Here is a 72,089-nt window from a genome sequence, read left to right as displayed (position 1 = left end):
ATATCTACAAAATTTTTAACAAAATTCATTTAGTATTTTCAATATTTAATCTTTAATAATTAATACTCTTTTAGTTTCTAAAAACATTAATTATCAAAGTCTAGGATCCAAGTTGCAAAACAGATAAATGGTTAGGTATCATTTATCCCATCCATCCGAATTCAACCCGGTAGATACCGATTATCAATTATATTTTACCATATAATTCCTAGATTTATGGGATCGCTAATAACAAATTTAATTAGACATGTTTGATCCCATCTATGCCTCAGAACTCTCTTGCTTAGGTATCCTTTATCACAAGAGATTTCCGATCAAATCATCCAATTTGAAAAACTTGTGTAATCGGCCTATAACTTGGTTATAGGTGTCTCTGAAGACACCTCGGCCATCAAAAGATAACACTAAGTGGTTAGCTATCCTTTATCCCACTAGTGCATACAAGAGACGTGCGAGTGTTCTGTAAAAAAGGATTGCATAGATTTGAGGTTTGTAAGGGGTCTTTGATGTTTTTATAATTCTAGTTTAAAAAAAATGTTATATCATGGTTATTGCATGCATTCAATAAACCATGGTATACTTTAAACAATCTTATTTCATGTAAAATCTCATTTTTAACAATGTTCTACATATAAAACTCGGTTTTATATTATTGACGCGATCAAAGTTTTAAATTAATAACTAGTATTAAGTTATATCGTTTGAGCGCTTTAGAAAATTTGGAAACCTTTTAATAAAACTTCATTTTATAAAATAAGGTTTGGAGTTTGATAAGTTTACAAATCTCTATTTTAAACTTATACAATTTTAATCCCGAAATTTACCGGTTACTAGTTTTAACGATAAAGCTTGTTTTATTGTAAAACTATTTTAGCATCTTATGTTAAAAGGTAAATTTCATTAAAACCAAACTCTTTGTGATGTTTATTTATGTTCAAATATTATTTTTCATTTGAAATACTAATTTATCAACCATAACATAATAATAATAACATAAACATAAAACATCACAAGCATGCATAACAATTTTAATATATGTGCATAAACCAAGTCATTAACTAGTAATAATTTTGTGAGCCATCACAAAATTATCAAGTCCATTCCTAAAGGGACATAAGGGACATTTGTCTTGTAAAGTCTTCATGTGCTCCCACTTTCTTCAACACATTGTAGCAAGTTTATAAAAATAATTTTATAAAGTTTGAGAAACTTTAATAAAATCAAGTTTATAAACTTTTGATCTTCAAAATGGCCACCATCTTCATTCTTGTTACATTTTTATAAAAACAAACTATTTCTAAAACTAATCTATTACTTACAAAAATTAACAAAAGAAAACTACCTATTTAATTATTACCTACCATATGAATAAATAAATAGATACAACCATTTTAATAAATCAACACATGCAACAACACAAATGTCCATGGCCAGTTTATGCACATCATACATATTTATATACTCAAAAATATATAAAAACAACTCTTTGTTTTTCTAAGACAACTTTTATGACCAAAAAGATGCATGTAAACTTTTGGTCAAAAATAACAATTATAAACATTTTAAAGTTGTCAAAGAAAATATGTATGGATTTTTCTTGCAAAGAGAAAATCATCCATGTTTTCCAAAAACAAATATCTCATCAACTAAACAAATCATCTAAATAATCTTGCAAAAATGGCTCTGATACCAATTGTTGGGATTTTATTCAAAAATCCAGTTTCACAACCGGTAAAATTGACAACGGAAGCTTTAAAAATGTTGAATAAAACTAAAACTATTATACCCGCCAAGGATCATTTTGCAACAGTTAGAAAGATTAAAACAACCATAGAAGGAAAAAACATAACAACCTTTGAAGACTTTGATCCTCATGGGAGGTTGGAAGTTGATGAAGTGTGGCATGAAACTCTAAAGCAAGAGTTCTCTATAAGTATCCACCAAGCAAGAGTAGAACCATCAAAACATGCTAGTATTCACTTGTAATTTGTTGTTCATAAGCCTTTGAAATATATATATATATATCAAATATATGTTCAAAGGTGAAGCAACAAAGGGATTTTTTCTAGCATCAAAATGCAATAGAATGGAGGAGAACAAGAGGGCTTAAATCTCGAAATTTGGCAGCCCTATATGAGCACCATGCTCATGGTTTTGCTAGCCAAGAAGAAAAAGAATGAAGGCTTTCAAGCATCCCATCTAACCTTCCATGCTCTCCCTTATATAGAGGCCAAAAAGCAAATGGAGACCATAAAGTAAAAGAGGGACAACTTTGTCCCAAGCATGGCAAAAGAAGACCATGCTTGGTCTCCTTACAATTTTCAAAACAGGGATGTCCAAAAGAAGACAAAAGTTGTCTCATGGCTAGTTTTTATACACATACATGTTATCTTTATAAAAATCAAGTATTTTTTATAAAGAATTCCCAACATATATATATATATATATATATATATATATATATATATATATATATATATATATATATATATAGTCATATAAATATCTTATTTTATACAAAACTATCTTTTACATAAATTGTAACTAGCTTATTTTATATAAAGCTATATTTTATATAAATTGAACTAGTTTATTAAGATATAAATATAACTTATAAATAATCATATTTTATGATATATTTCATATGTTGTTATTTCTCCAATAAATATTATTTCCACAAATAATATATTTCATATGTTGTTATTACTAATCAAATTATACTAATAAATAATCAATTGACAGTAACTTGCTATATGGTGTAACCCTATAGGATCATATATTATTAGCAATATCATTCTATAATGACTCTTGAGCATACTAGATCTTTCATACCGGGAGCTGAACAAGGTAACGGTGAAGAACCGTTACCCACTCCCGAGGATTGATGATCTCTTCGACCAGCTACAGGGGGCATCTTGGTTTTCCAAGATAGATTTGCGTTCAGGCTACCACCAGATGCCAGTCAGAGATGATGATGTACATAAGACTGCTTTCCGGACTCGCTATGGCCACTATGATTTCGTGCTGATTCCCTTGGGGCTTACCAATGCCCCTGCCGCGTTCATGAACCTCATGAACTGCGTATGCAGACTAATGCTGGATCGGTCTGTGATCGTATTTATTGATGACATCTTGGTTTACTACAAGACACAGGAGCAGCATGAGGAGCACTTGCGAGAGGTGTTGGATACCCTGAGGAGGGAGAGCTTGTATGCCAAGTTCTCCAAGTGCGAGTTCTGGTTGCGCGAGGTGCAGTTTCTGGGGAACCTTGTCAACCAGAACGGTATTGTGGTCGACCCGACCAAAGTGAAGGCCGTGATGAGATGAGAGGTTTCTAAGTCTCCATCTGAGATTTGGAGTTTACTCGGGTTAGCAGGATATTACCGGAGATTCATACAGGACTTCTCCAAGATAGCAGTACCCTTGACCCGACTGACGAAGAAGGCCGTTGTATTTCGCTGGGGGCCTGAGCAGCATGGGGCGTTCGAGACATTGAGGCCGAGGTTGTGCGAGGCGCCGATATTAGCCCTGCCAGAGGGCGTGGAGGATTTTGTAGTATACTGCGATGCATCCATTTTGGGTTTGGGCGCTGTGTTGATGCAGAGAGGGCACGTCATCGCCTACGCGTCGAGGCAGCTGAAGCCTCACGAGGCAAACTACCTGATGCACGAACTGGAGTTGGGGGAGGTGTTTTTGCCCTCAAGATTTAGCGACACTACCTATATAGGGTCCGTTATACCATTTACACGGACCACAAGAGCTTGAGGTACCTCATGGATCAGCCGAACCTAAATATGAGGCAGCGCCGGTGGTTAGATGTGGTGAAGGATTACGACTGTGAGATCTTTTACCACCCGGGGAAGGCCAATGTAGTGGTCGATGCACTCAGCCACAAGGCATTCACAGCACTGATCAGAGACATCTGTTTAAGGATGACATGAGTGACTCCGCTTCTGGAGAAGATCTGGGAGGCCAGTAGGAGGCTATGAAGGAGGAACACCGGAAGAGTGAGCGTATCGTGGGCCAGATTTCCTCCTTCGATTATGATAGTCGCGGGCTATTGACACTTCACCGTAGAGTGTAGGTCCCAGATCATGGAGGTGTGCGCCAGGTTTTGATGGAGGAGGCGCACAAATCCAGGTTTTCTATCCATCCCGGGGCGACGAAGATGTATAGGGATCTTCGTCCTGATTACTAGTGGCCCTGCATGAAGCGGGATGTAGCCTGGTACGTTGAGAGGTGCTTGACCTGCAGGAAGGTCAAGGCCGAACACCAAAGGCCTCACAGAAAGACGCAGTCGTTGGATATACCTGTGTGGAAATGGGAGGATATTACTATGGATTTCATCACAAAGCTTCCCACGACTGCACGGGGAGTGGATTCGATTTGGGTCATAGTGGATTGATTGACCAAGAGTGCCCATTTCATACCGATTCAGTAGAGCATTTCGGCCGAGAAGTTGGCCAACATCTACATCAGAGAGGTAGTAGCCCGACACGGAGTGCCAGTTTCCGTGATTTCGTACCGAGACGTACGGTTTACTTCCATATTCTGGAAGAAATTTCATGACGATTTGGGTACTCGTCTGCATTTTAGCATCGCTTTTTACCCACAGACGGATGGTCAGAGTAAGCGAACCATCCAAACTTTGGAGGATATGTTGCGGGTGTGTGTCTTAGACTTCGGTGGTAGCTGGGGTACCTACCTTCCCCTGGCAGAGTTTTCCTACAACAATATCTACCACCCCAGCATCGACCGACCTCCCTTCAAGATGATCTAAAGGAGGAAGTGCAGGACCCCAATATGTTGGGGTAAGGTCGGTCAAAGAGTCATGGGGAGTACCGAAGTGGTACTCAAGACGACAGAAAAGATCTAGCATGTCCGAAATAGACTCCGGACGGCCCAGAGTCGGCAGAAGAGCTACGCCGACAGACGTCGATCCGACCTAGAGTTCCAGGTAGGAGATATGGTCCTCCTGAAGGTGTCACCTTGGAAAGATGTCATCCGGTTCTTGAAGCGGGGAAAGTTGGGCCCCAGGTATATCAGACCGTTCAGGGTATTGGCTTGGGTGGGCCGAGTTACGTATCGAATGGATCTGTTATGCGAGCTTAGTCAGATCCACAACACATTTCATGTCTCCCAGCTGCGTAAGTGCTTGGTGGATGACTCCGCAGTTGTGTCGTTAGAGGATATTTTGGTGGATGACATGCTGAACTACATCGAGAGGCCCGTAGCTATTCTCGACAGAAAGACGAAGGCTCTGAGAAACAAGGAAGTAGGGTTGGTGAAGGTGCAGTGGCAACACCGTAAGGGCTCGGAATGGACATGGAGCCAGAGGACGAGATGAGGGAGCATTACCCCAAGTTATTCCCGGCAGCAGTAGCAGCAGACTTTGAGGACGAAGTCTAATTCAAGTGGGGGAGATTTGTAACATCCGAGATTAATAAGGTACTAATTATATTATTATTAGCTTAATGAATGGAAATGGTTTGGGCTTGGACCAATGGATCCTTATGATTGGGATGAGAAGTGCCGTACGTGGGGCGTACTATGCCAAGTACGCTCAGCGTACTCATGAGACGAAGACGCGCATACCATGCACGTACGCCCAGCGTACCAAAGGGTACGCGCAGCGTACGTATGCAGAGTCTAAAACACTACATTTTAGGGTTTGATCCCTATATAAAGGACCCTATACCTTTAGTCCAACCTCCCTCTCACCCTTAGGCAGCCACCACGAAAACCCTAACCAATATTGTGTGTTCTTGTGATTTGGTAGCCACTTGAGAGCATTTTAGTGTTATTTTGGTGCTTTGGAAGAGAAAGAAGTTTGAAGAAGGAGCAAGGATTCAAAGGGAGCTTGTAGATCCAAGAGATTAGCACCATTTATGACTCATTTGAGGTATCAATCTTCAAACTTGATCATTGCATGCTTAGATATGATTTTGGGGTGTTTTATGTCACTTTTGGACTCCATTGTTGAGGATGCTTGAATCTTGATAGTTTCATACCATAAGAGCTGTCCTTTTAAGCTCTTAGAAGCACTTAGAATTATAAAAATCGGACCTTGATGGTTAAGCCACAACCATGCAAGTATTTAATGGTCACAAAGTTTGGTTAAGGACCAAAATCATGTTTTGACCCCCAACCATGCATGCAAGCACATAACGTTTGTGACTTTATGGACTAGGATGTCTTAAATGACCTGGATCTGCATTCTGGATGTGAGGACTTAATGGATTAAGTCACAAATGGATCCCCAAGGAAGCTGGCCAGTACGGTGGGCGTACACCCTGGTACGTTGCATGTACTTGGTCAACTTCCCGCTTTTGGTCAAGCCCAGCGTACGCTGGGCGTACGTGCCAAGTATGTCGCGCGTACGCATGCAATGATCAACTTGGGCTTTTGGGCCTTAGAAGTTTGGGTCTGGACAGTTGGGCCCCAATGCCCACTATGGAGTAGAGTTTCTGGGCCTAGAACTAAGATTTAAGTGTTGGGCCTTTGGGCCATATTGGGCCACTCGAAATTATTTGTTTTGAGCAAAGGATTTATTGGGATTGTGATAAGGTCCATTTGAGGAGTTGGGCCCAATTTAGAAAATTGGGCCATTAGTGGGCCTTTAGTGGGCCATTAGTGGGATGGGAAAAATAAGATGGAAGTGGGCCTTGGGTTAGATCCAAATTAGATCAAGGAGTAAAATGGTCATTTTACCCTAAGAAGCACTATGGATTTTGACTAAGTGTTTTCATGATAATGATAGCCGGGGAGTCATCGGAGCAGCTGTTAGAAACTTATTTTCGTGATATTCGACACTCAGATTTACGAGGTGAGTTACCTTCCAGTAGTAGTGCGTCTAAGGAACCAATGTCGGCCCACTAGTAAGTAATTATAGTTGAGATGATTGTCTTTGTGATAATTGTCTGGTATGCCACTATTTGTTATGCTTTATGTGCTAGTATGTTATGTTATTATGTGGTAGTGGTAGGGGTGAAATAGTCCCCAGTTATCGGTTGAAAGAGACCGAAGGGGAGGCCAGCACCCAGATATGCTAGGCAGTTACCGGTTGAAAGAGACCGAAGGGGAGACAAGCACCCGGATATGCTATGTAGTTACCGGTTGAAAGAGACCGAAGGGGAGGCCAGCACCCAGATATGCTAGGCATTATGTGTTTATGGTATGTGGTATGATGGGGGAACTCACTAAGCTTTATGCTTACGGTTTTCAGTTTTTGTTTCAGGTCTTTCTTCTTCGAAGGGAAAGGAGCCGGCATGGTAGCAGCGCATCACACACACGATTTTCCGCATATGAGATTCTTGGGATTTATACTCTGACGTTGTTTTATCATGACATGTTTTGACTATTGATACTTTGGTATTGATATGAGTTGATAGTATGGTTATTTTCAGATAAATGGTTTTATAATTATTATATTTAAAACGAAATTTTTGGTTCTGAATTTTGGTGCGTTACATGGGGTCATAAAAAGGAACCTTAACCTCATCAAGACCTGGTGAGTGCTCCTCGTTCATCAGCTCACAACCCTGCTTTTTCCCATAATCAATGTATATCGACTCAATTGACTGGTTCACGTCATCGAAAGATGAATCATCAAAAAAACCCCATCAACCACCTTACTTAGACCCTTGGATAGCTCCCACCTTATGTCTTCCTCTAACTTTTGAAAATGTCTTGTTAAGCCGGTCTCACTTACTTGTAAGTCGATATTCTTCAACACTGACTCCCTAAGATCACTTTTAAGCTTTCGGACACCCAATTCCAGCACGACTACCTTGTCAACATAAATAACTCTATCATAATCTAACGAAGCTGTCTTACAATGAAAGAGCAAAATTTATTCTTCCAAACGACGATTCTCAGCTACTTTACTCTTCAATATCACATTCTCCTCTTTTTAACAACCTTACTTCATCTCTCACAGCCTCTAACTACGACTTAGGGACCATAGGAACACTCGAGTTCTCCCCCTCTAGCTCAAGAATCCTTTCCGGTATATCTATAAATTTATCCCTAAATAACTTAACATTGAGCGATACACTTGTGGAGGGAGTAATAAAGGGCTTAACAATATCATGTACTTTCTTAAAATCATCACATAAATCATGATTTTCGTTGTGAAATTATGCATTTTCATAACACCAATTCATAATCTCACTACCCAATGCCAAGTTTTTGACATGCTTGACTTTAAACATATCCCGAACATGCTCCTAACATCTACTCCCCAAACTAAGTCGAGTCCCAGGCGAGGTGAAACTCTCGAAAAACGACATCACATGTCAGCTTTGGGATCCAACAAACTTTGATTTTGACGATACTCCTAATGGGGAGCATGAACAGGCCTGCTTGAATGAGGAACGTTTGAATATTGAGGACTCATATTGTTTAACTGGTCAATATAAGAGGAAGGCATGTTTACCACAATCCTACTTGTGAACGAATTAACGAAAACGGTGGGATTCAAAGAACGAGATTGTTGTCATTAGAGTTTGTAAAATCTTATTTTTTTCGTTGAATATTTGAAATAGTAAATATTGTAAACACTGACATATGAGTTTCATTGTTGTGTTGGTTTTAATTCTTTTTTAAATACAAATATGCATATATCACATCTATGGACATTCAGATATGCATATATGCCCATTTAAAAAATTAAAGTTTGTAAAATCTTATTTTTTTAGCGCATATCCGACATAGATGTAACTTTAAGAGATTAATAATGGTGTACGTTTCGAAAAATATTAGTCGGATTAGGATTTTTTGTCGGTTCTTATGTAAATATTGGTTCTCAAAATAACTTCATTTTCTCTATACATATGAAATTTAGTACCTAATTATATATATATATATATAATGATGGGATCATGGGGACAGATTTTCAACGCTATCAAATGGGTGAACTCATTTTTGCTTCAATACGTACACATGAAATAAAAGATCACCATCATATATATATGGTTTTTTGGTTTTGCGTGAACAAAAATAAAAAGTAGTAAAAAATATCAATTTATGTACAAAAAATGTCATCTTGGACAGTAAGAATTGTGGTGGAAGTGAAGAGCTTTCAAGCGAAAGGACCACTGCTTAAAATCGCATAAATTTATGTACAAAAAATGTCAACTTGGATTGTAAGAATTGTAGTGGAAGTGAAGAGCTTTCAAACAAAAGGACCACTGCTTAAAATCGCAGCCCATTATGAATGTAAAAGAATTTTGAAGATTTGGAGATAGAGTGAGGTTGTTTTGGGCATTATTCAGAAAAGCTCCCATGTGGTCGTCTTGTCGTTACTTTTGTCTTCCTGTCTTCTTCACTGGCCCGTGACTCTCATTTTGAATATAAAGTTTTATTGAATCAATTCATGTGAATCGGATAAAACATTTATCAACCCAAACTCGATATTGTTTTCCCTTTTGTCTCCGCAACAGCCTTTTTAGTTTATCAATGCGATCATGAGGAGATTAAAATTATATTAAATATGTAATTATATGTATAAAGAAAGAATTAAGCAACAATCATGAAGAGATTAAAATTATATTGAATATATAATTATAGGGTAAATAACACAAAAACACTCAGTTTACGCCAAAATTTTAATTTTACACTGTGTTTTTTTTCTCAAATTTGACCCTGTGTTTTCTGATTTGTTACAATTCTGACAACTTGACCGGTCAAGCAGGTTACATGCTGACGTGGCATGATGACGTGTCAGTTTTGATGACGTAGAATGCTGACATGATATGCTGACGTGTCAAAATTTAATTTTTTTTCCACAAAAAACACTAAGTTTTTATTTTTTTTCGATTTTGACATTAAGTTTAATTTTTTCTTTCAATTTTGACCCTATGTTTTTTGTTCCAAATCGAACATCATTTATCAAATTTTGTTCAATTTTGACAATTTTCCATTTGAAACTGTATAAATATATTTTTTTCGTTTAAAAACCACATTTTTATTTAAATACAAGTGTTTTTTTTTACATTCAAAGCATAATATATAAATATGCATTAGTTATATCATGAGAATCAAACTAACCATAACCTTCTAACAAGATGTAAAAATTTCATGGGTTTTGATCGACTACACGCCTCCAATCCTTCAAACTAATTTTAAAGTTGCGTATTTAATATAAAATACAGTTTTTTTATATAACTAGTACATATTTATATATAAAATTATGGTTTGAATGGAAAAAAAACCTTATATTTATACAAAATCATGGTTTTTATTTGAAAATTGTCAACATTAAACAAAATTGGAAAAAATGATGTTCGATTTGAAACAAAAAAACATAGTGTCAAAATTGAAAGAAAAAAATTAAACTTAGTGTGAAAATCGAAAAAAAATGAAAACTTAGTGTTTTTTGTGGAAAAATTTTCAATTTTGACACGTCAGCATACCATGTCAGCATGCCACGTCATCAAAACAGACACGTCATTATGCCACGTCAGCATGTACCCTGGTTCACCGGTCAAGTGGTCAAAATTGTAACAAATTGGAAAATACAGTGTCAAATTTGGGACAAAAAAAAACACAGTGTCAAATTAGAATTTTGGAGTAAACTGAATGTCTTTTGTGTTATTTACCGTATAAAGAAAGAATTAAGCAAATTAAGCACTTAATCTGTACAATGGTTTTTAACTAGGGCTAAACATGGTACGGTACCAGTTGATTTTTACTCAAACCGTGTACCGTACCAATTATAGTTGGTATAAATTTTTTGCTACCAGTACCGTACCAACTATACTTGGTACCAAGTTGTTTGGCTACCGACAAGTTTGGTTCGTACAAATTGGTAATGGTATATTACCAACTTTGTTCTAATTTTCAATTGTAATAGTTAAAGACTAGTAACGATATGGGACACTTTTCTCGTCTAGTAATATAAATTAGTAAATTAACTATTCTAGTTACTAAAAAATTTTAATAAGTAACTTTTCAGTTTTTTAATCTAATGTGGCAATAACTATTGACTAAGTTTAATGTCTAATATCATACTTTCTAAAATCATAAACATTTAACAGTTCACATTTAAAAATATGATTTGGTTTATATATATATATATATATATATATATATATATATATATATATATATATATTTTAACGCCCCGATTCTCAGGTATTGTTTAAATAAGAATTTAATTGGTTTCAAGGCCTACTCGACGAGTTGGTTGCCCTACTCGTCGAGTAGCAACGGGTTTGGTACGCGTGTTTAGTGACCTACTCGCCGAGTCCATGAAGGGACTCGACGAGTAAGAGCTGGCAGAGGAAACCCTAAATCCCGGGGTTTTGCACCCTATTTAAGGAAGCATAAGCCTCCTTTGGCCTCTTTGCAGTCCTTTGAGAACTCAGAAAACCCTAATTCGTGTGGTGTGTCATTCTTGTGTGTGTAAAGCTTTGGAGAGGAGATCTTTTGAGAAGAGGAGCTCGGGGAACAAAAGGCTAGGAGCAAGGAAGTGTGGGAAATCAGAAATCTACCTCACATAGCATCATTTGGAGGTATCAAGTCGTCACCTTTTCTCCTTTTCCTTTCTAGGCCTCTTTTGGTTGATATCTAGGGTTTTTATGGTTTGGTTAAGAGGGTAATGTGGGATATAAGCTAGATCTGAAGTTGTAACTTCAGATCTGTAACCTTCTTGGGTTCTAGAGTCATAAAGCTCCGATTTGACATTAAGAGCCTTTGTAGCTATGCATGCACGTAAAGTTTGCAACTTTACGTGAAAAACATGCCTTAGAAGCTTGGATCTGTAGTTTGGAGCCGCTGCATGGCTCAAATGAGTCTGTATGGCAAAAAGGACTGAAGGGACTCGGCGAGCCGCATGGTCGACTCGGCGAGTCATATGAAGATAGGCATGAACTCGGCGAGTTGGAAGAACAACTCGGCGAGTCCAATGAAGATTGCCGTAGACTCGACGAGTGGATGAACAACTCGGCGAGTCGGATGAGGTTGCCCCAACTTATGTATGCGCGGGTAACTGTCGAGTTGCAGGAAGGAAGCTCGACGAGTGGCCTTAGGGTCTCGATCGTAAACCAAAGGAACTCGACGAGTCACTCAGGTGAATCGGCGAGTGGGTTAGTACTTCAAGGAACTCGGCGAGTAGCCGGGGGTACTCGGCGAGTCGAGATCAACATGGACTGTTGACCTTGACTGATGACTTTGACTTTGACCAGGATTGATTAGTTGGCTTATGGGTATGATTATACTATGGTAATAGGTGGTGGAGTTTCTAGCAGTGATCTGAGGGTTGAAGTTTATCTACCGAGTCGACATCTGCAAGGTGAGTTATCCTCACTATATCGATAGGGTCTAAGGCACCAAGGCCGGCCCTTTTTAGTTGTTATCGTTATGGTATGCTACATGTGGATATGATCTGTTAGATCAGAATCAGGATAGACAGTATGTTATGCTTTTATGATCCGTAGGGATTGATATGTTAGTGACCTGTTAGGTCAGTGCTCTTGTTATGAGAGATTGCTATGTTTGGTAATCAGTGAGATAGATATGTTCGTTGTTTGTATATGCCAGTAAATGTTAGTTATGCGCACATGGTTATTTGCTTGTTGCTTGGGTTGAGGCGGTCCTGCTTTGTGCTGAAGGCCAACACACCCTATGAGCGGTCCGGGAAGACTGTAGGCCCACGTGGCGGTCCATTCATGCCGAAGGCTCGGTATAGATTCAGTTGGACTGAAGGCCCTGTAGGGCGGTCCAGTCAGGCCGATGGCCCAGTATGCATGATGATTGATTGATTATTACGGTTATGGTATTATCAGTGTGGTGTTGGTATTTTGGGGGTAACTCACTAAGCTCTCAGGCTTACAGTTTTCAGTTTCTTGTTTCAGGTACTTCAGGAGGTAATGGCAAGGCGATGGTGTGACCGTACCGCTCCTCATCCTTATGATTTGGTTATTGGGACACTCTGATGAATAATGATTGAAACATTTTTGTAAACAATTACTATTTGGTTTTATTTATGGTTGAAAAAGTTTAAATTTGGCGTAAAATTTTTGGATGTTACAAGTTGGTATCAGAGGCTTGGTTTGAGTGAATTGGGGGAAACATACGTGTGAACCCAGTCTCAAATCAAGGAAATTTTTGAAATAAATTCTAAAATGGTTTTCAAAATAAAGGATAGAGGATGCAGAGGGTACGATCTGCCGGAGCCTGTAAGTAAACCCCAAAATACCATACAGTTATTATGATATGTTAGAACATCATGCTAGTGCTAGGCTAGGGGTCTTCAGGAATCGCATGATAGACTTGCCTGGTTATATGATGCCTACTAACCTAGAGTTTCTTGTATATGGAATTGACATCATTACTGTAGTCGTTAGTGTAGGCGCCACGGCTGCGCGTAATCAAGATCTTATAGCCTGAGAATGTTCGATCCAGTCCACGGATAAGATTGGATATTCGAAAGTCTATTGGGTCCAGAGTTATGTGCGACTAGCCTGCACTAGCACTGCAGGGGTTGATGAAAGTTTCATGGATGTGTGGGTTGTGAGGATTTGTGAGATCGGTTGTGGGATAGACGATGTTTCCCTAGGAGTAAGGGTTAAGCGCATATTATGTTCATGATAGTTTTAGGGTGTTGTGGTGATACTTGAGACAAATATGGGTAGGTGTGGAAGGTAGTATGGGCCCGTACTACTGAAAGCACAAGACCCATACGCGTAGCAAGGAAGTCGCAACCCCTAGGGTTTGTGGGTTTTGGTCTCCCGATATTATGTTATTTATCTGATGACTTGAATATATATTTCAGTATGGTGGTGACGAGACGTGTTGCTACTGGATCAGGATCAGGATCAGGATCAGGATCAGGATCGGGAGACGGAGGGTCAGAGGTGCCGATAGCATCTGAGCCCGTGGTATAGATAGGGACCGAGGAGTTGGATGCCAGGATCCGGGAGATTATGCACGACGAGATTCCCGCAGCGTTCCGAGCACAGCTGCCAGATATGTTTGGGTCGATTAAGACCGCGATGGTTGAGTACTTTGATGAGCGTTATGTAGATCTAGCAGAGACAGTTGCCGCTGCAGCCACTTCGGCTGTAACTGCGGCAAGGGTTGGAGGAGGAGCCGACAGGGCTTTCCAGTACCGGGACTTCGATAACACGAAGCCCCCGACGTTTGATGGTACACAAGATGTGATCAGGGCTATGAGGTGGTTATCTGACGTGGATGGATGTTTCTTCACGTGTTCATGTCCTGCTGACCATAAGGTCAGGTGTGCCCTGAACCTGCTGACGACAGGGTCGTACACTGATGATCAGCGAGCTGCTGTTACTTGGGAGCAGTTTCGGGATATGTTCCGCACCCGCTACGTTCCACGCGTTGAGCGGGAGCGGCTTGCTCAGGAGTTTTTGACGTTGAGAGAGGATGGGGAGTCAGTGATGGAGATCACTCGTATGTTCACGGAGAGGGCTATGTTCTGCCCGGATTTTGCTTCAGAGCAGTCTCAGATGACTCGTTATCTAAGTATGCTCAAGACTGATATTTAACAGTTTGTTGCTACGCAACGTTGTGAGACTCTTTTGGATCTTCAGGAAGGCGCGAGGCGGCACGAGTTGGAGATAGAGCTGCAGTTGAAGGAGCAGCGCCAGGTTCCGGCACAGTCGCAGCGTCAGGTTCCGGCACAGTCGCAGCCAGCACCTAAGCGGTCCAAGACCGCTGATACTCGGACCGGGGGTCAGCAGAGCTGCACTTGTGGAAAGTGTGGCAGGGGTCATTCAGGGATTTGTCGAGCAGGAGGTGGTTGCCACAAATGTGGCAAGGAGGGGCACTATGGCAGGGACTTTCGCCAGTCCGCCCCTCCAGCAGATATGAGGATTTGTTATCATTGTCATCAGGTTGGTCACGTGAAGACCAACTGCCCGCAGCTCGCCGCCAAGCCGACGCAGGGATCCGCACCGACTACTTTGAGGATTGGGGATGGGAGGCCAGTCAAGGCGGAACCTCCGAAGGCTCAGGGGCGCGCCTTCCAGCTCACGGCCGAGGAGGCCAAGGCAGCACCGAATATGGTTGCTGGTACGTTTTTAGTAAACTCTTTGCCTGCATTGGTTTTATTTGACTCAGGGGCGAGTCGGTCGTTTGTATCTCAGACTTTCAGTAGAGAGTTCAGTGTGTCGGTAGATGAGCTTGAGTGTCCGTTACGAGTTTCGATCGATTTCTGCTTCTTCAGTTTACCGGGGATGCGAGCTGGAGATTTTCGGGGTATCATTCCCGATAGATTTGATTCCTATTCCCATGGGGGAAGTATGTGTGATCGTAGGGATGGATTGGCTCAGCCGGTTTGGCGCCATGATCGACTGTGAGGGACAGCGAATAGTAGTTCGAACCCCAAGTGGGGGAGAACTGGTGGTATATGGTGAGGGCACCAGAGTAGGATCATGGTTTTGTGCGGCCGCCAGGGCTCGGCAGTATATTCAGCACGAATGTGCAGGTTATTTAGCGTATGTGGTGGACACGCGGGTCAGGGACCAGACTTGAGTTTCAGAGGTCCCGGTGGTTATAGAGTTTGCCGACGTGTTTCCAGAGGAGTTACCTGGATTGCCTCCGGAGAGGCAGGTGGAGTTCAGAATTGATCTGGTGCCGGGGGCGGCCCCTATCGCTAAGGCGTCGTACCGACTGGCACCGCCAGAGATGCAGGAGTTGTCATCTCAGTTGCAGGAGCTGCTGGGTAAGCAGTTTATTCGTTCGAGTAGTTCCCCATGGGGAGCACCGATCCTCTTCGTCAGGAAGAAGGACGGTTCGCACAGGATGTGCATCGACTATAAGGAGTTGAACAAGCTAACAGTGAAGAACCGTTATCCACTCCCAAGGATAGATGATCTTTTCGATCAGCTGCAGGGTGCATCTTGGTTTTCCAAGATCGACTTGAGATCCGGGTATCACCAGGTCAGGGTGAGGGAGGAAGACGTGGAGAAGACCACGTTTCGGACTCGTTATGGTCATTACGAGTTCGTGGTGATGCCGTTTGGGCTCACCAACGCACCGGCAGTATTCATGGATTTGATGAATTGGGTCTGCAGACCGATGCTCGATCGCTCGGTCATTGTGTTCATAGATGATATCTTGGTTTCCAAGACCCGAGAGCAACACGAGGAGCACCTCAGGGAGCAAATTAAGAAAAAAACACAGTGTCAAATTAGAATTTTGGAGTAAACTGAATGTCTTTTGTGCTATTTACTGTATAAAGAAATAATTAAGCAAATTAAGCACTTAATCTGTACCATGGTTTTTAACTAGGGCTAAACATGGTACGGTACCAGTTGATTTTTACTCAAACCGTGTACCGTACCAATTATAGTTGGTATAAATTTTTTGCTACCAGTACCGTACCAACTATACTTGGTACCAACTTGTTTGGCTACCGACAAGTTTGGTTCGTACAAATTGGTAATGGTATATTACCAACTTTGTTCTAATTTTCAATTGTAATAGTTAAAGACTAGTAACGATATGGGACACTTTTCTCATCTAGTAATATAAATTAGTAAATTAACTATTCTAGTTACTAAAAAATTTTAATAAGTAACTTTTCAGTTTTTTAATCTAATGTGGCAATAACTATTGACTAAGTTTAATGTCTAATATCATACTTTCTAAAATCATAAACATTAAACAGTTCACATTTAAAAATATGATTTGGTTTACATTATATATATATATATATATATATATATATATATATATATATATATATATATATATATATATATATATATATATATATATATATATTGTAACGCCCCGATTCTCAGGTATTGTTTAAATAAGAATTTAATTGGTTTCAAGGCCTACTCGACGAGTTGGTTGCCCTACTCGTCGAGTAGCAACGGGTTTGGTACGCTTGTTTAGTGACCTACTCGCCAATTCCATGAAGGGACTCGACGAGTAGGAGCTGGCAGAGGAAACCCTAAATCTCGGGGTTTTGCACCCTATTTAAGGAAGCATAAGCCTCCTTTGGCCTCTTTGCAGTCCTTTGAGAACTCGGAAAACCCTAATTCGTGTGGTGTGTCATTCTTGTGTGTGTAAAGCTTTGGAGAGGAGATCTTTTGAGAAGAGGAGCTTGGGGAACAAAAGGCTAGGAGCAAGGAAGTGTGGGAAATCAGAAATCTACCTCACATAGCATCATTTGGAGGTATCAAGTCGTCACCTTTTCTCCTTTTCCTTTCTAGACCTCTTTTGGTTGAGATCTAGGGTTTTTATGGTTTGGTTAAGAGGGTAATGTGGGATATGAGCTAGATCTGAAGTTGTAACTTCAGATCTGTAACCTTCTTGGGTTCTAGAGTCATAAAGCTCCGATTTTTGTCATGTATGAAACCTCTTTGAGTATGAAACCCCCCATTGTAAGCTTGGATTTGACATTAAGAGCCTTTGTAGCTATGCATGCACGTAAAGTTTGCAACTTTACATGAAAAGCATGCCTTAGAAACTTGGATCTGTAGTTTGGAGCCGCTGCATGGCTCAAATGAGTCTGTATGGCAAAAAGGACTGAAGGGACTCGGCGAGTCGCATGGTCGACTCGGCGAGTCATATGAAGATACGTATGAACTCGGCGAGTCCAATGAAGATTGTCGTAGACTCGACGAGTGGATGAACAACTCGGCGTGTCGGATGAGGTTGCCCCAACTTATGTATGCGCGGGTAACTGTCGAGTTGCAGGAAGGAAGCTCGACGAGTGGCCTTAGGGTCTCGATCGTAAACCAAAGGAACTCGACGAGTCACTCAGGTGACTCGGCGAGTGGGTTAGTACTTTAAGGAAGTCGGCGAGTAGCCGGGGGTACTCGGCCAGTCGAGGTCAACATGGACTGTTGACCTTGACTGATGACTTTGACTTTGACCAGGATTGATTATTTGGCTTATGGGTATAATTATACTATGGTAATAGGTGGTGGAGTTTGTAGCAGTGATCCGCGGGTTGAAGTTTATCTACCGAGTCGACATCTGCAAGGTGAGTTATCCTCACTATATCGATAGGGTCTAAGGCACTAAGGCCGGCCCTTTTTAGTTGTTATCGTTATGGTATGCTACATGTGGATATGATCTGTTAGATCAGAATCAGGATAGACAGTATGTTATGCTTTTATGATCCGTAGGGATTGATATGTTAGTGACCTGTTAGGTCAGTGCTCTAGTTATGAGAGATTGCTATGTTTGGTAATCAGTGAGATAGATATGTTCGTTGTTTGTATATGCCAGTAAACGTTAGTTATGCGCACATGGTTATTTGCTTGTTGCTTGGGTTGAGGCGGTCCTGCTTTGTGCTGAAGGCCAACACACCCTATGAGCGGTCCGGGAAGACTGTAGGCCCACGTGGCGGTCCAGTCATGCCGAAGGCTCGGTATAGATTTAGTTGGACTGAAGGCCCTGTAGGGCGGTCCAGTCAGGCCGATGGCCCAGTATGCATGATGATTGATTGATTATTACGGTTATGGTATTATCAGTGTGGTGTTGGTATTTTGGGGGTAACTCACTAAGCTCTCGGGCTTACAGTTTTCAGTTTATTGTTTCAGGTACTTTAGGAGGTAATGGCAAGGCGAAGGCGTGACCGTACCGCTCCTCATCCTTATGATCTGGTTATTGGGATACTCTGATGAATATTGATTGAAACATTTTTGTAAACAATTACTATTTGGTTTTATTTATGATTGAAAAAGTTTAAATTTGGCGTAAAATTTTTGGATGTTACATATATATATATATATATATATATATATATATATATATATATATATATATATATATATATATATATATATATATATATATATATATATATGAATTGGTTGGTACGTTAATACCGTGGTATTTAAAATTTACTACCGTTACCGTACCAAGTTTACTGAATTAGTATGGTACTACTAACCAAACATGTTGGCTACCAAATATATTGGTAACCAACTTTCTTGGTTCGGTTGGTAATATGTTGGTTGGTTCTCCGTGGTACATATTTAACAACCTAGTTTTAACAAAGAAAAAACTGGTTTAATAGATTAAGACACTAACCCTTTGTCTGTCTACAAGTTAAAATTGATGAATATTCTTATAATGTGTTCTATTTACGAATGTAATACAAAGATTTTTTAGGTTGTTCAAATAGACATCAAAATTTTCAACCTCTGTCCGTCCCCACCTCTCTAAAATCAAGATAAATTTGACTACTTCATATACAGGGTCAAAATGGTCCAACTTTGCATCTGAAAGATCTGTTACATCTCTAGATGATATAGATGTCTCATTGAAATGACCAATAGCTTCAATGATACAACCTACATACTTTTCATTTCCATGAATGATTTTAGGGTCATTTTTGGCATGCCACCGCTACAATTTTTCTTGTACATTATACACCCGGACACCATGCACATTTGGATTGGTGAAAGTCTCGACATATTTCCCTTAATTATTATTTTTTTAAAATTTTTTTTATGCAGATAAGCTAAATAAATTAGTCAATTTTTTATTCTGTCGGAAACAATAGCTGATAAAAAAGAATTCGAAACTAATGTTTTTTTTTAAGATTAATTAAAACTTGAATTCACCTGCTTCTAATTACCTTTGCTTATAAAAATAGCTTGCTGCAAATAGAAAAAACCCGACATAAACTACAATTAGATGTTGCATCACATGGGAGAGAAGAAAATAGAGATATAAAATGTTTAGCCCTTTAAACAACAGAAAAGGATGTAAATTATGCCGATTAAACAATAACTCCAATTACCACGTGGATGATTTTTTGTAATTTGGCCCAGAAGGAAATAGATATATTCAATGTTTAGCCCTTTAAAAGCAGTAACTCCAATTCCAAATTCAAAATGAGATGAAAATTGACCTGCCTACAAGTATCAATTTGAACCTTATCCAATACTTGTTGGTCTAGATATGTTGGATAATATGTAATAAAGAACAATCAATTTGAACAAACTACAAAATAACAGAAAATGAAGTAAAATAGGCCGATAAAACTTTCAAAATGGAACATTTTAATGATGCATTTTCAAACATATTGAGCCTCCCGAAGAAAGTTAATGTATAAAAATTGAACCGATCAATAACAATAACAGAGACACCATGTTGTATGACAACAATTTTTACATGATTAACAAGAGAAGTCCGTGATCTACAAATCTTGTTGTGTATCAAAATATAAAAATTTCAATTTATTAAAAAGCCACGAGCTGAGATCATACTCACATACGATAAGTGATGAAAATATGAGTTTTCCTCTTTCTTGCTATTTTTTAATAACCAAAAGAAGCAAAACAACATTATTGGAATTCTCAATAACATTTATTTCCATATTTTTTAAGTAAAGAAGAAATTGTACCTGGGGAAATACGGTGGCATCTTGATATATGTCTAGCATAACCAATAGCTCCTTAAACTTAACACGAACACAATGAACACAGAAGAAAATAAAAGTCACAATTCTACAACCATTATTGTTTTTAGTACAACATTCCAATAAAAGTCACAATACAATTCATAAACATGATAACCCATCAAGTAAAGAATCACCGCAAACAAAAAAAAAAAAAAACTGAAGGAACCTATAATTCTTCAAACATATCCATAAAACACACACAAAAGTCCCAAAATAAAGTACAAGAAATATTTCTTGCCTAAATTTTGGTACATGAGAGCAATAGAGCCAGACCAAGAGTATACCAGTTGTTCACTAGCACCCTCAACCTGACTCACCAATGTCCTAATAAGTAAACATTTTACAAGTATGTTGTTATTGTGGTTAAAAAGTAAAGCATTAGCAAACAACGTACAAGGGAAGGGAAGGGAGGATTGGCAAGTTGTTATTACTGATACTTCAAAATAGCCCAATTCAAATCAAACGGTCAAACTGAAGAAATAAATAAAAGAACAACCTTTAGTTGCAATTTCCCCAAAATAAATGTAATACTTTACACCTCAACTGTAATATTATAAAAATGTATTAATATTACAAAATAACACAAACGGGTGAGAAACCGTCGGGAGCTAAGAAATTAGCCTTTTGATGTTTCATCAGTCGGAGGTTGCTTAGTGACGACAAAAATTTAAACTCTAATTATAAGAATTTTATGAATTAGATTAACAAAAAAGAACATACAGATTCGAATCCTATAAGGTCAATCATGGGTCAAGGTTAACTGATGTGTTTAAATCATTAGTTAATGGTAAATTTTTCTTATGCATCTTGCTTGAATGTAAAGGCATAACGTTCACAATAGCCTATGAGAAATCACAAAAAAATGAAATAAAATAAAAACACAAGAAATCCACAAATCAAAACAAATATTAACAAAATATCGTCTAGTTTATCTAGGCATAAACCTTCCTCCTCCTCTTACTCCCCTTTTCCCCGCTTTGATGTTTCATTGGGATTGGTTTTGACACAAACAGTATTTACTTTGTTGTTCTAGTAGAGAAAGAATCTGAGAGACAACAAAGTAAATGAATTATCTAAGAATCAACAAGCATACAATCAACAACCTCCACAACTTCCTAGTGTGGTACGTATTTTCCATTATTGTAAGAACAACATTCTTATCTCAATAGAAGGATGTAAGTAAGGAAATTTTAAATAAAAAATGAACAAACTCAAATTCTACTCCCCATTCTTCAAAGTTAGTATCCGAACTTACCGGCGAGATATTACAAAAATGACAATATCTTTCCTTCATTGGATCCTCAACGGAGATTCAACCCAAGGTACCGGAAATAAGAAACACGTAAGAGGGTTATAGTTAAAAATCATACAAAAGAAAGATGAACATCAAAAGAAATTGAAAAATCAATGTAAACTGGCATTTAGAGATGATACTTCGAAAAGAGATTGTAACAGTGAAGAAAGTCGACGTTGAGTGGTTCGATGCCACGCTTGTGGAAACCTAACCCTTTTTTTCTATTGATGATCATGTTGTTTCACAAACTTACTGAAGAAGTTTATTAATCCCAAAGGGTGAAAATCTATTAATTGTGGTCTGGTAGTATGTTGTCGCAGAAGGTCGGTCTGGTTTCCAGCATCGAGAGATGTATATAGAAGAACGTCGGTACGATAGTGGCTATAAGGAGGTGGTGTGACATTTAGGTTTTAGGATCCGAAGAGGGAGCTCGGGTTGGTGGTGGTGGATGTTGCATGGTTATGACGTGACGGTAAAATAGGGTGTAGAAGAAAGGATAAAGACGTTTCAACCTCAAGAGAGGAGAGAAAGAAAGAGGAAGAAGAAATGGTAGTGAAGCAAGAAAGGATATTAGGGCTTTATTGAGTTGAAATCAAGCGGTGCTGGAAAAGCCAGAAGAGCAAGGAGTTAGGAGCCATATGTCTTCCACTGTGGATACATGAATCGGTGGAGAAGACAGTGCAACTGAGAGATTACGCGTGTTCTAGAAAGCTGGAGTAAATCCATTGGTGCATAGTGGCGGTTCGAGTGGAGAGTACAAAATCCCAAAATCTCAATAAAAATGTATTTTAGTCAATTAACATTGGAAGTTAGGGAAGTATTTATCTCTATACATATATCACGTATTCTTCCTTTTTTAGGGTGTCATCGATTCAAATCTCCATATCATTCTTTTCTACAACGAAAAGAGTCTCAATCGAACCTATTCAAGGCTACGACATCATCCTATGACGGCACCGTTTCCGGCAACCTTGGTGATTTTCTCGATATTTTCGTCTGGCGGCCACATTTTTCGCTGCCTCTGTCTATAACATCTTGAAAATTCCAGATAAAAATTTTGTATTTAATTCATTCCAAAGCATTCACTAATCATATCAAATCAACCAAAAGTATATCATAGTGAAAATAACATCAGAGTACAAAATCCCAAAATCACATAATGCGGAAAACATGGGCGGATGCGGTGAGATCATGCAAGGCTCTTCCCTTTCGAGTTGGAATTACCTAAAACCATAACATAAACTGTAAGCACAAAACTTAGTGAGTTTCCTCAAAATACCCCATACCATACATACATAACAGTCAAAACATAACTGAGTATATTTCACCCCTTTCAGTCTCTTTCAACCGATATTGGGTATATTTCACCCCCTTCGGTCTCTTGCAACCGGTATTGGGTCTATTTGACCACCTTCGGTATCTTTCAACCGATATTGGGTATATTTCACCCCCTTCGGTCTCTTTCAACTGGTATCGGGTTTATTTCACACCTATAGCTGGCATACAATCATATCAGCAAGAGTCACATAGACAACAAGCATATGCAGGTATAACATGAAATTGTCACGAAGACAATTATCATCCTACGAACATAATCTAGTGGCTCGACATTGGTGCCTTCGACCCACGAGTATAGTGAAGGAGCTCACCTCAGTCTGAAGATCAACAAATCACACTCGGGCTGCCGAATCATAAAATCCCCATACTAAATCACAAATAATAGAACTCTAATTAGCAATTAGGTCATTAACCCAAATTGAGAGTCCAAATCCTTAATCTCGCCTATTATGGGTAAAAGACTCTTTTACCCTTCCTTAATTGGGGTTAACATATCACAGTCCAAACCCAAGCCCAAATCTATAAAGGCCTAAGGCGTAATAATGGCCCAACTCAAAAAGGCTTGTGGTCCAACAAGAGCCCAAAACCGTAGAGTCCAAAAGTGGCCCAAAATCAAAGTAAGTCCACTGCACAACGTATACCATGCGTAACCGACCTATACACCCCGTATACATGCATTCACCCGAAAACGGGCTGCTAACCCAATACGCACAACGTATTAAGAGGTATGTCTGACGTACTAACCAGTGAGCCATTCTTCAACTTTTTGACTTAATCTATTAAGCCCTTAACGTCCACCAACATATCTACTTCATTTTAAGGTCTTAACACGTAAAGTTGGCAACTTTACTCCTTTGCATGTCTTAATGGGGCCCAATACCCGTTTTTATCCATCTAAGTCCATAATATGAACACCAACTCTTGCATGGTTCATCAAAACCCATCAAGATGACAATCTTATGTACTAACAACATCATAAATGCTAGGATCTAACATTCTAAGCTCCAAGAGTAGCTCATACTCACAAGGATGACTCAAGGTACCATAATATGCTTAAAAAAAGCCCTAGACTAGATCTAATACATAGAGTCGTCAAGATAGAAGCTTTATACCTTCAGATGCTAGAAAAATTGATGGAGACTCTGGATCTGAGAGCTCCACTCCAACCAATGCTTGGACACCAAGCTCCTTCTTCTTTAAAGTGTATAAAAACACCAAAAGTTTACCACCAAATCTTAAGAACACTCAAGAACAAGCTCGGGTTTCATGGGGAATCTTTAGAGGGTAGGAGGCTGATGAGGGAAAGGGTCTTGAGTTCATAATGACACTTAAAGAGGGGACAAACCCTAAAAATTAGGGTTTGAGTCTGGGGGTTGTACGCCCAGTGTACTTCCATGTATGCCCAATGCACGAGCTAGGTTCTGCGATCAGTTTAAATGAGCTACGTTGGGCGTAGCTCTCACTTACGCTCAACGTAAGGACCAAAAATGTAACAAACTTGAAAACCAAAGACATAAATAAATGTATGTGGAATCAAGTGTTACAATTCTCCCCCATATGAATTAGACTTCTTCCTCGAAGTCTGCTGCTGCAAGTAACTTTAGATAATGCTCCCTCATCTCGTCCTCAGGCTCCCAAGTTCATTCTCAACCCTTTCAGTGTTGCCACTTTACTTTCATGAGATCCACAACCTTGTTTCATAGAGTCTTTGTCCTCCTGTCAAGGATCGCCACTAATATCTCTATATAATTCAGGCGATCATCTACCTGAATTTCCTCCAATGGAACCACTGCAGAATCATCAACTAAACATTTCCGCAGCTGAGAGGCATGAAAAGTGTTATTTATCTGACTGAGCTTATCAGGCAGATCCAAACGATATGTAACCTTGCCCATACGGGCTATCACCATGAATGGACCAATATACCTGGGCCTAGCTTACCCCACTTCCTGAATCAGATGACACCATTCCAAGGTGACACCTTTAGGAGTACCATGTCCCCGGCCTTGAACTCTAAGGTTGACTGGTGTCTATCTGCGTAACTCTTCTGTCGACTCTGGGTTGTCTGAAGTCTGCCACGGACTTGCTGAATCAATTTCGGCGTCCTGAGTACAACCTCCGTACTCCCATAACCCGTTGACAGACCTCGTCCCGACATATCGAGGTCTTGCACTCCTATCATAGAGCATCTCGAAAGAAGGTCGATCAATGCTAGTGTTATAACGATTGTTATACGAAAATTCCACCAAAGGAAGATACGTATCCTAACTCCCATTAAAATCCAGTACAAAGCCCTCAACATATCTTCCAATGTCTGGATAGTCCGCTCACTCTGACCATCAGTATGCGGGTGAAAAGCCGTACTGAAATGCAGACGATTACCCAACTCCCCGTGGAATCTCTTCCAGAACCTGGAAGTAAACCGAACATCTCTATCAGAAACCACAAAAACCGGCACCCCATGTCGTGCCACAGCCTCCCGAGTGTAGATGTCGTCTAGCTTTTTCAGTCGAAATACTCTCTTAGATCAGGATAAAGTGTGCGCTCTTGGTCAATCGATCCATGATGACCCATATCGAATCCACTCTGCGTGTTGTCCGATGTAACTTTGTGATTAAATTCATCGTAATCTCTTCCATTTCCAAACGAGAATAGCCAACGAATCCATTTTTTTGTGGGGTCGCTGATGCTCGGCCTTGACTTTCTTGTAAGTCTAGCACCTCTCCACATACTAGGCCACATCCTGCTTCATTCATGGCCACCAATAGTCAAGCCGGAGATCTCTATACATTTTTGTCGCTCCGGGATGAATAGGGAATCTTGACTTGTGCGCCTCATCCATCAAAACCTGATGCGCTCCACCCCAATATAGGACCCACACCCTTCGATGAAGGGTCAATGATCCCCGACTATAATAATCAAAGGAAGCCACTGGACCCACTATGCGCTCACTCTTCTGGTGCTTTTCCTTCATAACCTCAAACTGAGCCTCTCGAATCTACTCTAAGAGTGGGGTAATCATGGTTATCCTTAAATACACATCTATGATCAGGGAAGTAACTGCCTTGCGGCTGAGAGCATCGGCCAACACATTGGCCTTCCCTCAGATGATTGAGGATCTGAAAATCATAATCCTTGAACATATCCAACAATCTACACTGTCTCATATTTAGATTCGGCTGATCCATCAAATACCTCAGACTCTTGTGATCCGTGTAAATAGAACAACAGACCCCATTGAGTCAATGTCGCCAAATCTTGAGGGCAAAAACCACAGCCCCAACTCTAAATTATGTGTAGGATAATTCACCCCATGAAGCTTTAGCTGCCTCGCAGCGTAAGCGATCACGTGACCCTGCTGCATCAATACTGCCCTCAAACTCGTGATTGACGCATCACAATAAACCAAAAAAATCCTCAACACCCTCGAGCATGGTCAAAATCGGTGCCTCACACAGTCTCTGCCTCAGATTCTAAAAAGTTTCATGCGTCTCAGGTCCCCAATGAAATGTAACAGTCTTCTTCGTCAACTGGGTCAAAGGAACCGCTATCTTGGAGAAATCTTGAATGAATCTCCGATAGTAACCTGCCAATCCAAGGAAACACCGAATCTTGGATGGATCGACCAGAATACCGTTCTGGTTGACAAGGTCTCCCAGAAACTGTACCTCGCACAACCAAACTCACACTTAGAGAACTTCACATATGACTTCTCCCTCATCAAAGTCTCTAATACCTCTCTCATATGCTCCTCATGCTACTCCTGAGTCTTGGAATAGACAAGAATGTCATCGATAAACACAATCACTGACCGATCCATCATAGGATAGCATACGCAGTTAATGAGGTCCATATCACAACTAGCATTTTAGCTAGGAAATTCTATTTCTGTGTAACCATTCAACTATTGTAAATCATATACTCTAAGTGAATATCATCAAATGCGCATTTAGATTCATCAATTATGTTCATCAAAGAGTCTGAAGCCCTAAGAACCATGGTTTAAGTCCATATTGGACTAGGATTTCCTTATTGGGCCTAATGGACCAATAAGCATCCAATTCAACCATTTTGGGCTGGGAAACCTTATTTGGAGTCTAATTGGACCCACTTCCATAAAACTTAGCCTTTTGGGCCATTTTGGGTCCAAAACAAATTAGTTTACCCTTAATGGGCCTTATGGGCCATATACTCCCCTTTTTTTTCAAAATGGGCCATGAGCTATCTAATGAGCCCAATGGGCCGAAAATTTTATGTTTAGGTTCCAAAAATCCTAGCTAGATGTTATTGGGCTCAAACTATTCCATCCCTACCCCTCTTGGCCCATTAATCTCGGCCCAACACCAATAACAAAAAAGAAAAAAAAGGGGAAAAATGAAATGGATGGGGGTTGACTTTGGAGGTGCCACCTCCATATTGTCCACCATGTATCCATGTTAGATCCCCCCATACTTCCATGCAAGTCACCTCACTACCTCTCTCCCCTCTCTTCTTCTACTCTCGGCCGAGAGGCAAAACACACACACACACTCTTTCAAAACACTCTCAAAGATTATCCTCCTTCCTCCAAGATCTCGAAAATTGCTAGAGTTCTAAGGATCTTCATCAAGTCATTCCAATCTTTGGTAAGGTTTTGTCAAACACAAGTATCTTCTTCCATCTTAACATGAAAAACTCCTTCTTACATAGTTTTATTCCATGATCACACCTTAGAAGCTTCATAATCTCGAGATCCACTTCAAGGTGTTGCTAGGACCAAAAATTCTTTCCACTTCTTCTTCAAAACTGAAACATCAAGCAAAGGTGAGTTCATACCCCCTTGTTTTCGGTTTTCATATGATTTTTGGGGGAGAATGCAAGTAAAATGTGTAGATCTATGTGTTATATGCATGTTTTGTGTGAATTCTTAGTTTATTGGTAAAAAGGTGTTAGATCTTAGCAAATCTCGAAATTTTAAGTAATATTGAACAAAGATCTATGAACTATGACATTATATACATCACATTATCAAGCCAAAAGTAATTACATGTTTAAGATACAAAAGATTTCAACAAAAACCTTGTTAAAGGTAAAAAATTGTCAAGAAAACAAAAGAAAAGGGCAAAAAGTGACATTTAAGTTTTTATAGGGACCAAACAGGTCCTATTTGTATAAAAAGGGATTTTATGATAAACCTACTTTCCAAAGGGCCAAAAATGTAATTTTAGCTTAATGGGCCAAATATTTGGACCTCACGGTTTTGGGCCGAAAATTGCGAAAAAATGAGGTTTTGGGGATTAAAAATGTAAATTGGCCAAAGTTTAAATCATAAATGTAAATAAACCAAATTTTGGGGTAAAAATAGCATTTATTCCTAAATTGGACCAAAAATGTAACTTTTATCAAAGATTGGGCCGAAAGTGACAACTTTTACAAACAAGAGGCTGAAAATGCAATTTTCTGCAAAACAAAGCCATAAATGTCAAAATATAAAATTTTGGATTAAATTTGTGAATTTCTAAACATTTGGGACAAAATTGCAATTTTTTATAAATTATGGACTAAAATGTCATTTTTACAAAACTTTGGGCCTTAATTGAAAATTTGTAGAATTATTGGCCAAAAATATCATTTTTACAAAAAGAAAGTTTCTTATCATCAATCTAGGAAATCTCGAGCTAAAACAAACAACAGAACAAAACAAATGAACGAAATACGTCGATAACTATTTATTGGACCTAATATTCACGTTACTTGGCCATTGGGCCCTAAGGGCCCATTTAAATTTATATTGAGCCCAATGTTTTCCATGACGTGTTTATTGGGCCTTGCAAATCACTTACATGTTAATTTGGGCCTAAGTTATGGAGTACATGTTTATTGGGCTCTTGTGGCCCATTTACATGTCAATTGGGCCCAAATTACCCACTTACATGTTATTGGGCCTTTGTGACCCATTTACATGTTAAGTGGGCTTGGACTGAAACTTACATGTTTAGTAGATTCAAATTATACATTTACATAACTATTGAACTTCGTATACTTATATATGTACCTTTGGATTTGATAACATACAACATACACGTAAACATTAAACATAGTACGAAAGGTTGAGAATCTAGTGAGACGTGACGGTTGGCACCTTTGAGTGTACAATCGTAGCTTGTAGTTATAATCAGAGTCTCCTAGAGGGAGAGCGAGATTTTGTGTATAGATCTATACGGGGTGACACCCCACGCCTTAGCTGTTCGCTACAGCTAGACTAGGCCAGTCTAGGGCGACAAAACCTTGAGCAAATACCGACATTTGGAAAAAAATGTTTAGACAGGCAACCTAGTCATTATCATGTATGATTATAACGGCTCATATAGATATTCAATACCAATATAACGTTTCGAAGATTAACCCTTCGATTGTGTCAATACAAAACAACTTATTTAATGGTACAAGAAACCCCGACATTTTAACAAATCAGAAAATATCGGATTTTCTGGGGAAATACTACTAATCAATTTATCACTTACTTACAATACAAAGATATCAAAACTACATTCATATATGTTACAACTAATAAATTCACACATGTATTTATACTTGATTTTCACATCATTTTTAGACACTTTACAGAAAATATCGGATTTTCTGGGTTTTTACAAAGGATACAAAGACTTTTATTCAAACCTACTTATGAACTCACCAACATTATATGTTGACCGTTTTCAAAATAAGTTGTTTTCTCAGGTAATCGTTAAGCTGGAAGATTTACAAGTGTGTATGGTTTTTGTTTTATGTAACATCACTTATAGTACTTTTAACTATTGGAACTTATGTATTTTAACAATGTACTTGATGTGAACAATGCTGGTTGTAATATGTAATGTTGGTGATGAATGTGTTATAATTCATGTATATTCATTGTGATGATTATTCAATTGTTAGTCACACGAGCCCCCGGACGTTTTTGCCGTCTGGTTCGGGGATGTGACAGGTTGGTATCAGAGTAATGTTTATAGTGAACTAGCATATCTAACCATACATGATATGCAACTATAAACACAATGGGACTAAATAACTCTAAACAAAACAAAAATTTCACACTTATGTGCGCATACTAGGATAATAATCTAACAACCTCTAATAAAAACTTCTAGAGGAAATTGAACACTATGATTAAACCTGGTCAGTTATGTTGTCATATTAGGGATAAATATAGCCTGATCAACTATATTTATTCAGAATATGATCAACATGTGTTCAGGAGTAATCATAGCGGGAAATGAACCCAAAAGCCTACCTCACTCTCCAAAAACTCTAGGGAACTCAAATCTAAATAATTAAAATATACTATAGGGATAAACAAAGCGTGATTTATTTATGCACTCTCGTGCAGTCAGTATGGCTGGTTTCCACCACCCTGGAGATCCCTATTTTCCCAATCAGGGAAATAACGGATGGCTAGAGGAATCCGACGAGGAACCTGAAGAGGACCCTGAGAAAGAAGAAATTGAAGAGGGGCCTGTGGAACCCGTGGCAGATGATGGTGAAGGAGAGTCGGGTGACGACAGCGGTGGTGATTCAGACGCATAGTCCGAAGTCATCAACCCCCCATATCCAGTGAGGGTGCCAGCTCAACGAATGGGCCCGAGTGGCCCTACACCTCCCTGGGGTATCGACATTTGGAGGTGGAGCAGGCAACAGGGACAGCGACCCCCGTTTGGCATGGCACGTGAGTTCTATGACTTGAGGGAGGGAGGACCGGCTGATCGAGCACTTCCAGTCGTGGTGAGACGATTGAGGGATACCGGCGATCTGGCTCAGAGCACCGCCGATCAGATGCACCAGATGCGGATTAGGGTTGAGCGGGCGGAGCAGGAAACGCGAGAGGTTATCCGAGAGTTCCACATGAGGCAGGTGAGGTGGGAGACTTGACTCCGAGACGCGGAGCGATAGGTGGCTCGCCTTCAGGGAGCATCCACTTCCTCAGCACCACCCCCTGGCACATCTTACCATGACTAGGACCAGCTGTATCTTTCGTCAGTATTATGTTATGTGATCTATGCTATGTACTATCGACTCTATGTTTAAGTGATTACACTACTTATAGGGTCGTCATGCTGCCGGATTTTATATTTCTATGTACTGTATGCCTTTTGGCAGGTTTTCATGTATCAAAACTATTAGTATTAATGAAAAGGCTTTATGTTGACGTTGTTATCTGCTATGTGTTTTACTTCCTTGTTTTATGTCAATGTGTGAAACTACTTAAGTACATGCTATACCCCTAGTCTATAGGATCACAAACTCACAAAAACAATATGCACTCAACATATTTCCATTCCATGACAGAAAGATGCCTCAAAGACCCAACTGTGGAAACAACGCAACATCGACCCCACCTGAGATAAACTCGGTTGCATTCCAAGCAGCAGTGTCCGCTGCGGTCACTGCAGCACTTGCGCAGATTCGCAATGGAAACAACGGAGAAGGCAACCGGCAGGGAGCCGGAAGTACCAATCAAGGGACGAACCACGGAGCCGCTCAAACATGCACCTACAAGGACTTCGCCAACGCCAAACCTCGGACCTTTAATGGGACAAGAGGCGTAATAGCCCTGAAGCGATGGATCGAGAAAGTAGAATCGGTCTTCGAAATCTGCGGGTGTCTGGATGAGTGTAAGGTCAAGTTGGCAGCCTGCACGTTCGTTGACCAAGCCCTCTCTTGGTGGAATGGCCACGTAGAGGCCATGACACTCCCGGTGGCGAACGCGATGCCTTGGGAAGAGCTGAAGGAGATGATGTTAGCAGAATACTGTCCTAGAGGTGAGATTCAGAAGATGGAACAAGAGTTGTGGAACCTCACGGTTCAAAACTCCAATATCGACGCATACATATCCCGGTTTAGTGAGTTGTCTCTTCTGTGTCCCGGAATGATCACCTCAGAAGGGAAAAAGATTGAAAGGTTTATCTGGGGATTGACTGCACCGATCCAAGGGAATATCATTACGGCAAACCCTGCGACGTTTCACAGCGCCAAGAGACTGGCCAAGAAACTGTATGATCATGGCAATAAGAAGGGTGCCAAAACAGTGGAAGCGGAGGTTAAGAAGGAATAAGAGAACAAGAAGGGGAAAAACACCAAGCGAAAGGGAAAGCAAAACTCAGAATTGTCTAAGAAGCAACAAACGGTGTATGTCCATGCTGCAACTCAAGCTACCACCACACCACATGCTCCAGCCTCATCCACGCCAAATGCTTCCAAGCAGTACTCGGGAGATCTCCCCAAGTGTGGAAAATGCAACTTCCACCATCACAGGGAGTGCAGAGAGATGAGTTGCACAAGGTGCAACCGAAAGGGCCATACAACTAAGTATTGTAGGACTCAGGTTCAACAGAACCAGATGACAAACAACAACAACCATAACAACAACAACACCAATGCTGGAGCCAGCTATACATGTTACGGGTGTGGGAAAACCGGGCATTTCAGGCGAAACTGCCCCAACATGAACAATCAAGGGGCAGGAGCAGCAGGAAAAATGCTGACAATGGGTTAGGGAGAAGCAGTGCAGGACCCAACAGTTGTCACCGGTACGTTCCTACTTAACAACTCGTATGCATGCATCTTATTTGATAGCGGAGCGGAGCGAAGTTTTATGAGTAATAAGTTCAAACACTTACTAAAACAATAACCCCAAAAGCTTAATGAATCCTTCACGGTGGAAATGGCTAATGGGAAGACTGAATCAACTAAGGATATCTATGTAGGGTGTACACTAACTCTAAACAACCACACCTTCCAAATAAACTTAATGCCTGTAAACATTAGGAGTTTTGATGTGATCATCATCATAGATTGATTAAGCCCCCATCATGCTGATATTATGTGTCACGAGAAAGTCGTTCGCATTCATCTTCCTAATCGTGAAACCCTAATAATCTATGGGGATAAACCCAGCGTAAACCTACGCCTTATCTCAAGTATCAAGGCACAAAAGTGTCTACAAAAGAAGAACTACACATTCCTTGCTCACGTGTTGGATAAAACCAAAGAGGAAGCGAGCATTCACAACATCCTAGTGGCGTGTGATTTCCCGGACGTGTTTCCAGAAGATCTTCCGGGAATACCCCCAGAACGACAAATCGAAATCCGAATCGACCTAGTGCCTGGAGCCACTCCAATTGCCAAATCACCCCATAGGTTGGCCCCTGCTGAAATGCAAGAATTATCAATCCAACTAAGCGAACTCCTGAATAATGGATTCATCAGACCCAGCTTCTCGCCGTGGGGAGCTCCGGTTCTTTTCGTTAAGAAGAAAGACAGATCCTTCAGGATGTGCATCGACTATAGGGAATTAAACAAGCTCACCATCAAAAACCGGTATCCACTTCCACGAATTGATGATCTATTTGACCAGCTCGAAGGAGCTAGTTACTTTTCTAAGATAGATCTAAGATCTGGTTATCATCAACTCAAATTCCGAGAAGAGGACATTCCTAAGACTGCTTTCCGAACTCGTTACGGTCATTACGAATTCGTCGTAATGCCCTTCGGTCTAACGAATGCCCCCGCTGCATTTATGGACCTCATGAATCGAGTCTGCCACCCTTTCCTTGACAAATTCGTGATAGTATTCATCGACGATATTCTCGTATACTCTCGAAGCAAGGAGGAGCATAGTCAACATCTCCGACAGATCTTAGAGACCCTTCGAGCTGAAAAGTTGTATGCGAAACTCTCCAAGTGCGAATTCTGGCTCCGCAGTGTAAACTTTCTGGGCCATGTAGTCAGTCAGGAAGGAATACATGTGGACCCCTCCAAGATCAAAGCAATCGAAAACTGGGCAATTCCGGCAACGCCAACGGAAATTTGCCAATTCTTGGGTCTCGCAGGCTACTACCGAAGATTCATTCTGAACTTCTACAAGATAGCCAAACTGTGACAACTCAAAATTTCTATCTTGTACAAACCCTACATTTCAATCAAAGTCCAACTTGCTTCTGCTAACTTTTAGCACTGTGTTGAGTCTGTTTGAGCATTCTGAGCTTAGTACATCAAAGGATCAAATACTAGAACGGGTCAACAAAAGTTCCAAACCACCAATCATGCTTTAAACCCTCAAATGAGGAGTTTGCGGCCATGAGACCATGGGTTTACGGTCGTAAACTCATGGTGGCCGTAAACTCCATGCATATATATGAAATCTTGGCCATTTTCATTCATTATCACACTTTCAAGCCTAGAACTCGGGTTTACTCTCAAGTATCATCAAGAACTTTCATTCCAATCTTCAATCTAGTAAGTAATCTTTCCATTTTCAACTTGATATCCTTCCATATCTAGTGAATACACATGATTTCATCCATGAAATCTCTTCTTTTGGTTAGATCTTCAAGTGTTCTTCATTTCACCAAGAACACACACTAGTGTTCTTGAGCCTTAAACACCCTAACAAGCTTCTATATTGTAAGTACTCTTGCCTTAGCTTGTTATATGCTTGAATCCCTTAGTTTACACCTAGAAAACATCAAGAAAACAAGATCAAAAGGAGTTTACGGCCAAGGCAATCTCCTTGGGCCGTAAACCCTAATGTTGGGTGCAAAGTTGCCACAACACCTTCCTAAGCCTTGAATCTAGGTCTAGAACACTTCCAACTTGAGTATAGGACCTTAAACATCAAAATGGTACCAATTACCATGAGCTTACGGCCGTAAACTCATTGGGCCATAAACTCATGGCCGTAAACTCATGTGTTAAGGTCATCTTGGCCGTAAACTCCAAAGTAAGGCCATACACCCCTTAGATGCAACCCTTTTGTACTTATAACACTTGAATCAAAGTGTTTTCCATGTTCTAGGGTGTCTATACTTGCTTAATTAGTTGTTTAATCACTAATTGTAAGCATATATGTGTCATTATATGTTAAATAGGATTCGTGTGTGCTCAAGTCTTCACTTGACACTTAGCATCCTTTACCGATCTTACATTCGCATCACTCACATCAAGTGAGTTCATACCCCTTAATCTATCTTTTAAATGATTTTAAATGCTTTTATGGGGGGGGGGGAATACAAGTAGAAAACATGTTAGTTATAGAATCAATCACATGTGATTTATAACTATGTTTCAAACAAAGGATTTCATACACTTCAAACTGTGTTTCAAACAAAGGATTTCATACACTTCAAACTGTGTTTCAAAAAAAGGATTTCTTATACTTTCAAACTGTTTTATCAATCAAACCGCTTTTAAATCGTTTTATAAATTGACATCAAGTCATCAATATTTATTATTAAACTCTTCAAATGTTTTACAAAACTTCTTTTTAAACTTATATATTGTCAAATGCATATCTATATATGTATAGTTATATAAGTAATGTTTAAAGGACTTAGGACTGATAACTCGCTTTATTTCCTTTTCCTTGTTTGGATGTGGCCTGAGAGTATCGGTTATTAGTCCGAATGTCGTTTAAATATCAGTTATATATTATGTATACATATGTAGATATAAAAATACTATCAATCAGTTCAGTACCTTTGGGTAGCAAAGGCATACCTTCATTCATTCAAACTATAGAAATTACTAGTAAACTATAATAGGTATAGTTTAGGAGAATACTACCATATACAAATACTATAACAGAAAATACTATAACAGAGAATACTATAACAACGAATACTAGACAGAGAATACTATAACAGAGAATACTATACAAAGGATACTATACCGAGAATACTATACATAGAATATTATTACTATAACAAGTATACTATAACAAGATTTAGAGATAACATAATGTGAGATACTACTTCATGACACATCGACCATTTCGTTATGTCACGTTTGGTAACCAGAATCTCCTGGAGGGAGAGCGTGACTTTGCGTATAGATCTATACTGGATTGACTATCCTACACCTTGATGTTCGCGACAGTGGGACTTGCAAGTCTACGGGTGCCAAATGTCATTTCTTCCGACGTCTTTCATCGTCGTGTTATAGTCGGTTTAGTATGGTAACAACCTCATCACATTTTACCTTATATAAGCCTTTTTGGTTTAAGGTAGTTACTACTTCAGTAGTTAATACAAATATAATGCAGTATACATACATTTTCCCATTATATTTAAATTGTGATCTTCTCACATAAAGGGTAATATAAAACTATATTATGGTAATGATAGTCATATTTGGGAAAAGCTTTCACATTTACAAAGAAACAAACATACCAAACAGTCGGGTCTTGGTAGAAGACTACTTTTTATACTAGTAGAAAATATAGGATTTTCTAGGAGTTTTCAAACATATACAAACATTTACATTGAACATTTACAAACATTTTCATCAAACTTACACAAACATTGACACTAAAATACTTATGAACTCACCAGCTTAAATGCTGATCAACTCTTTCAAAATAACTTGTATTCTTAGGTCATCAGTAGACAGGTACAGTCGACCAGGTTTTGAGAAGACGGAGCATGTTCAAGACTCGTCTTTTATTTTGATTCATTTTTGGTGTCTTATTACAATGAAAGAACACACATGTATGAAATTATACTATTAATGCAATGGATGATGTTGTTGCTTGTTTACTACTTTGCATTGTTATGATACTGTACATGACGTCCTCCGCCCCAGAACGTTTCCGCCGTTCCTGGTTTTGGGGTGTGACACAAACCCCTCACCACATTGACTCAGAAAGGCGTACCTTTCAACTGGACCGAGAAGCAAGAAGTTGCCTTCCAATCCTTGAAGCAAGCCCTCTGTAGTGCTCCAGTGTTGTCCTTACCGGAGGGAACCGAATACTTCGTAGTTTACTGTGATGCTTCGAATCAAGGATTAGGTTGTGTCCTCATGCAACGAGAGAAGGTAATTGCTTACGCATCCAGACAACTGAAAACTCATGAAGTTAATTATACCACGCATGATCTCGAAATGGGGGCGGTGGTCTTCGCCTTGAAAATTTGGAGGCACTACCTATATGGTACCAAGTGCACCATATTTCCAGACCACAAGAGCCTCCAGAACATTCTAAATCAAAAGGAACTAAACATGAGGCAACGGAGATGGGTTGAACTGTTAAACGATTATGAGTGTGAAATCAAATACCATCCAGGCAAGGCTAACGTAGTAGCCGATGCCCTGAGCCGAAAGGAGTACTCAAGTCGCCGTGTGAAGACCCTGTCAATCACCATCCAATCTCATCTAGCCTCACAGATCAAGGAAGCCCAATTGGACGCATTGAAGCCAGAGAATGTCGCTAGTGAATCGCTACGAGGAATGGAGAAGGAGCTCGAAGTTAAAGACGACGGAACCCACTACTTCATGGATAGAATCTGGGTTCCCAAAATTGGGGGATTCAGAGAGATAGTCATGCATGAAGCCCACAAGATGCGATATTTTATTCATCCGGGGTCAGACAAAATGTATTTGGATATCAAGCAGCAATATTGGTGGCCTAATATGAAGGCAGAGATAGCCACTTTCGTGGGCAAGTGTCTTACTTGCGCCAAGGTCAAAGTGGAATACCAAAAGCCCTCGGGACTACTGCAGCAACCAGTGATACCAGAGTGGAAATGGGAGAGGATTACTATGGACTTCGTGACCAAATTGCCAAAGACAGCAGATGGATTGGATGCTATCTGGGTAATTGTCGATAGATTAACAAAATCCGCTCATTTCCTGCCAATAAAAGAGTCCTAAAAGATGGAAAGCTGACCTGAATCTACCTCAAGGAGGTTGTGAGACTCCATGGAGTGCCAGTATCTATTATCTCGAATCGAGATAGCAGATTCACTTCAAGATTCTGGCAATCTCTTCAGAAGGCAATGGGAACACAACTAGATATGAGCACTGCCTACCACCCACAGACGGATGGTCAGAGTGAGCGTACCATCCAGACACTCGAGCATATGCTTCGAGCTTGCGTGATTGACTTCGGCAAGTCATGGGATACCCACTTGCCTCTGATCGAGTTCTCCTATAACAACAGTTATCACACGAGCATCAAGGTTGCTCCCTTCAAGGATCTCTATGGTCGTAAATACAGATCGCCCCTATGATGAGCTGAGGTGGGTGACACTCAACTAGCAAAAGGACAATCGCCAGCCAGTACTCTTACAGGACTCGAAATCATCCGTGAGACGATCGAAAGGATAGTCCAAATCAAAGCTCGACTTCAAGCATCACGAGACCGACAGAAAAGCTATGCTGACAAGTGACGAAAGCCATTAGAATTTCAAGTCGGGGATCGCGTGTTGTTAAAGGTCTCTCCTTGGAAAGGAATGATTCGATTTGGGAAACGAGGAAAGTTGAACCCGCGATACATTGGACCGTTCTAGATTCTTGCCTGAATTGGTCCAGTGGCTTATAAGCTGCAACTACCTGTCGAGCTCAGCAACGTACACCCAGTGTTTCACGTCTCGAATCTGAAAAAGTGTCTATCAGATGAAACCCTTGTCGTTCCTTTGGAAGAGATTAAAATAAACGAGAATCTCCTGTTCGTCGAAGAACCAGTCGAGATTATGGATAGGGAGGTGAAGCGTACAAAGCAAAGTCGCATCCCGATTGTGAAGGTTCGATGGAGTGCAAAACGTGGACCTGAATTCACGTGGGAACGTGAAGACCAGATGAAGCAGAAGTACCCTCACTTACTCTTCCCTTCACAAACCTAGTTTTCAAAAGAGTTTCGGGACGAAATTACCTCTAACGGGGGGATGATGTCACAAGTAGCATTTTAGCTAGGAAATTCTATTCCTGTGTAACCATTCAACTATTGTAAATCATATACTCTAAGTAAATATCATCAAATGATCATTTAGATTCATCAATTATGTTCATCAAAGAGTTTGAAGCCCTAAGAACCATGGTTTAAGTCCATATTGGACTAGGATTTCCTTATTGGGCCTAATGGACCAATAAGCATCCAATTCAACCATTTTGGGCTTGGAAGCCTTATTTGGAGTCTAATTGGACCCACTTCCATAAAACTTAGCCTTTTGGGCAATTTTGGGTCCAACACAAATTAGTTTACCCTTAATGGGCCTTATGGGCCATAACCTCCCCTTTTCTTTCAAAATGGGCCATGAGCTATCTAATGAGCCCAATGGGCCAAAAATTTTATGTTTAGGTTCCAAAAATCCTAGCTAGATGTTAATGGGCTCAAACTATTCCATCCCTACCCCTCTTGGCCCATTAATCTCGGCCCAACACCAATAACAAAAAAGCAAAAAAAAAGGAAAAATGAAATGGAGGGGGGTTGACTTTGGAGGTGCCACCTCCATATTGTCCACCATGTATCCATGTTAGATCCCCCATACTTCCATGCAAGTCACCTCGCTACCTCTCTCCCCTCTCTTCTTCTACTCTCGGCCGAGAGGCAAAACACACACACACACACACACTCTTTCAAAACACTCTCCAAACACTCTCAAAGATTATCCTCCTTCCTCCAAGATCTCGAAAATTGCTAGAGTTCTAAGGATCTTCATCAAGTCATTCCAATCTTTGGTAAGTTTTTCTCAAACACAAGTATCTTCTTCCATCTTAACATGAAAAACTCCTTCTTACATAGTTTTATTCCATGATCACACCTTAGAAGCTTCATAATCTCGAGATCCACTTCAAGATGTTACTAGGACCAAAAATTCTTTCCACTTCTTCTTCAAAACCGAAACATCAAGCAAAGGTGAGTTCATACCCCCTTGTTTTCGGTTTTCATATGATTTTTGGGGGAGAATGCAAGTAAAATGTGTAGATCTATGTGTTATATGCATGTTTTGTGTGGATTCTTAGTTTATTGGTAAAAAGGTGTTAGATCTTAGCAAATCTCGAAATTTTAAGTAATATTGAACAAAGATCTATGAACTATGACATTATATACATCACATTATCAAGCCAAAAGTGATTACATGTTTAAGATACAAAAGATTTCAACAAAAACCTTGTTAAAGGTCAAAAATTGTCAAGAAAACAAAAGAAAAGGGCAAAAAGTGACAATTATGTTTTTATAGGGACCAAACAGGTCCTACTTGTATAAAAGGGATTTTTATGATAAACCTACTTTCCAAAGGGCCAAAAATGTAAATTTTAGCTTAATGGGCCAAATATTTGGGCCTCACGGTTTTGGGCCCAAAATTGCGAAAAAATGAGGTTTTGGGGATTAAAAATGTAAATTGGCCAAAGTTTAAATCATAAATGTAAATAAACCAAATTTTGGGGTAAAAATAGCATTTATTCCTATATTGGACAAAAAATGTAACTTTTATCAAAGATTGGGCCGAAAGTGACAACTTTTACAAACAAGAGGCTGAAAATGCAATTTTCTGCAAAACAAGGCCATAAATGTCAAAATATAAAATTTTGGATTAAATTTGTGAATTTCTAAACACTTGGGACAAAATTGCAAATTTTTATAAATTATGGACTAAAATGTAATTTTTACAAAACTTTGGGCCTTAATTGAAAATTTGTAGAATTATTGGCCAAAAATGTCATTTTTACAAAAATAAAGCTTCTTATCATCAATCTAGGAAATCTCGAGCTACAACAAACAAAGGAACAAAACAAATGAACGAAATACGTCGATAACTATTTATTGGACCTAATATTCACGTTACTTGGCCATTGGGCCTTAAGGGCCCATTTAAGTGTATATTGAGCCCAACGTTTTCCATGACGTGTTTATTGGGCCTTGCGACCCACTTACATGTTAATTTGGGCCTAAGTTATGGATTACATGTTTATTGGACTCTTGTGGCACATTTACATGCCAATTGGGCCCAAATTACCTACTTACATGTTATTGGGCCTTTGTGACCCATTTACATGTTAAGTGGGCTTCGACTGAAACTTACATGTTTAGTAAATTGAAATTATACATTTACATAACTATTGAACTTCGTATAATTATATATGTACATTTGGATTTGATAACATACAACATACACGTAAACATTAAACATAGTACGAAAGGTTGAGAATCTAGTGAGACGTGGCGGTTGGCACCTTTGAGTGTACAATCGTAGCTTGTAGTTATAATCAGAGTCTCCTGGAGGGAGAGCGAGAGTTTGTGTATAGATCTATACGGGGTGACCCCCCACGCCTTAGCTGTTCGCTATAGCTAGACTAGGCCAGTCTAGGGCGACAAAACCTTGAGCGAATACCGACATTTGGAAAAAAATGTTAAGACACGCAACCTAGTCATTATCATGTATGATTATAACGGCTCATATAGAGATTGAATACCAATATAACGTTTCGAAGATTAACCCTTCGATTGTGTCAATACAAAACAACTTATTTAACGGTACAAGAAACCCCGACATTTTAACAAATCAGAAAATATCGGATTTTCTGGGAAAATACTACTAATCAATTTATCACTTACTTACAATACAAAGATATCAAAACTACATTCATATATGTTACAACTAATAAATTCACACATGCATTTATACTTGATTTTCACATCATTTTTAGACACTTTACAGAAAATATCGGATTTTCTGGGTTTTTACAAAGGATACAAAGACTTTTATTCAAACCTACTTATGAACTCACCAACATTATATGTTGACCGTTTTCAAAATAAGTTGTTTTCTCAGGTAATCGTTAAGCTGGAAGATTTGCAAGTGTGTATGGTTTTTGTTTTATGTAACATCACTTATAGTACTTTTAACTATTGGAACTTATGTATTTTAACAATGTACTTGATGTGAACAATGCTGGTTGTAATATGTAATGTTGGTGATGAATGTGTTATAATTCATGTATATTCATTGTGATGATTATTCAATTGTTAGTCACACGAGCCCCCGGACGTTTTTGCCGTCTGGTTCGGGGGTGTGACAGTCCATGAATGCGGCTGGAGCATTGGTGAGCCCAAAGGGCATCACCGTGAACACGTAATAACCATATGGAGTCTGGAAGGATGTCTTATGCATATCCTCTTCTTTGACCCTCATCTGCTGGCAACATGAATGCAGGTCAATCTTGGAAAACCAAGATGCGCCCTACAGCTGGTCAAATAAATCGTCGATCGTCGGGAGTGGATGATGGTTCTTCACCGTTAGCTTATTTCACTCCCGATAAAGGTTTCGTTGCAAAAGATAAATATACATCACCATAGTAGTAATTTAAAGTTTACAACCCATAATTTAAATAATACAAAATACAAGTTTCCCAAAATAACATTGTTGAAAAGTTAACTTCATAAAAAGACTTCCACACGATGCAGCATGCTCTATGATGCTGAATCTTTATATCCACGTACTAATTAGTTCCTAAAAAAGCACGTAAAACTAGGGTCGACTATGAAAATAGTTGGTGAGTTCACAGGTTTACTAAATCAAGATTTTATATAAAAGTTTCCATAAATAAAAGTACATTGCTAAAATGAGTAAACAAGTTTGCATGTATGTTATAATCTTTGTATGCGCGTAACAATCTACAATGAGTTCACAACCAAGCCTCTGACTGATGCACGATCAAGATCTATGCTTATCGTTCCATAGATAAACATGGTAAAATGCACTCAAGCAATCGGGCGAGTGAGGAGTTATCAATTCCTAATAGCACTTTGCATAGTGACCATTGGCTCAAGGAGTTAATGGTTGGAGTAAACTGTAAGGGAAGTAAGACGATAAGGCCTCATGTTTCAAGTTGCATACAAATACATAGCAAAATATCGCAAAATATAGCAATCAAGTTTGATAAATTCATTATAGATACATCAAACATAAATAGTTAGGACATGCTTTTCCACCCCAAAACATTTAAAAACTGAAAATAGGGGGAGGCATGAATACTCACAATGTTTCAAGTTCCTACAAGTGGTGCCTCGGAATACACCAACGCCTTACTACCGCGATCCTACGACATCAAACACATGCTAGTGAGTTTCTATGTTGAAATCTAATGCTAATATACTAAATTCTACATATAGAGCAATGCCAAATTTAGTTTTAAGTATTGGTTTTTAATTATTTGGTAAAAAGTTTTCTAAAATGTTGAAATGGTGAAATGGTGAAATTTTATAACTCATGTGATTGAGACAATTTTGGATGTTATTTTCCAGATTTTTATGCTATTAATTGAGGGTATTTCAACACATTTAAAGGTATTTTAAACTCTTAAAATCCAATAATGTTAACAAAAAGTTTCTGTAACATACACGTTCAGTTATCATGTTATGTAATTTTAAAAGTGAGTAATATAATGAAATATTATATGAATTTGAGCGTTGAGTTCTAACAAATAGTTTTTACTAGAAATGAAGTAAAACTATGTTTAGAATCACTCGGAAAGTATTGGAAGTCTTATGAGATTCCAATCAAAAGTTATCTATTGAAATTAACGAAAATATAAAGTTGAAAATAAGTAAAACTATATTATTGAAAGTTGTAAGGAATTTCGTTAGAAACATTTAAGCGAAAACTTCATCGAAATCCGAGTTATAACAAAGAAGTTATTACTATTTGAAGTTTCGCGACAGAACCGGCACGACGCCGTATGACGTAATAAGTGAGTTTTCGATAAACTATTTTTTAGCCTAGACAGAATGATAGCATTTAGGTAGTTATCGACCAACTAACTAAGGGTGCACATTTTTTTTTGCCATGCGCGAAACAGCTCCAATGGAGAAATACGCACAAGTATACTTGCATTAAACAATTGCGAAACATGGTGTGCCGTTAAAGATTATTTCCGATCGTGATACTCGCTACACTTCTTATTCTTGGACGAGTATGCAATATGAATTCAGATCTCGTGTCACTCTCAGCATAGCTTATTATCCCCAAACAGATGGTCAGAAGGAGAGAACAATCCAAACAGTAGAAAATATACTGAAGGTATATGAAGCACTATATGGGCGTAAATGTCGTATTCCAATATGTTGGCGTGCTGTAGGACAGAAAGTCCTTGGTCGTCCTGAAATGATTCAAGACACCATTGACAAGATTCAAATTGTACGAGAAAGAATGAAAACGGCCCAGGATCGACAAAAGTCCTATGCAGTAAAGAGAAGATGACCTATAGAACTCCAGGTGGATGAATTCGTGATGCTGAAGGTATCCCCATGGAAAGACATTATGCGATTTGGGAAGAAAGAAAAATTTAATCCTAGAATAGTTGGACTTTTCAAAATCTCTAGAGAATTGGTAAACAAGCATACCGCTTGGAAATTGCCAGAAGATTTGACAAATATTCATGATGTAATTCATGTAAGCTATGAGCGTAAATGTTTAAGCATATTTGATGAAACGGTCCCGTTATCTGAGGTGAAACTGGATAATAGATTAAGATATGTAGAAGAGCCTGAAGAGATCGTAAACGAAAGAACGGCTGAATTACATAATAAAGAAGTGGAATTGGTACTTGTCAAGTGGAAACATCATCGAGGCCCAAATTATACTTGGGAAAATAAGAATGAGATAAGAACGAAATATCCCCAGTTATTTAAATCGATGTGATTTCGGGGACGAAATCCTCAAAAGGAGGAGGTATTTGTAACATACACGTTCAGTTATCATGTTATGTAATTTTAAAAGTGAATAATATAATGAAATATTATATGAATTTGAGCATTGAGTTCTAACAGATCGTTTTTACTAGAAATAAAGTAAAACTATGCTTAGAATCACTCGGAAAGTATTGGAAGTCTTATGAGATTCCAATCAAAAGTTAACTATTGAAATTAACGAAAATATAAAGTTGAAAATAAGTAAAATTATATTATTGAAAGTTGTAAAGAATTTCGTTAGAAATATTTAGGCGAAAACCTCATCGAAATCAGAGTTATAACAAAGAAGTTATGACTATCTGAAGTTTCGCGACAGAACCCGCACGACGCCGTATGACATAAAAAGTGACTTTTCGATAAACTACTTTTTAGCCTTAATGATCTAAATGAAAGTCTTAGTACTCGTTAAACCGAGAATTTTCATAAAAAGAACGTCCAAATCTGACTTTGTATGAGGAAGTTATGATTTTTCTAAGTTTCGGTATAGTAGTATACATCTAAAAACTCGAAATAAAGATCGAGTGATTTTTAGTCGACGCAGCCTAAACGAGAATCGAAGGTCTCGTCAATAGTAGTACAACGGTAAAAAGACAGACGAAAACGGACATCGGATGAAGAAGTTATGAATTTTAACGTATTTTTCCTGTCCCGGCCCGTTAAAAATATAACTTTAAAAATAAAGTCAAAATTAGGCAACGGAGTCTAAACGAAAGTTGTAGAGTATCATCTCACCTACGCGTGGATATAAAGAACGTTAAAAACGGAGCTCGTATGCAAAAGATACGAATTTTTGAAGTTTGGAAATTCGGAGTACGTCCAGCATACAGGAGTACGCCCAGCGTACTCGTGTTCACGGTCAAAGATTGGCCACGTCCCCCAAACTCTCGTATACAACACATATCATATGGACTTGACACGTCTGATGCACGCATCAGGGTACGTTCAGCATACTCGGTGTACGCCCAACGTACTGAGCCGCAACGCGTACGCCCAGCGTACGAGAATTATGCCCCGCGTAATGCGAGGTTTCAGCGCCTATAAATAGAAACCGATGGCTGCCATATTTTTGTTTAGAATTCTCTCATTTTACACCCACTACTCCCTCTTAATTTACTCTAACACCCCCCCCCCCCAAAGTCCTGGTATCATCCCCGACAACCGAAGCAAGTCCCGATGCTCCGAAGTTCCCGAGAAAATCATATTTTCAAGTCGAAACTCTGCCCGAGTAAGGCCGGTTTTCAACTAAAATCCCCAGTTTTGTCACAGAAAGTCATATTTAGAGCCGAAGTGCTGCCCAAATTATCATTTATTCCCTTCGGTTATTTCACGGTGAGTTCAATATATAGGAACAATTGTATGTTATGTGTTATATGTTCAATGTGCTTTCCCGTGTTATTATGATAATGAGCTATACCTTAGACTACGAAGTGTATGACATAAGCATCACTTGGGTACAGGTATGTAGCCTCTGGCCGTGTAGAGCATGTCTCGTAAGAGAATGACTTCTACCATTATGGCATTGGCAGAAGGCTAGGCAGGGCTGAAAACCTATAATTTGCTAGCCAGAATGTTTATTCAGAAATTGGTTATTTTTCCATGCCATATGAGCAAAAGTATTATTGATGTATATCAAGTATTGAAATTATTATGTCTCATTGATTGTAAATCTTTGAATCAGATTATTCGTTGATATGGAAAGCATGTCATATGATACTCATCTGCCTTTGTTATTTTTTGTCCCTCTTTGCTTCTGTCATATTGATATGTATATGACATAGCGTTATATTGTATCTATTATTGAACTCACTAAGCGTCACCGCTTACCCCTCTCAGTGTTTAACAATTGTAGGTAATATGCATCCAGTATAGTCATATACTGTTGGAAGATTTAGAATAGTTTATACTATTCTTTTTGTACTTGGGTTTACGTTTGTATAAAAGCTTAAATATCCTGGGTAGTTATGTAATATATTAAAACTTAGTCGGTTTGTATCCGGTCTTTTGTAATCAAATTATCAATGTAAAATATTATTTTTGAATATCCATGTAGCATGTTTTGGAGTAACTTGGAGTATTATGATGTAGTTTTTATTGAAAGGGGTTCTTTCAGTTTCCAAAAATTATCAAACTTTATATTTTCATTCCAAATATAGTAGAGGTGTTTCAGAAAATTTCCTTTGAATTTGTGATGTGATTAGCTATTTTACCTAATTTTAACCCTTTATACCAATATAAATTCGTGAAAAATAGCATTTAGTTAAGAAAAGTTCCCAAACTTTTTGTAATACTGTTATTTAACATAAATAGGCTGGGAAAATATAAAAATAGATTTTTAAACAGTTTAACCCGACTTTATGATTTTTTTGCATTTATTCTAACAAAAATGAAGATAAATAGAACATAGTTTTCAAAATTCCCCAAACTTTTTGTACCACTTTTATTTGACAAATAAAAGCTGGGAAAATTTTAAAAGTTACATTTCAAATTGTTTGGCTATTTTTCTTTGTTTTATTCACTTAAATAAACATTAATTTCTGAATAATTATTAAACAGTTAAGGGAAATTACCAAACTTTTTTTAAACTTCATATATAGTGTACATAAACAGGGAAAAATACCAAAGGTGATTTTTATCTTAGGAAAATAGAACAAAAATAGCATACAAAGGAGAAAAATCATCCAACTTTTTATGTAGCATCCTAATGTAATATAAGCTGTTTTGGTAAATTTTAATGAATTTTGGATGAGTAAAACTAATTTTCCCATTTTTAATGCATTATATACACAAAAATCATGGAAAATTATAAATACATTATGAAAAATCACCAAAATATTTTTCTGGGTATTGCACATGGTGTAAGAGCTATTAAAAATCATAGATAATCATTTAACATTCCCCAAATTGGTTGTAGGATTTATTGGAACTAAACAAAAAGAAAATTAAAAATCATACCAAACGGTAACAAAAATCGATGAACCTTAATGAGAGGTCTTTATTTACGTTAGGGGTCATCCATGAATTTATCGAGGATTTATGGACCTCAGAAAGTATTTTAAATGATTTATGGCCTTGTTTTCTTGTAAAAATTACAATACATCAAAGAAATGAAAACAACTCTTGCGATTTTTCAGATCATCTTAATTTTTACTGGGATTCTGAGAAATTTTTATTTTGAACAGAAAAGGATATTTAGATTTTTTATGAATAAAATCCTTTACATGCACTATTAACAATGTACTTTGATCATCAAGCCTTTAAGCTTGATGTTCATCACATGCATCACGGTTTGAAGACCATGCATGGACATATTTTGTTCATAGTGATGTTTTCAAAGGAAAACTTGGATGCATGTGGTGGATGAACATTTAAAACTAGTAAAAATTCGTATTCTAGGGTTTGACATATGTTTTGGTCCTTGGGATTCACCATCAAACAACATGCATGTTGTTCTTCGGTGAAATCCTACCACCATCATCATTACACTGCACATTCATGGTTATGCACATGAATGTTCATAAAGAATGGTGTAGGAGAAGAAGAAAGTGTAAGAAAACTTTTAAAACTTGAAAGAAAAGTGGAGGAGAATGAAGGATTTTCGTGATTACCGTGAAGAACAACTCTAGAAGATGAAGATTTTGAGCTTGGGGGTGTTCTTGGCTGGAGATTTTCATGGGTTTAGAGGGAAAAAGAAAGAAAATGAGTGCTGTAAGTGGTGGAGTGTGAGAGAGAGTGAAGAGAAGGAGATTGAGTAAAGAAGTGAAATAATGATTGAGATTTTTGGGAAGAAAGTTCCTTGGAGAGAGGGTCGCCGAATTTTGGGAGGATGAGAGAGGCCCTCTCTCTCATAATTTAAATTTAATAACTTCTCATTTCAATTTTTTTAAATCCTAATTTTTATAAAAAGGCTTCTTTATTTAAATCTTTGATTTATTAAAAATCTTTGTTTTTAGCTCATAAAGTATGATTAATGTTTGATAATTAAATTTTTCTATCTTTGATTATATCCCATAACTTAATTATTTAAATTTGATATAACGAGGTTCAGCACACATCTTATAGAGTTTTTATGTTTTAAAGTTTATAAATTTGGATTTTAGGGCTCTTTAGGGCTTTTGGAACATTGTTAGATATTTAACATCATAATGAAGTGAATTTAGAAGATTTTAATTTCTTTCTAGGGTTTCATACCTTTTTTCCAATATTAACAAATTTTTGGATTTTGTTCTAATTCGGGTATTGGCATTTCCTACTGTAGCTAGACAACTTACTAGAATCGTAAGAGTCAAGTATATTAGTTCTAGATTTTAGTTGGATCCTAGTTTGTACAAGATTGTGACCTAATTTCTACTACTAGGCTATGGCATGATGTGCATATATGGTTTATGAAAAGATGCATGAGTCCGAGAATGACCTGATTTTGACAGTTGTCACAGTATTCCCCACACAAAAAGAATTTCGTCCCGAAATTCAATTTATGTCATCATTTGTCATCGCATGGATAAGTTGTGGATGTTTTTCCTTCATTAAGTCCTCACGCTCCTAGGTGTACTCCGGCCCATGTTTTGAGTTCCATCGAACTTTCACAGTCGGAATCTTAATCCGCTTGAGTTGTTTCACCTCTCTGTCATGGATTTCTATTGGCTCCTCAATAAAATTCAGCTTATCATTGATCTTTATTTCCTCCAAAGGCACTATCAATGATTCATCGGCTAAACATTTCTTGAGATTTGAAACGTGGAATGTGTCGTGAATGGCGTTTAACTCGTGGGGTAATTTGAGTTTATATGCTATCGGACCGACTATTTCAATGATCTCAGGGGGTCCTACATATTTTGAATAATCGAATTATTCGGTAAGTAAACCATGCAAAATGAAACACAATAATAAACAATTGACAAAAGGTAGTAAACAAACTCATAAATAATTCTCCATTATTTAATCACTAAAAGTCAATTACATTTACTTGTTACAAGTTTCAAAATAACTATCTAACTACTAAAACTAATATCATCTTTCAGACCAATGCCCCTTGCATGTTGAACGTGCTTGACCCTCCTCAGACCCTTTGTGAGGGGATCTGCAGGATTTTCTTCAGATGACACCCTCTTTACAACGAGGTGACTTCTTCTACGCTATGTCAAATGATATGGTATTTTTTGTCGATATGTCTTGATCTGCCATGATCTCTTGGTTCCTTTGTTAAGGCAACCGTCCTTCATTATCACAAAAAATCTTCATTGGCTCCTTCATGGATGGAACAACTCTAAGGTCTCTGATGAAGTTCTTCAACCAAATCGCCTCCTTTGATGATTTTCTTTCCACTATGTACTCTAATTCATATGTAGAATCAGCCACCGTCTCATGTTTGTAACTTTTCCAGGTTACCGCTCCTCCATTTAGGGTAAACACCCAGCCAGTTTGAGAACGGAAATTGTCTCCGTCTGTTTGACAGTTGGCGTCACTATACCCAGTTACTCTCAACGTATCACTGCCACCAAGTACAAGGACCCAATCCTTAGTTCTTCGCAGATACTTAAGAATATTCTTAACTTCTATTCAGTGAGCTTTACGTGGATTTCCCTGATAACGACATACCATGCTCAAAGAAAAATCCACATCAGTGCGAGTACATGTCATAGCATACATGATAGATCCAACGACGGAAGCATATGGAACTCTACTCATTTCTGCTATCTTTTCATCGGTACTCGGGCTCTAAGTCTTACTAAGTTCGGTATTACTCTGTATAGGCAGTTCTCCTTTCTTGTAATTTTCCATACTAAATGTTTCAGCACCTATTCCAAGTATGTACTTTGACTAAGTCAAATTGGCCTTTTACTACTGTCTCTCAGAATCCTTATCCCCAGAATATAGGCAGCCTCTCTTAGATCCTTCATAGCGAAACACTTTCTAAGCCAAGACTTAACTTCTTGCAAATTTGGAATGTTGTTTCCTATAAGAAGTATGTCATCAACATACAATACAAGGAAGGTGACTATACTCCCACTAGCAATGACATATACACATGACTCATCTTCACTTCTAGAGAAGCCAAACTCTTTGACCTTCTCGTCAAAATAAAGATTCCATCTGCGATAAGCTTGTTTCAATCCATAGATTGATTTCTCAAGCTTACACACTCTATTTGGATACTTTACATCTACAAAACCTTTCGACTGACTCATGTAAACAACTTCATCCAGTTTCCCATTAAGGAAAGCGGTTTTGACATCCATTTGCCATATTTCATAGTCATGAAAGGCATCTATGGATAGCAATACCCTAATAGATTTTATCTTGGCCACTGGTGAGAAGGTCTCATCATAGTCAACCCCTGGGGTTTGAGTAAAGCCCTTCGCAACCAGTCGAGCCTTGAAAGTGTGTACCTTTCCATCAATGTCGGTATTTTTCTTGAAAATCCATTTGCACCCAACTGTCTTACGACCTGGTACATTGTCAACCAAATTCCAAACTTGATTGTCATACATGGAATTGAACTCGCTTTCCATTGCCTCTTTCCACTTGGTTGGGTCAGGGCCTGACATTAATTCCTTGTAGTTAGCTGGTTCATTCAAATTTACCACTGTACTATCACTGATAAACGTATCACCATCTATAGTAATAAGGAAACCATAGAACTCAGGTGTCATTATAACTCCACCGGAAGGCCTAAGAGGTAATGATTCATCAATCGGTTTGGCTGGCATTTCTTCCTCAGGTTGAGCCCTAGCATCTTCAAAGGTTCCTTCGTTGTTTAACTCTTGAATTTCTTGAAGATCAATGGTACTCCCACTGTCCTCTTTGCATATGAGCTCTCACTCTCGAAAGACTCCCCTTCATGCTACAAAGACCACATTCTCACTAGGTATGTAGAAAAAAAATCCAAAGGACTTCTGTGGATAGCCGATGAAAATACATCTCTTACTTTGATGTTTAAGCTTGTCGTGAGTCTCTTGTCTAACGAAAGCTTCACAATCCCAAACCTTAATATGTGATAATGAGGGAAACTTCCTTGTCCACATCTCTTGAGGTGTTTTGGCAACCATCTTAGTTGGGACAAGATTAAGAATGTGGGCGGAAGTCTCTAAGGAATACCCCCAGAATGAGATTAGAAGAGAAGATCGACTCATCATGGAACGAACCATGTCCAAAAAGGTTCGATTGTGCCTCTCAGCCACACCATTAAGTTGTGGTGTCCTAGGAGGAGTCAGTTGTGAAACAATTCCACATTCCTTGAGGTAGTCGTGGAAATCGATACTAGGATACTCACCGCCTCTATCGGATCTAAGCATCTTTATCTTCCTTCCCAATTTATTCTCGACTTCTTGCTTAAACTCGTTGAAATTTTCAAAGGTTTCTGACTTATGCTTGATTAAATAGATATAACCATATCTGCTATAATCATCAGTAAGAGTCACATAGAATCAATTAGCATCCCTTGTGGTAGATCTGAAGGGTCGACACAAATCTGTGTGTATGAGGTCCAACATACCTTCACCTCTTTCACAAGATCCAGTGAAAGGTGATTTTGTCATCTTATTGAATAGACAATATTCGCATGTATCATCTGACCTTAGGTCAAATGATTCCAACATTCCATCATTTTGGAGTTGGGCAATGCATTTCTTGTTAACATGTCCAAGATGACAATGCCACAAGCATGCCTTGTCTATACCATTAGACGAATCAATTTGAAAAAAAATATTACCTAAATTGTCTACAATCATCACAGTTTCATACACACCATCACAAGGTAAAGCTAAAAAATAAAAAACATCATTTTTATAAGTAGAAATAGAACTATTCTCATCACTAAAAGAATACCTAAAACCTTGTTTAAACGGTGCATGAAAAGAAATAATGTTTTGTGTCATTTCTAACGAGTAGCAACAATTTATTAAATCTAATCCTAACCCACTACTAAGCACTAAGCCATAAAATCCAATCTTGGTGACAGGTGAAGATCGCTTATTCCCCATGATTAAGTTCATCCTTCCATGCTCCACATCCTCACTTCTTTTTAGCCCCTGCAAATCAGAACAAATGTGAAATCCTCATCCTGTATCAACGACCTAAGAACAAGAACATGATGAGTTATTAGATAAGATAGTGTATATACCTTCCGAAGTTGGTTTCACCTTGCCATCTTTGATATCTTGCAAGTATTTTGGGCAACTTAATTTCCAATTCCCTTTGTCGTTGCAGTAGAAGCAAGTGGTCTCTTTAGGATCAGAGACAAGGGGAGCATCAAAACTGAATTTTCCTTTTGGTCAACTGCTTGATGAACAGCTTGATATTTTCCTTTCCAGTTTTGCTTAGGAGGACCTTTCCTTTTTTTCCTTTCCCTTGAACTATCACTAGAACTGGAGTAGTAGCAGGAGTGGAGGCAATATTATTTCCCTTCATTCCTGCTTCAGCTGTTCACAGGAGGTTCTATAGTTGAGAAAAAGTTGTCTCGTTGTTGTTTAAATGATAGGTCAAAATGAACTAATCATAACAACTAGGTAGAGAGTGTAAGACTGTATCAATAGCCAAGTCCTCATCAAAGTTCACATTGAGCATAATCAAAAGATCCACGTATTATTGCATCCTATGCACGTGGCTACTCACAGACTCTCCATCTTTGATCTTTCTTATAATGAGGGACTTTACCACCTCGTACATTTCCTGACGAGTTCGCTTATGGAACTTTTCCATAACGTCCTTGTTCATCTCGTACGGCCAGTAATCCTCATAGTGTCTCTGCAACTCAAGATTCATTGTGGCCACTATGATGCAAGCAACTTTTGTTGCATCATTGTAGTGTTTCTTGTAGGCGACCATTTCTTCAGGATTGGAATTTTCTTCGTCGATCTCATCCAATGGTCTATCAAGGACATATTCCTTGTCCTCAAAATAAAGGTCCATCTTTATGTTGCACATCCATTCATTGTATTTGGTTCCATCCAATTGCACCTTAGAGCAGATGTTCAACAAAGCAAATTTGTTATTGTTGGAGGAGGAGGAACCAAAAGCATCAGTTGGAGTAGACATCTATAAAAGAAGATAGTTTTTGGTTAGATAAGAATAATACACAATATAACACCCAAAATGAATTATTAAGGCTAGGATCCAACTAGATAATTCACAACTTAGAAAAGGGATGTCGTAATCTAATTGTAATTATATAAAGGTAGGTAAATGATGATTTACCAATTTCACCATAAGAAAACGATATTTGAATGAATTAGGTTTTTAATGAAATTCCAAGATCTTTTGAGATTCATTGAAACTTTTCAATGGCATGTTTAATCTCAATTATGCTCTTCCATTTGTGACTGGGATACCGAGGATCACAAACAAGATGTGAATAACCATGCAAATTAGCTTGGTGCTCTCGATGTCATTTATCATCTCATTTTAATGTGTCGGTTAACCACACGCGCTCCATTAATCAATGATAATTTTCGAGACACCCATTGCCACTCTTTATTAGTCCCTATTAGTGTGCCGGTTAACCACACACGCTCCACTAACGACTAATAAAGTGCAATGTGCAATTCATGGGTTAGCATACAAATTCACATTTTTCCTAAAGTAACTAAGATTGAGAATTTTAATAAAAAGTTTTAGTTACTTTTTAATTCGTTATACTTATTAATGAGAATTTATTTGTCCTATCAAACTCGTTCGGCTAACGACCCTCCACTAATCAAGGAAGCGGTGGGTGGGAGTGGACACCCATTCAACTACCATTTTATAGGCAGTTTCCTTATACCCCCCTTATAGAGTAGCTTCGTGAATGAGGCGTATTAGTGGTTCGACTGACTTCATCTTATACATATAGTAATTATTAAATTTTTTATTTTACATATAGCATAAGGTGTATTTTAAAACTTTTCAAAATACTACGTTTAAATATTAAATTTCGAAAATTAAAATATTTAATTTCAATTTAAAATTAAACCAAATGATTTAATAATTATCTATTAATTAAAATTTTAATTAATTATATTAAATCATATAAGGGTTATCGAATTAAATTAAACAATTAATTTAACCCTAATTCTTACACCCTAATTATTGAAAATATGGGTAGGGATTTATCCAGTTTTATAATTATCCTATTTAACCAGATAAACTGATAATTACCAAAAATAAGAAAACCCTATCAATACCTATCAATTTTCGAAAATTAGTGACTTGGGGAGGAAGGTAACAATTTCAATCCTTACCTTATTTTCGAAATCTTAAGGTGCAAGGAACCCCTCTCCAAATCGAAAACTTGGAGGGCAAGGTAAGGGTTTCAACCTGTACCAAAATTTCAAAACTTAGGGCCTAAGAAACTCTAATTTCAAAAGCCTTGTCCAAGAGGGTTTAATTTCCATAAACCCTAATTTGATCAATTCATTTATTATAGCAATTCAATGGAAAACAAGCCAAGGCTTTGATACCACTGATGGGTTTTATGCAAAATAACTAAAGTCTTAAGTGTGCATGCAACCCTAATTTTGATCTATGTTTTATCTAATTGAATATACAACTATGAACATCCAATAAGATCCCTAAGGATACCTAGGTATTTTCGAAATTAAGAAACAAAGAAAGAAAACATACCTTTTGATCATTTGGAAGCAAGCACCACAAATATCGTGCCTCTAGTGGTTCACACCCAAGCTAGCAAGAAGGATGTTGAGGAGAGAGGAGGGAGGAGGGAATTTTCAGCCTATGCTCTCTAAGGATTTAGTGCCAAAAATATGAAGGCCTTAGGGTCTTTATATAGTGCAACAAGAAACCCTAGATAACCGTAATTTGAATTAAATAATATTAATTCAAATTTGGTAATTATCCACCTTTTTATTATCCACATGGGATATTCTATTAACCCTAAATATCCCTGTTGAAACTGTCCATCCTTCTCCAAGAAGGTTCTGGAACCCTTTTGTTCAACTATTGAACAATTGCACTTTAGACTCTGCACTTTTAATTAATTCTATTACTCCCAAAAACAATTCCAATTAATTTTTGATTAATTATCAATTATATAATAGTATTTCTAATTAATATATTATTTACATAATATATTAATAAACTATTTATTTCAATTTATTAATCAAATAATATTTCAACCTCTCTCTCCAAAAATCATCATGTCCAATTGCTAGGTTTGAGGGCAACCCAAAAGGACTGTGCTGCTATCAATTCAAGTTTATACCAATTATAGTTATGGGCTTAGACACCTAATCCAACAGAAAGGAGTGTCGAATCCACATGACACGTGCTAAAGACCAATGCCTCTTTGTGAAAGGCACATACTAGTCAAATATGAAACATATAAAAATTGAATTTTGTTTATTAATTAAAACGAACAATTATAGTGAATAAAATAAATAAAATCCAGTAATAAAAAGTTTTTCAATTCTACTACGACTCTTCTAATTATGCAATTAATCTAGATCCGGTTATTAAAATGCTTTCTTATTAAGCTGGTATTGAAAACTAATAATAACATATAGTAAGTTCTCTTTTACCAAATTAATTAACTAAAACAAGCTCTTCAGTTAATCCTAACCTTTTACAAACTTAATTGAATATGATCTTAATTAAATCTGAAAGTAGCATTATGATTTGTCAACAGTTTCGGACAATAATTCTCACATGCTTAATTGGAAACATAAAAATATGTAAATTTAAGTTTATAACATAATTAAATCTCAATGCGGAACCAATATGGTACATGTTACTTATTACAAGTTGATTAAAATAATTATGGATTTTAATAGTTGATTAACTAAAATGACTTAATCCTAAATTAGGAGACCAGTCTAAAAAGAATTAAAAATCAAACATTCCTCAAGCACAAAATTGAACCATCAGAGAGAAGCGCAAATTAAAAAGCAAATTTTAGATTAACAACATAAAAAGTCAAAGTCTTTGCGAACTTAAAACTACAGTTTTAACCATACATGGCTAAAACAAATATAGACAAAGAAAATAAGATGTAACGTTAAAATGATAAAATTTAAACTAATTGGTCGAGTAGAAATCTTCATATCTTCGTAAATCACCGGAAAACGTCATAATTTTGTTTAAAATGGCTCTGCATCAGTCTAGGATTGAATGCCTTGATCTGGAAGTCAGGAAGGTTATTTATAGGCAACAACTAAATTTAGATACGGACTATGGGGCTGATGAGGTCGAATTTTTGAAAAACATGAAAAATACAAAAAATTTGATAAATGCTCAAGACTAACTTTTATCGAAGTAGATTGCCTTTTTGTGATTTCTGAGGCCAAAAGGCGATCGTGAAATGGGTGTCCTGATCATGTAATGGCTTCAAAGTAGGAAAACATGATTTTTTTGGCTTCGTGAAATTCTCAAGATGAAAGTGTAATCGTATTTCTGATCATGTTTATGAGTGTTTAACTTCGACAAGGTCTTCAAATGGTCATAAAATTTTGCGGGAACAAAAAACAATCGTGTAACATCATCATGTTCTTTTGGCTGGGATTCCCGCTTCCTGTAAATCCAAAAATGTACATTTCTCACTTGAAACTTCAATTTTAGCTATTTTAATCCAACTTCCAGCTTCCTTAGATGTTTTTGCTTCAAGCAGCTCCAAAAATACATCTAAGTTGCTTCCATAAAACATCCAAAATATTTCTACCTTCAAAATACTTGAAAACGACATAAAAATATGAACCATACGAGAGATCTGGTGAAAAACATGAGATGCCTATAATTTACACTAAAGTACATATAAAAATAACAAAATATTGTACAAAACACTAATAGAACTAATAGAAAAGATGCAGAAAGTGGAATTTAACAGGTATTCTTTAACATATGGATATGGATAGATGTTTCTTTAACCATTTTTTGAGTACTAGTGCTAAGATTAGGTTATGTGTTTACCTTGAATTATTTCAAGATCAATATGGCTCCCACTTTCCTCTTTAGATACAATATATGTAGCCAACTCCTAACTGACTGGAAAACCGGAACCCCTCAAATTGATAAAAAAAAATCTCTTCATATTGAATAATAACATGTTCATGTTTTCTCTAAGTATAGTTTGCATCCCATTAGAACGTTTATAATTCCAAATCATAAATAATTGTAACACCCGGTTTCCAGATCGGACCGATTTAGGGCCTCAAGGAGGTAAAACCAAGGCTCACGACGTGAACCATAGAGAAATAAAGAGCTCACCACGTGAGGTGCGATGCACCCCAAACCCATGATCTTTTAGGGTTTCCTTCGTATTTAAACCCCATAAACTTCATTTTAGGGTTCCTAAACAGCCTCCTTCATCCCTAAACTCAGTAAAACCCTAACCCTATCCTCTCATTATGATTCTTAAGCTTTTGGTGGAGTTTTGGTGGCTTGAAGAAGAAGGGATCACCATTGAAGCATAGTTTCAGCTTGGAAGTTCCATTTGCAACCTCTAGCTACACTTCTGGACCATTATGAGTAACCAAGAACCAAACTTTATGTTTCCTTGTTGCTAGATCTAAGGTTTTATGCATGTTTAGCCATGGTTTAAGAGTTAGAGTGTTGGGACTCCATAAAGTTGGCAACTTTATGGGTGGAATGGGTCCCTTGGTGCTTATATCTTATGGATATGAAGTTTGGGGGATGTTTGAGTCCATGCTTGAGAAATTAATCCCTTCTTCTTCATAAATGACCTATTTTGAGATCAAGTCTTGTATTGGACGTACAATACCTTGAAGCATCGATTTTTATGATCCTAGGTGTGTTAGAAACCCTCTTGGAAAATATGGATTGGTAGCTTAATGAATTAAGAGGTTTTTGGATCAAAATGGCATACAGACAGATCTCATGACGTGAGGAGAATGCATGTCATGTCGTGAGGGTTGTAAGACCCGACTATTTTGTCCTATAGTGGCTCATGGTGTGAGCCATAGATGTTCATATTGTGAGGGTCTGCTGACTGTTGACTTTCGTTGACCGTTGACTTTTGACCAAGTTTTACTTTAGGTCAAACTTGAGGGTTTTTGACTGTTAATTAAGGTTTTACTTGGTTTTGGTGATTAGCAGATTAGCAAGCACCCAGTGCAGAAAGGGAAACTCGTCTCAGTTTTTTGGGTTCTTCACTTCAAGTGAGTTTTGCCTCATTGTACCCGTGAGTCGAAGGCACCAATGTCAGCCCACTAGTTTTGGTTATCTTTTAGTAGAAGGATGTCATAGGGACTGTATATAGTCATGTAGGATAGACTAAGGACTCTTGATCTAGGCTTTCTTTCATGTTCCTTGTTTAGTTGTGACTATAGAGTAGGATCACCTGTTCGTGTGTCAATCTCACCTCTGAATGTATACGGTTATGCATTCCTTGGATTGTTGGTATTTAGTATGTTGTTATGTTGTAGTGATCTGTTAAATCTATATCGTGGTATATAGGATCTTGCTATGTTGTAGTGATCTGTTAGATCTGTATCTTGGTATATATAGGATGTTTCTATGGTATAGTGATTTGTTAGATCTTCATCCTGGTATATAGGATGTTGTTATGTTGTAGTGATCTGTTAGATCTGTATTCTGGTATATAGGATGTTGCTATACGGTAGTGATCTATAGATCTTTATGTCTATCTGTACTTGTTGATTATCATCTAACGGAGAGCCTAGGGACTGTATGTGGTCATGTAGGATAGCCTGAGAACTCTTAATCTAGGTTTTCGTGCTTGTTCCTTGTTTGGTTGTGGCTTTAGAGTAGGATCATATGTTCAGGTGGCTATCTCACCTCTAGGTACTTATGGTTACACATTTCATGGAGGTTAGCTGATAGCGAGACTGTGTGTTGTGAGAGGACTAGTAGGCGGTAGTGAGTTGTATGATTTATGTTTGCATGTATTATGTGCCTACTTGATCCTGATTGTTTATATGTTAACATATGGTAATAGTGGGTTGAGGTGGTCCTGCTTTGTGTTATAGGCCAAGATACCTGGTGCGGGGTAGCTGTAAGCCGTATGCATGGAGGCTCGGGAAGAGCGGTTGGGTTGAGGCGGTAGGACAAAAAACCCTACGTATTCCAGCCTGATGGCTGATTGGACCCGTTTCATGTTGGCATTCTAGTCCAAGGACTGGTTGGGCCTAAGCATTCCAACCGGGAGGTTGTGGGCCGTTATGCATCCTTGTATGTTTATCGGATGGGGTATTTTGGGGGAAACTCACTAAGATTATCATCAGTGGGTATAGGAAGGCCAAGGCGGTCCTGTAGACACTAATCAACAACATTGGGGATTTCTTGTTCATTATAATACTCTAATTTTTAATAATTGTAATTAGGAACAGATGGTTTTCTTAAACATGTTTTATAATTGAGAAGTTTTACTTTAAATAAAATGAAAAAAATTTGGTCATGAAAATGGGACCTTACAATAACTCACCCTTGGAACATGTCCGTAAGCCAGTTAATCATGTCACATGGATCAATACTTGTCAAGCTCTTTTGAAGCTGAAAAATCAAAGTACCTAACATAATGAATGATACCTTAATAATTTTGACGTCTATCATATTCTCCTATGTTGAGTATAGTGAATCCAGCTGCAGAATCCTTAAGAACTGGTTCTTCAATCACATGAAGCTTTTTCGTAAATCTGAGTACAAATCTCATATTTTGAAACAAACAAGCAATAATATTGCCCTTCAACTTATATTCATGGAGGAGGTCTCACAATGCATAACATGTAATATAAGAATTATCGTCTGAAGACATATATTAAAACATAACTAGTTCTTTCATGCTTATCTCTCATTGTGATGGGTATGTATGTCGTGGATCGCAAAGAAAGATAGTAAATCGTCAATTTAAACAGACGTGATGTCTAGGCCAAGACTCTCAGTTATCATGAACAACAATTCACCTTTCATATGTCTAATCGACATGTTTGGCTAATACAATTTCCCGCACCGAAACAACACTATAATTAATATGTTTTTTTAAATTAGTGTCGTATGCTTTACATTAGAAAAACATGGCTTAATTTTTGGATAAAATCTTTTTGAGCATTCTTTTGAAAAAAATAATTTTAAAACTCATTTTAAAAGAATTATAAAACTCTTCATAATTCTTATTTTCTCAATCTTATTTTGTATGTCATTTGTTATAAATCTAGTGAAAAAACAACCATAGTGATGCACGACCCCACTTGCTTTCTCACATTCACTAAGCATCTCACATTCACTAAGCATCTGAGTAGAACTCCCTTAAGTCACCAATCTCTATGGGTCGTGTTTGGTTGTTTTCGGTATTTAATTTTATCAATTCATTTTTCCAATATATTTTTCCTATCTAATTTAACATCTATTGCAATTAACTGGAAAAACTAAATTACATGTAAAAAATGAATAAATGGCATGCAAGTTGTAAAATTCCAACTATGTATAAATTGAAAAACACACAAATATCATCATAGACATACTAGAACATTTATTATCACGAGTGAAACAACGAACAGACACAAGGTTTTTGATAATTTGAGGGGTAATGATATGTGCATATCTATATATATATATATATATATATATATATATATATATATATATATATATATTACATCATATCTTAATACTTTTAGCTATAATTATGCTTATTATAGAACAAAAGGTACTTATTATGTTTAATATCTATTATGTAGCATAAAAGACATGCTCGGAAGCAACATGGAAGCTGGAAGCACGAAAATGCGAGCTTAGACAAGAAGAAGACACAAGAAAGATGTTGTTGGACAGCTTGACCCCTTGTCAGTATTTTGATCGTATCTCATGACTCATAACTCCGATTAAGGTAATTCAAAATGATCTGAAAACTAGACACAATTTCGGACGACTTTTGTGTTTTGAGAAAAGTCGGATTTTCAACCACCACAACGTGGTGAATGGAATCTTCGCGATTTTTGACACTGGCTTGGAGAATACGGGATAAACACGAGGACCACGACGTGGTGCCATTAACACATCGTGGTGGCCAGATTTTAGGCAAGTATACATATCCGAACATTATGACGAATTGGGAGACTTAGAGGTGACTTTCTGGAGAAGCATTATGAAAAATAACCTCTGGAAAACCCTTAGAAGAGGAGGAAACGATTGGAGCTCAAGATTTGAAGAGATCTAGACGAAAAAAAAATCGATTTATTCGGTTTTATCATGTTTAGATTTATCTCTATTGAGTTTTTGTGTTTGATTTCTACCATGAGTAGCTGAATTTAGCTACTCCTGTTTAGCTAGATGAAGCTTCAACTTATGGATTAGTTTAATTAATTATGGATTTGACTTGTTGGTATTGTGCTTGTGTTTGATTGTTAATACCTAGCATGCTAACATTTAGTTGTTTAGTTGCTTGAATTCATGTTCTGTGTAGCTTAGTGATTATTAAATTACATGAACTTGACACGTAATGATTTAGTGAATATTGAATTGCTAGAGCTAGGATCGACCCAATCTTAGATAAGTGATTGAAGTAATTGAATTTAGATGTGTTGGAGAACATAAATTATGACCATAATTATGTTTGCATAATAAATCTTACATAGCCTATTCATAATCCATAACTGATTATGTGTGACCATGCATAGTTTTACATTAATTAGTTAAATATTAGTAAATTTGGACTTAAATTACTAATAATATAATATTAGGTAACCAACTTTGATAATCCATAATTGTTAGCTAAACATAAAGAAGAAGTGGATTCGAACTAAACGGGAGTGTTTTTAGTAATTGATTGAACCTATGTTTAGTAATTAAGTTTATCTAGACTTGCAAAATTAGATAAAAACCTTTTTAATTATTGTTTGATTTTAGATTAATTTAGAGTAATTATTTTAGCTAATTAAATCCGTTCGCTGTGTTCGACCCCAACTTACTTAAACTACATTAAAATCCGACTAGGTACACTGCCTAGGTGCATATTAGTTAGTTAAGTTAGTTAGGATATAAATTTAAAACTAGTAGGTATAATCTGCACACATCAGGTAATAAGGACATTTTTAAGGTAAAGAGGGCAAAAATGATTATGTGAGAGAGTTATATGACCCACTTTGGTGACTAGAATACGAGATCCATCCCCGACTAAAACCGATAAATTTGAATTGTCGCACATATTTCTAAAGGACTTCAGAGTACCTGAGTCGGCGTGAAGATGTGCGGTAGCCCCGATGTCCATGTACCAATCCACATTACCCAGGTCTTGGAAGCTCATGGTGCTAAAAGCTTGAGGCAAAGTAGTGGGCTAATCACTTGGATATTTAAAAAATTACATGTTATTGGGTTGTCCACATATAAAGGATTGTTGTTGGGCTGTTGGCAAATTGGGCCATTGTTGATGTTGCTGTGGACGTGGACCAGAAGGTGTTGAAGTGGGCCATTGGGCCATTTGTTGTTGAAATGGATAGGGGGGGGGGGGGGGGGGGGGGGAAGGGAGCAGCCGACGAGACTGTTGCTGTGGGGGAAACGCCATGACCGGCCAAGGGACAAACCCTGCCTAACTATTTTGATTTTGCACAAACGGACTACTGTCACCAAATCGACCCTGTCGACCACCGCTTCTGCCACCGTTTCGACCCCCCCCTTCCGCCACCATGAGAATTCCGACCACCACCACGCCCGACAGAACTGCTATTTCCACGAGAATTTTGGCGATTTTGGTGCTCGGCTTATATTATAGTGGGTGAGGATGGAGATTCTCGATATCAGGCTTGCACAATACGGTTGTGAGACTTTTGCAGGTCTTGTTCTTCAAGAGTGAGAATCCTCATTTGAAGAAAAGTTGAAAAGGGAGTGGAGTATCAGACCGTCGGTTTAACATGGGCATATTTTTCGGAGAGGCCGTTCAGCGCATATGTGAGACTAGATGACGATCAGATACTGGGGCTCCAATATTTGCAAGGAGATCAGTGATGGCCTTGATGCGATTTCAGTATTCCATGATGGTGAAGTGTCTAAGTTGTATGTTTCTTAACTCATCATCCAATTCAATGGCCTTGTTCTCTTTATTTTCGTGAAACAGATCCTCTATTGATTTCCAAACGTCTGCAGCAGTAGCATCAGTGGTGATGATGGATTGAAGAACGATTTGTGTAAGGGAGCCATAGAGCCACTGTTTGATGATGTTGTCAACAGTTACCCATTCCGTATCATCAGGTAATTTCTTGGAGCCATCTAGGTGATCGTAAACATTGTATCCAAGACAATGAGTTTTAAAGAGTTCCTTCCAGGCATCATAATTAAGTTGATTCATGTCCAGAAGAAGAGGGACATACGATTTAATATTAGTGATCCCGTAGATTTTATCTGTGGGTTGAGGAGTAGAAGAACCAGAACCTTTTTCTTTGTCTGAAGTGACCATTGTGTAAAGAGTTGGAGAAGAACAACAAGTAGAGGGGTTGAACAAGAAGAAGGAGAAGACAATGAAGAAATACGCTTGGATAGGATCAGCTAGGGTTGAGACTCTGATACCATGTTACAATCGGTATTTTCCCTTTATGTGCGTATTGCCTTCTCATTGAAAATATATACTCAAAATACAAATGGGCTGAATACAAATACAATTGGGCTAGACACATAAATACAGACCAGTACAAATATACGGCTAACATATTTGAAGAAATTGATTACCGGATCCATATATATAATAAAAACACTTTTATACAATTTAAAAAGTGTTTGGCAACCCTTTTGAGACAACAACAAAGAGTTACAAAAGCTATTTTCAAGTACTATAAAGACTAAAAAATGCTAATCAGCTTTAGCGACATAATTAAGCATTTCACAATATCAACACTATTTTAGTCTTTTATAAATCCCATCAGTATTAACGATGATTTTATAGTACTTTATTTTAAAAAGGAATACAAATATACAACTTAGAAATAAATCCGTGTTTATATATATGTTACAATATCACTAAAATCAATCCAACTACACAAACATATAAACACTATACATGTCTTTCGGCGTTTGTTTTTATGTCAAGCAAAAAACATCCAACTTTAAATTATTATAGAACCAAAACTAGATTATGACTCGCGCTAAACGCGGGGGAACGCATAAAAAAACAAAGAAACGTCTACATATATTCCATAACTATTAAAAAAATATTTATGGGTATTTGTATTATTGAAATATGAAGAAGATACAATGAAATCGATAAATATCTATAATTTTTTAAGGACTTCTTTGTACACAACATTTTTTGTTTTATTAGTTGAACGTCATTCCTCGTCACATATGAGTACCTTCAACCCTTTTTTGCTTGTTACACGGGAAACAACTACATATAACTGACCATGAGTGAAGACAGGTCTACGCAAGTATAATCCAATATTTGATAATGACTGTCCTTGACGCTTGTTAATGGCCATAGCGAAACAAACAGTTGTGGGGAATTGCCTCCGTTAAAAACATAATGGAATTTTTTTATCAGACGGCGTTAACTTCATCCGAGGTATAAGTAGTCTCGTTGAAAAATCTACCAGATATGATTCGTGCTTCGATGACGTGTCTTCCAAGCCTTACGATCTGTAATCTTGTACCATTGCATAGTCCTTTGGTTTGGTCAATATTACGAAGCAACATCACCGGGACATCTTTTTTTAGTATAAGCTTATGGTTGGGAATTCCAGAAGCCTTAAAACCATTCAACACATCTGGAGAGTATACTGATTCCTCAAATGAATCTTGTTCTTCAGTCTCACATAACGAATCAGAACTCAGATAAGTTTTCCCTTCGTCTTTCATTAATTCTAACATGTAGTCGTTGATAGCATCAATTTCTTCGTTTGTAGGGACCAAAATATCTTTATCTTGAAAATAAGATGAATCATCAAGATGGTTCTGAAAGGATGAATAAATAGAGGATACAATTGAATGAATATGGTCACCCGTAGAGGGAACAATAACATCTTCTGGAAATTCAACTTCAACTTCACCATCATTAGGACCACCGATAGTACCTTCACGAATTTGGAAGGATCCATTCAGCAAATGATTTTTTTCTATTTGAAATCATTGTTTGGACAACCGGCCTAAAGCCTCATGTTTACAGTCAAACGTAAAACTGTATATTCACGCCATAATCTTGATGAATGCAATGATGCCTGGACAATATCTGAACGATTTCCTCTTTGTATTACTGGAAGAATCTGACGAAAGTCACCTCCAAATACAATGGTCTTGCCTCCAAATGGTTTATCCTTGTTGTAAGGGTCGAATTGTTGTAATTAGTCGAAGTATGTTTTGTACTCTTCGAATATTTTGTAATGTATTTTACTAGGGCACTTTTATTCGAAGCTTTAGTGTCTATGCCTTAGTATATTTTTTGTACGCTTTCAGTTCCCTATAAATAGGGTTATTTACTAGAGTTAGAAAAGAACTTTTACAGACTTGTCTCTTGTACTCTGTAAAGAATTCGAAAGCGTAATAGAGCATAACAGATCATATTTACATTCCGTGTTCAAATCTCGCACTCTTACTTGAATTCATACTCTGATTAATTCATTACTCGATTCTTTAATTCATCAATTGGTATCAGAGCAGGAATCATATCTCTGATCTGATTTTCACGCTGTTCAAAAAGTTTTTGAATCAACTCTTTGATTCAAAAGTTTCCGCACTTTTTTGAAAGTGAAAAATTGTCAAGATCTTAGTCTGTGATTCGATTCTGCATTTGAATTGTTGAATCGAGTGTTATTCTCATCAATTCGATTTGATTCATCTAGTTTGTTTTCAAATTCTCAAATCTTTTCAAACTTCTCAAAATCTTCTTCCGTACAACAATGGCGAGTTTCAATCTCAATTCGATGACCTCGTTTGCTCATCTGCTAGGTTCATCAACCAATATTCCAATGCTAATCCATGAATACTATGATCAGTGGGCTGATCGGATGCAGGATTATCTGAATGGTCTTGATGAAGAATTATGGACATGTATCACTGGAAGTATCAATGTTCCAGTGAATGTTCAACCAATCGGATCTTCTTCCACAAATTCTGGTGTTGATAATCAAGGTGATCGTCTGAAGAAATTGGAGAAAAGGTGTATGAGGGAATTACGAGGTGCTTTACCTCCAGTTGTGTACAATTACGTTAGGAGTTGTACAACTACAAAGGAAATCTGGAACAATCTGAAAGATAAATTTCAAGGAAGTGAGAAGACAAAAATCAATTCAGTTAAACAGTGTTTTGTTGAGCTGAAAGACTTCAAACAAAAAGAAGGAGAAACAATTGAAGTTTACTATGATCGTCTGAATGAGCTAATCTATCGATGCAATCGCTATGGAATTACCAGGACTTCAATGGAATTCAATCTCATCTTTGTAATGGGGCTTCGAAAAAAATGGAGAAGTGTGAGTATGATGGTGAAGAATCAGCAAAGTTTTGATACATCAACTCTCAATGATTTGTACAATCAGTTGAAAACACACGAAGTTGAAGTAAATGAAATTGCTGAGGAATCGAAGTTGAATTTGGGAGGTCCATTAGCTCTTGTGTCAAAGATTTCGGAGAAAGAAGCTGAGAATGGTGATTCTGAGGAAGAAGAAGGATTCATCATGAATTCGGATAATGAAGCAATAGCATTTTACTCGAATACTCATGTCAAGAAATTTTTCAAAAAGCCGTTCAATTCGAAGACTAAACTTGCTGAGGTGAAAGGAATTTCTGTGAGTAAAAATGTTGTTGAGGAGAAAAAGAAAGTTGAGAAGCAAGATTCGAAGATAGTTGAAGGAAAGGGTGAGAAGAAGTTGAAAGGTGATGCTGGAATAGATTGTCATTATTGCAACGGTGCGAATCATCTCGCAGATGACTGTATGCTTCGAAAGAAGGATGAGAGGAAGAATAAAGTCAAGGATGAGGCATACTATGCATAGAAGCTTGAGGTGGTTCGTGCTAAAGCCAAGAATTTATCATTGGTTGCAAAGGGTGAGCATGAGGATGAAGAAGGAACATATCAAATCTGGTCATCTGGATCAGATGATGAAGAAATACGAAATCCGACACATGGGGCATTGTATGCGAAAATGGAGGAAAACTCAGAGGATGAGGAATTCGAAGTGAGGGGACGATGCTTCGTATCCAAAGCTGCTGACAAATCTCCAATGACAACAAAGGTACGTAAAATTCTCGAATCTTTTAATATTCCTACTCATTCTTATGATTCTGAACTAATATCTTTTGATGAGACAGTTACTTATTTTGATTCAATTGTTGTCTCTGCTAGTAATGAGGCCAACAAATTGTCCATGGAGTTGTTAGAGACCAAAAAGAGATTAGACTCGAAAATAAGCAAAATTGAATGTATGGAATTATAAATAACAAACATTATGTGTGATAGAGATTCTTTAACGAGCGAAGTTAAACTTTTACTAGCACAAAGAAACATTTACTGTAATTCTGCGAAAAGACTATATGGCAAATTAACTGATTTACATCATTCAAGTGACATAAGTAAAGAGCAACATAGAAAATTACTACCTTTTCTAGCATTCGAAAGAGCTAAGGTAGATAATATTTCGTATGATTGTGAGCAGATAATAGTTGATTTTGACAAAGTTCCTGATGATAGATATAAATATGGAATTGTCAAAATTGATGAATGTCTTGATACGAAAGAATTAGTTAACATAGTGAATGATACTTTGACTAAATCTGAACAAATTCAAATTTTGAAAAAGACTGAGAATTCAACATCTGATTCTCAATCTAATTTTGCTGATATTGAAGATAATTCTGACAATATTAGTGAAATTAGTGAACTAGAAGATGTTGATTGTTCTCAGTTGTCTGTTGTTAATGTTGCTTTAACATCTAAAGGGAAAGAAAAAGTTAAGGATTTGATGGTTGAAAATGAAACTGATATACACTCAACTTCGAAAGTTTGTGATATGAACTTCGTGGATCTCAAAGACAGCCAAACTGATGATAGTGATGATGACGATGAAGAGAATATTTCGAAGGAAAAGAAATTTACAAAAGAAGAAGAAAATCCTCGAATGGTGGTTGATCAAGTGTATGGTGATACACAAAAGTTCGAAAAAGTTATGAATGAAAAAGGAGAACACTATCTTGAAACGAATACAGTGGTTTATCCAAATTTCAAATGTACAGATGATGTCATTTTTCCAAATCAAGTTTTCGTAACTACTGGAAATGTTGAGAATATAAAAACAGAATTAAAGAAGTTAGTTGAGGAGGATAATTCAAAAACAACTGAAGAAGGTTTTTTCTCAAATCAAAGCACAGTTGAAAACAACTTAACTAAGAATTCGTATGAATTCCAACGTCAAAAACCAAAAAGACAATGGGTTGAAAAATCAAAAATAGAAAAATTGTTTTCAAATCAAGTTGAAAAGGAAAATGAAAAGGTTGTCAAACTCAATTCTAAGGAATTTAAAGATCAAATTGAAAAATTTTCGAAGGAACACAACATTTCCAAAAGACAAGCAAGAAAGAAAATATTTTGGCAAAATGTTGACTCTCAAAAGATGTCTGAATCACAATCAACCAAACGTGTTTTCAAAGCTAAAAATTCCTCTTTTTCAACAAAACCTCAACAATCATCTCATAAAATCATTCAAGTTCTGAAGTGAATAACCACACAAGGTTTTCGAAAGTTACAGCAACTAATAAATCAAGAGCATTTTCAAATAAATCTAAATCAAATCAACAATTCTTTCAACGTCAACATTTTAAATCAACTGTTGATTCATCATACGCTCAATCATTTTTATCAAATCCAAAAGTTGATTTTGTTCCTCAAAAGCCAAATTTTCCTAATCATACGAAGAAAGAAACAATGAAAACTTCACGGGAAAAAGGAATGACTTCAAGGAAAAACATTGATCATTGGCTTGAAGGCAAAGGAAAGATGTATCAGTCAAATAAATATTCAAAGGAGCAAATTCACAATGCATATGAAAAATATGTGAATACTTCATCAAACGGCAGTTCATCTTCTAAGGATTCGAACATTTCAGTCAAAGCTTGGAAACCAGTAATAAAAGCAAAGAATGTTCATCCACAAACTCAGAATTTGAAGGGTAATGTCAGTGAACATTCGAAACTATCAAACACTTTTGTTTCGGTTCCTTTAAATGAAGAAGTAAACTTAATTGATAGTCTCAAAACCAAAGTTTGTGATTGGGTTAAAAGTTCTTCATTACATTCGAAATTGAAATCTAATTTCCAAGGACCCAAAAAGCCTTGGGTACCTAAATTTTTCAATTGAATGTAGGTACTATGTGATGAGCAATATGATAACAAATGGTACATCGATAGTGGTTGCTCTCGTCACATGACTGGGAAGAAGGAGAATTTACGAGATTTTCGAAGTCTCAAAAATGCTGGAGTAATGAAGTTTGGGAACAATAAAAAATGCCAAGTAAAAGGATATGGGAAGATCACGAATGGACAATTCACAGTGAATCATGTTGCATATGTTGAAGGTCTTCAACATAACTTGATAAGTGTTTCTCAACTTGTTGTAGGCACTGGCAATCAAGTTCTTTTTAACGAAGAAGGAAGTATAATTTCGAATGTCAACACAAAAGAAGTATTACTGAAATCCAAAAGGAAAGGTGACATGTTCACTTTGGATATCAATCCGATAGTAGGGAAACCTGCTATATGTCTTCTTTCGAAAGCAACAGCAGACTTAAGTTGGTTATGGCATCGAAGACTTTCTCATCTCAATTTTCGAAACATCAATAAACTTGTGGTACAAGATCTGGTAAGAGGTTTACCTGTACTTAAATTTGACAATGATTCTTAAATTTGACAATCATCCAATTACAATAGATTCGAAAATTGTTGCACCTCTGGAGCTTTTACATATTGATTTGTGTGGACCTTCAACTGTTTCAACTCTCAACAAGAAACGGTACATTTTAGTTATTGTTGATGATTTTTCCAGATTTACGTGGGTTTATTTTCTCAGGCTTAAATCCGAAGTTGCACAAATCATGATCGATTTTATCAAAAAGATGGAGACAACATTGAAGAAAATTGTTCGAAAAATTAAGAGTGATCATGGAACTGAATTTAAGAACAATGTTCTTGATTCGTTTTTGGTGGACAAAGGAATTTCGCATAATTTTTCATCTCCATACACACCACAACAAAATGGTGTTGTTGAACGAAGAAATAGGTCTCTATGCGAAGCGGCAAGGACTATGTTGGCATATGCGAAACTTCCACAATACCTTTGGGCTGAAGCTGTATCAACTGCATGTTTCACTCAAAACAGATCGTTCATTCATCGTCGTTTTAACATTACACCATATGAAATTCTCAACAATCGAAAACCTAACGTCAAATTTTTCCATGTTTTCGGATGCAGATGCTTCATTATGAATCTCAAGGATCATCTTATGAAATTTCAAGCTAAAGCAGATGAAGGGATTTTCTTTGGATATTCGCATAATTCAGTCGCATATCGTGTGTTGAATAAAAGAACACGAAAAGTTGAAGAAACTTTTAATCTTACATTTGATGATTACTACATTAAACAAACAACATCACAGTTTGAAAATCATCCTATTCTGAAAGACATACAAGATGAATCTGAATCCTCACAAACCTTAGATATTGATTATGATTTAATTTTTGGAATTTCAGATCATGCTGTTGATGCTGAAATAAATGCAAATGATAATCATCTCTCTGAACAAACAAAGCTTATTGATGATTCAACATTCAATTCTTCAGAGAAAGGCGAAAGTATGCAAAATAATCCAGTAGAGGGGGAGCACTTGGATTCGAATACATTCAATAACGGAGAACATTCTTTCGAGGGGGAGAAAGAAAGATTGAATTCTGATGTTGAGGGGGAGCATAATGTTGAGGGGGAGCATTTAGAGAATATTGAAAATAATACTGATTTAGATGATGCTTGTTCGATTGCAGGTTCAGAGAATGATGATATGTATGAAGATGCACCATTGGATTTTGATCCAGCATATCCACCAATGGAAAAATGGACAAGAGATCATCCGAAGGATCAAGTAATTGGAAATCCACAAGAGGGAGTCTTAACAAGAGCTCAAATTTGTGCAAAGAATGAGGTATTGAATACTCATCAAGAATTTTGCATGTTCAATGTTTTCATCTCTAAAATTGAACCCAAAACAGTTAAGATTGCAATGGAACACTCAGATTGGGTTGTTGCAATGCAATCTGAATTGTCTGAATTCGAACGAAACAAGGTTTGGAGATTAATTCCTAAACCTGAAAATGTTTCGATTGTTGGGTTAAAATGGATTTACAAAAATAAAACCGACAAAGATGGAAATATTGTTCGAAACAAAGCCAGACTTGTTGTCAAAGGATATTCACAACAAGAAGGAATCGACTATGAAGAAACTTTTGCCCCTGTCGCAAGACTCGAGGCAGTTCGTATATTTATGGCTTATACAGCTCACAAGGATTTTGATGTTTATCAAATGGACGTGAAGTGTGCATTTCTAAATGGAGAGCTTGAAGAAACAGTATACGTGGAACAACCCCCAGGTTTTATTAACGAAGAATTTCCAAATCATGTTTATATTTTAGAT

General features: G+C 37.6%; 2 protein-coding genes across 2 annotated transcripts; both read right to left on the bottom strand.

Moving 5' to 3' along the window:
• Nucleotides 1–63,457: 63,457 nt before the first annotated feature.
• LOC145111665 (uncharacterized) lies at nt 63,458–63,889 on the bottom strand. Its single transcript, XM_079047924.1, has one exon. The coding sequence runs from the start codon at nt 63,887–63,889 to the stop codon at nt 63,458–63,460; it is 432 nt and encodes a 143-aa protein (XP_078904050.1).
• Nucleotides 63,890–64,962: 1,073 nt separating this feature from the next.
• LOC145111664 (uncharacterized) lies at nt 64,963–65,519 on the bottom strand. The gene is made up of 2 exons (XM_079047923.1): nt 65,496–65,519; nt 64,963–65,376 (listed from the first exon to the last, which is right to left on the bottom strand). Exons 1-2 carry the CDS (start codon nt 65,517–65,519, stop codon nt 64,963–64,965), a joined length of 438 nt encoding a protein of 145 aa, XP_078904049.1.
• Between the last annotated feature and the right edge of the window lie 6,570 nt (nt 65,520–72,089).

The sequence above is a fragment of the Lactuca virosa genome, chromosome 5, assembly GCF_052849685.1.
Source record: "Lactuca virosa cultivar CGN04683 chromosome 5, Lactuca_virosa_CGN04683_v6, whole genome shotgun sequence".
Lineage (NCBI taxonomy): Eukaryota > Viridiplantae > Streptophyta > Magnoliopsida > Asterales > Asteraceae > Lactuca > Lactuca virosa.
This window is presented reverse-complemented; position numbering and strand designations above follow the sequence as displayed.

Bases quoted from the DNA above. Each gene is read 5' to 3' on its own strand.
- LOC145111665 (XM_079047924.1), bottom strand. From the start codon at position 63,889: ATGGTCACTTCAGACAAAGAAAAAGGTTCTGGTTCTTCTACTCCTCAA.
- LOC145111664 (XM_079047923.1), bottom strand. From the start codon at position 65,519: ATGGATCCTTCCAAATTCGTGAAG. The intron at 65,377-65,495 runs GTACTATCGGTG...TCATCCTTTCAG, and splicing joins ATCCTTCCAAATTCGTGAAG to AACCATCTTGATGATTCATC.